This window comes from Akebia trifoliata, chromosome 11 (genome assembly GCF_017979445.1).
Source record: "Akebia trifoliata isolate Shusen 1 chromosome 11, ASM1797944v1, whole genome shotgun sequence".
Lineage (NCBI taxonomy): Eukaryota > Viridiplantae > Streptophyta > Magnoliopsida > Ranunculales > Lardizabalaceae > Akebia > Akebia trifoliata.
In genome coordinates, this window is record NC_141385.1 from 12,824,412 (window position 1) to 12,896,500 (window position 72,089).

The following is a 72,089-nucleotide window of genomic DNA, read 5'->3' on the forward strand; positions in this document are numbered from 1 at the left end:
CTTTGAAAATCTCGCATAAGTGGTTAAGATGACAGGATGAGTACAATACTGAAGCCTATAACTCTTTCGAATTTGGGACGATGACACCGATATGTTTGTTCATCATCAAACATGTATGGACGATGATACCTATTTTCAATTTAGGCGATGACCCCAAGTTTTGGACTAACATAGTCACTCAAATCAACACTCTTCCAAGTATGGGTAGCACACTCATAGTATAGGGTGATGGCGTCATAACTATTCCCATTTAATGTCACACCATCCTCATTTCTTATCATCTTGATGACATACATGTCTTCCACACGACACTTACATCATCTTCAAGGTCCTTATGTTGTGTTCATGACTTTAATGTCCTCATGGCTTCAACGCCCTACTCAACACATGCCTTCAAGACACTCATGTCATCTACACGTCACTTACACTATCTTCAAGGCTCTTATATTGTGTTCATAGCTTCTATGTCCTCATGGATTTCATGTTGTTCTCGCAACGCCTTTACCAACCCCCATAGATCTTACCTCGTCCTTGTGACTTTATGCCACCTCATGACTTTGATATTGCATTTGTGGCTCTCACACCATTCTCGTGACTCCAATGTTGCGCTTGTGGCTCTCACGCCATCCTCACAATTCTGACATCATGATTGTGGCTCTCACATCATCCTTATGACTTTGATGTCGTATTTGTGGCTCTTACACGATCCTTGCAATTCTAATATTGCCCTCACGACTCTCATGCCATCCTTGTGCCTCCAATGTCGTGTTTATGGCTCTCACGGAATATTTACGGTTCCAAAACTGTTTTCACAATGCTCATAACACTCATGAATCTTGTCTTCATCTCAACGTTCAAGCCATTCTTAAGGCAACAATGTCTTCGTCTCCCTAGTCTGTCATAATTTGCACCAAGGATTGCCTGTCGCATAACTCTCATAGCATTTGCGTCGTGCAGGGGGCTAAATGTAGATGATGCAAATTGAATGGGCTCACGTGGATTGATCATATATGAGGTGGAAAAATATAGTCAATGAAAGAAGAGTATTTATATCATTCTCCATATAAATAAAACATAAAGCTGACTTCTCAAGGGATTCCATTCTGTCACAAGATGACTCTTCCTCCTCCTTCTCTCTCTCTCTCTCTCTCTCTCTCTCTCTAATCTCATGTATTGTAAATCATGTAATAGTTTTAAGAATAGTAGAGTAGTTTCTCGAAGTTCGGGGACATAATCGTGTATTATCCTATTTTTCTCTTTCCCATTCTCTTTAATTATTTATGTACGGCTCATACTTGCATAATACCAACATTGAATGGCCATGAAACATGGTTTAGGCAGTGATAATACTACCATAAATGCCACTAGGCACGTGACTAATATAAAGGCCTTATCCTCGTTGTACATAATCAAAAAGTGGGCACCGACTCTTTTTATAAAAGTGATGATCTCTCAAGTTCACTATTTTTAGTGAGATTGTCACTATATAAATCAATGAGATTGTCACTTTAAATCTATGTGACCGTCATTTGAAAAACCTATGATATCTCACACATTGACATTTTGGGAATTAAAATGAACACTAAGTTAGAATAAGAATTTCGTCATATTTGGCTTATGAAATGGTAATTTACCCTAAAAAAATTATATGTTACAAGGTCTTGATACCAAACATACAAACTTGGCTTTTGTGGGATCAAACTGATCCTACATGAGGACACTTTGATCCTTAAATTAGTAAATAATTAAGTCATGTAGATAGTTGATTCCACCTATTCTGGTGAATGAAAGATGAAACCAAAATATGCAAAGAGGACACCTAAATCTATCATTCATACTAACTTTAAGGCCTACTTGCACGGTAAAAGATTCCTTTGAATTATTTCAAAATTGGAAAAATTCATGGAGTGGGGACCAACCGCCATTAAATTGATGAATCGACAAATTAGTTGATGTGAATTTTGTGCCCTTCAACCTCATCATTAATTTACTTCAACCATCAAATGTCAATAACTAAAAAACTGCCCATCGACCTCTTGAATTATCAAGTAAAGTTGATCAAAAGATCTCATAAACTTTACGATAGGGGTGTCAATGGGTCGTCGGTTCCTAAACTAGTTATAACCATAATCGTTATATTTTTTTAGTTTCGAAATAATCAATTGGGAAAATAATATTTCAAATTATTATAAGAAAACAAGTTTTCTTTTAAAAAATTAAGATATTGTTTACAAAATATCAACTTAATTATAATTTATTTTACCATAAATGTGAGTTGATAATTTTTTTTTAATAAAATTTAAAAATCTAAAATCCATCCTTTATAAATAATAAACTTTTAGAAGAAATGGCACATTTTAAACTCCAATACATAATTTATATGAAAAATTGAAGATCTTTATATAATTAGATTAATTTTAAAATACAGAAAAAACTTAAATAATGTATAGTACGGGTGCCAATGGGTCAATTCCAGTTTCCCGCCAAATAACACAGGTACCCATTGATTCTGGTTCTAGAATCAAATGAGAAAATAAAGTATTTCAAATCATTATTAAAAAAAAAAAATCCTTTAAAATATTAACATATTATTTACTAAATTATCAACTTAGTTAATATAACTTAATGATTTTTTTTTCAAAAATTAAAATTTATCTTTTTTTTAAAGTAATAATTTTTTAGTAGAGATAGCTAAATTTAAGCTCTAATCTTTAGTTTATATTAAAATTGAAGAAGTTTATATAACATGCATTAATTTGAAAAATTGAAGAACTTTGTATAATTAGTTTAATTTTAAAATACAGAAAAATCTTAAATAATGTATGGTACAAGTGCCAATGGGTCAGTTCTAGTTTCCCGCCAAATAACATAGATACCCATTGATGTTGATTCTAGACTCAAATGAGAAAATAAAGTATTTCAAATCATTATAAAAAAAAATTCCTTTCAGAATATTAGCATATTATTTACTAAATTATCAATTTAGTTATAATTTGTTATCCAAAAAATATAACTTAATGATTTTTTTTTCAAAAATTAAAATTTATCTTTTTTTAGAAGTAATATTTTTTTTAAGAGATAGCTAAATTTAACTCCAATCCTTAATATATAAAATTGAAGAACTTTATATAGCATGCATTAATTTTGAAATAAAAGAATATTTTAAATCATTTGTCTATACTAGAAAAAGTGCCAATGGGTCAGTTCTAGTTTCCCGCCAAATAACATAGATACCCATTGATGTTGATTCTAGACTCAAATGAAAATAAAGTATTCAAATCATTATAAAAAAAAATTCCTTTCAGAATATTAGCATATTATTTACTAAATTATCAATTTAGTTATAATTTGTTATCCAAAAAATATAACTTAATGATTTTTTTTTCAAAAATTAAAATTTATCTTTTTTTAGAAGTAATATTTTTTTTTTAAGAGATAGCTAAATTTAAGCTCCAATCCTTAATTTATATTAAAATTGAAGAACTTTATATAGCATGCATTAATTTTGAAATAAAAGAATATTTTAAATCATTTGTCTATACTAGAAAAAGAAATGACTTAGTTCTATGTACCCGCGGGTACCCATTGGATAGAATCTATAAATACGATTTCATTTTAGACCCTGCTCTAATTTGGTTCCAATAAAAAGAATTAGAATTGAAATTTTTGATTCCAATTTGAGTTTGATTTCAGTTAAATGGGTACCCATTAACACCGCAAAGGTATGGTGTAAAACTAAAAATAAAATAAATCGATTTCCAGCACTTGTACTCCCATCAGGCAGAACTTAACGGTTCGGGTCCTTATTGGTTTGGTTTCATATTATATCCTAATCTAATTAGTTCCAATAAAAGGGGATCGAGAAGTGTGATTTTCAGTTTCGAAATCATTTCGGTTAAATGGGTATCCATTGATACCGTACAAGGATATTTGTGTCATTTTCCCTAGGGGTGCAATTTAATTCGGTTCAAACTGAGAACCAAACCAAATCGTACAATTTGGATTGGTTTGGTTCGGTTTAAACTGTTATTGGTTTGATTTCAGATTTAAAAAATGAAGAATCGATGAATTCAGTTCGGTTCTCGATTTAGATATGATTTTTTTTTTCAAAAATTAAAATTTATCTTAGAAGTAATAATTTAATTTCTATTAAAATTGAAGAACTTTATATAGCATGCATTAATTTGGAAATAAAAGAATATTTTAATCATTTGTCCTATACTAGAAAAGAAATGACTTAGTTCTATGTACCCCGCGGGTACCCATTGGATAGAATCTATAAGTACGATTTCATTTTAGACCCTGCTCTAATTTGGTTCCAATAAAAAGAATTAGAATTGAAATTTTTGATTCCAATTTGAGTTTGATTTCAATTAAATGGGTACCCATAACCCATTAACACCGCAAAGGTATGGTGTAAAACTAAAAATAAATAAATCGATTTCCAGCACTTGTACTCCCATCAGGCAGAACTTAACGGTTCGGGTCCTTATTGGTTTGGTTTCATATTATATCCTAATCTAATTAGTTCCCATAAAAGGGATCGAGAAGTGTGATTTTTAGTTTCGAAATCATTTCGGTTAAATGGGTATCCATTGATACCGTACAAGGATATTTGTGTCATTTTCCCTAGGGGTGCAATTTAATTCGGTTCAAATTGATAACCAAACCAAATCGTACAATTTGGATTGGTTTGGTTCGGTTTAAACTGTTATTGGTTTGATTTCAGATTTAAAAAATGAAGAATCGATGAATTCGGTTTGGTTCTCGATTTAGATAATATAAAAAATCAAATCAAACCGAAAATCGAACCACCGTTAATATAAAATAAAATATTAAATTTATAAATGATTTTTAGTTTTTAATAAAACCTAAACCCTTAACATATTTCGATTCCCACTTTCTCTACTCTCTCACTCTTGTTACTTACAGTGATCGTGTGACTGCGGGCTCAACTCCGGCTACCAGTGGTCACCCCTCCGTCTCTCTCTCTCTCTCGTCTCTTGTCATTTATGTGACAGTGCGGCTGTGTTTGCATCTCAACTCTGGTGACCGACTGTAGCTCGCTCTTTCTCTCTCGTCCTGAGGTAAGACTGCATCTCTCTCTCTCTCTCTCAGTGCGGTTGGGGGCGTGCGTGTGGCTGGCTAGTTGGCTGTAGGTGGTTGACTGGCCCTCTCTCTCTCTCTCTTTCAACGTGCGGTTGGGGCATGCAACCATATGCATGTGGCTGGCTAGCTGCAGGTGGTCGACGGGTCCTCTCTCTCTCTCTTTCTCTCTCTCTCGGTGTGTGGTTGCAGGTACCTCTCGGCTCTCATGGAAACCCATTTTGTTTGTGATGGGTTTGGATTTTGGAAAAAAATTAATTTTTTCGATAATTTTTAGAAAGTCAATTTTTTTTTTTTAAATTAATCTAATTTTTTATGTGATCTTATAATCTTATTTTTGGATATTTAATTTTTCAATTTTCATAATTCATGTGTTTACATAATTTTTGATAAATTTGTATAAAATTTTTTTTTTTTTACAACCCATGGAATCGAACCAAACCATATCGAAGTAAGGTCGGTTTGGATTGATTCGGTTCTAGGTCAAATCGGTTCGGTTCTGATTCCTATATTATGGAACCGACCTTGGTCGATTGGATTCTGATTTTGCTCCAATCCGAACCAAGTTGCACCCCTAATTTTTCCCTTCGAAGAACACCGCGCTCTCATTCGAGAGGGAGAGACTTGAAGCTGGAGAATCTCTCCCTCTGTAGGAAAGAAGAAGAATCGAGAGGTAATCTCCATTCAGAAAATCTCATTTATTTACCTAAATTATGTACTTTTAATTGGAATTTGGAGTCTTTACTTTCGATCAGTTCCTTACGAAGAACAAACAACGGAATTAGGGTTTTGGTTAATCTCTGTGTTCTCTGTAGATAGTCTCCCTTTGTATCACTGTTAATAGAATCAATTTAGCATTTTTAGGGTTTATGATTTCTCTTTTGATTCGAAACCGTTTGTTTTAACTTTTTTTTTTTTCCGATTATAAAGTTACATACTAACCAATGGAAAAGAATGCAACTTTTTCTTTGATAGGTGGAAAAGGATGGATTTTTATTGAAATAACAGTAATTGAAACACACCAATGGACGTCATAGTTTCAAAAATCTTTGGAGCCCAAGCGAGTAATCTCGGTCTCATTCACAAATGAGCGAAATGTACAATGTGATTTGTCATTCACATTTTGATTGTCGGAGATGCTATATGACTCAGTGGGCGTGATTTTGAAAATATCAGATGACCTAACCAAGATCACCCATTATCAACATAAAACAGTGCATGTAGAAGTAGAACACTATATAATAAAACTTATTTTGTTTACAATTTTTTCCTCAAAAAATGAATTAAGCATCTCTTAATGGCAATATGAAGGATGTTGTAAACCACCATAATATCTAAATCATCAACCTTAACGGTAATAAAATGGAGCATCAGCAGAATTTCTAGCTGAAAAACTCTATACTCTGATTCCTCTACCAGGAGCCTATGAATCAATTCAAGAAGACCAAGACTAGAGTTACTTTCACTTTGTCCGTAAACCTTACTCTCGCCCCTCTTTTAACTCTGTCCATGTGTATATATTAGAGGGTTTCAAATTAGGATTTGTGAATGTTGTTTCAAGGGTTGTGTGTTTATCAATGAATTTAGTTTCTCTGGCCAGAAGGGTTCAAATTTCAGAGAGAAGGAGCTTCTTGTGTTTTATGCAGGGGAAGGGTATTGAAGGATTCTTTGAGTCATCTCGTCCATTACGAGCTGACTTATTTGAGACAACTCAATCTTGTCTAGGACCTAGACAGGTCCAAATATCGAGATTTGAAACCATAATGGACTTTAATGGATTTGAAATGGTGCGTCTCTTCTTTTGATATGTGCCTGTGTATGGGAATGGATGTAGTTTAGGTAAGATGCATTGGGCATATGAGAACATTGCTTGTGAAGCATGGAATCATAACTTATTTAGAGGAGGTTGTCTTAATGTGCAAAGAGGATCAGTAAATCGATGGATAGTTAAGTTCCTTAAGTGGTAGGTTTAGTGGGAGGGAATTATTCAGAATGAGAGTTCACTGTTTTCTCTTTCATAGGAAGTGGGAAGGACTCTAACGGGTAGTTTTCCAGTTGTTTTAGTAGAAGTTAACGGGTAGGGTAAGGCTCCATGTATTTAATTTTCCAGAATTGTATAAGGAATTAATCATAGACATATAATTTGAGTCCTTTGTAGGATTTTGGAGATTGATCTTCTTTAATTGGTCTAGGAGGTCAGATCTTCCTTGAATTTGAGCATTCTCTATCTTCTTCTTCATTTTTATTATTTATGGTGATTAGACCATCAAGCTATAAATTAGGTAGCAATAACTTCGCAAAGGAATTTCTGATTTTTCATTGAAATTATTTCTAATCATCCACAACGGTTACCCATAACTTCTTCAAATTATTTAGGATAGGTTCCCTTTTGCTATTTAGGAGATAAGAGTATTACTCTGTGAGAAATATCAACCTCATCAGATCAGTGTTGCAATACATACTTGTGTATTGCGACAATGGAGGACGAGGGTAGTTGGATCTGGTGGTCTACTCCTTATTCACCTCTAAATGATTATCCTCGTACCCTTGAATTTTTGGCCCATCCCTTGGTGAACCTACAAACCAAAGATCTACCAGGTGGGGATTTCGATCTGCTTGGGTGTTTGTAGATCATATTCTTATCCACTATATGGTTGCTAGTGAGTATGGGCCTATTTTTGGGTGATGTTTGCATTGTTGGATGCTTTCCTTGCTCCATGCATTCTTTATATGAATCTTGGTAGTTGTTTCGTTATTCCTTCTTGACTTCAAGGAGGATCCAGTGGTGCTTAGTTCATGGTGTGCTAGGGGATTTGGTAGGGGAGGAATTTCTAGGCTTTAAGGCCAAATAGCAGTCTATTCTAGACATTAAATTTTCTATTTGTTGGTATAAAATATTTAAGGAATTCAGTGGTGTATTCTTTGAGGATTTCTTAAGCTGATGGGATTGGGCTTGTAGTATTTCTTTTGAGTGGCCCCAGTCTTTGTGGATGTTTTTTGTTTTGGTTGGTCATCTCAACTGGTCTTTTCTTTGAAATCTTAACGAAATTTTATTTATCAAAAAAAAAAAAAAATCAAATATTATTCTATGAGTCTTGGAATTTTCATCCTGCTTAAATGCAATGACTAGAAATCTATATGGATGATCCTTGACATATTTCATCACAAGTGGGCGTCACATTTATGATTTAGTAGGCCTGAGAGTGCCGGGTGGCACCTTAAAAAAAGAAAAGAAAAGAAAATGACTGCATTACACACAACCAGACAGCTAAGGTGATCTTTAAGAGGTCCGAAGATCTTTTAGAGATCCGATTTACGAAAATAGAGACAACTAAGGTGGTCGTCCAAAGATCTTTAAGAGATCCGAACTAAATTTTATTGTGTTCAGATTATACCAAAAAACCTTTTTTTTCCCTTATTATTATTTTTTTAGAAAGGATGAGATGTAATTTTATTAAGAAAAACAAAAAGGGATGACGATGAACGAGGGGAAAAGCACAATGCATGGTAGGTTATAGGTATAAGCATGACATGGAGTCATGGACTACAAAATTGTAGTGCATGTGGACAGTCAAGCAAATGGTGGGAATTGGCTATGCCAGCCTACTTGTGTCAAGACGTACTTCACCATTCCAGTGAATAGATTTAGAGTATCAATAGTCTTGTTCCTTTTGAATTGATCTGTCTGCTATTAAATTTGAACTTGATTGAGTTTGAATAGGCAATCTTAGGGTTAAGATGTTTCAATGCTGCTGTTATCCTCACTTTATTTTAATTTTTCTCTCATTAGTTCTATGAGCAGAAATACTCTTTTATATAGATGGCATACAGGCGGAGCATCTCCACTAGAGTCAGCCTTCTCACACAACGGTTCCACCCATCGTTTAGCTACATTTTTCATAATGATGATAGTCAATGCCAGCCTCCTTCAGATCCATCTCGACCCATTGCTAATAATTTCCTGCAACAAGGGTACCACAATAGCAATATGCACACAACAACTACTGGGTTTAGTTATTTGTTTCGAAGGAGCGGGTGTTCTTCCTTTTCTTCCCCCCTGGGGCTTGGATCCTCATTATATAGTTACTCATCAAGTGCAATCGGAGAAGGGTCAGATAAGATAGAGTACATGGGTGATATTGCTGAAATTCTCACAGATAAGAGTGTAGAAGCAGCAGCCTCACATGCCCCCATCATAAGTGAAGTGGCTATTGCAGCGGCAGACTCTTTCGTCCCTATTGCATTCTTGCAATATATAATTGATGGTGTTCATTCTTTGACTGGCTTGAACTGGTAAGGCTTGCCTTTATTTGATTATTCGACCTATGTTCTTGTTATGCTTATTACATTCTTGTGAACTAGTCAAAAAGAAGAAGTTAGGGTTTTTTGAGTAGTGTCTAGGTTGTTGCTTTACTCCATGGATGTTGCCATATTTATGTGGTTTTTTTATATTCTGTTTTTTCACAGTATACTTTGAGCATTTCCCCCTTTTTTATCAATTGGTTTTGTTCAACACGGTGTTAGAGTCTATATTGTTACCTCTTCATATTTCATCAAGGATAGTTCTTTCGGTGTGACTCTTTGGATTAATTGTATTTCAAATTTATGCTTGGGGTATTGAAACTGATATTATGACCAAGGTTTAAAATCTCGCTTTGAGGCAATGTTACGGTTTGAAGAAAAACTGAAATTGCCTCCATCAAAACATTCAAAACATTCAATATTTCAGGCTCTATGTTTTGCTCTTGTTTCAGCTGAAACATTCCAAAACGTCTTGGAATTTTGAATCATGGTTCTGACATGCGCATTTTGATGTAGGACATCTACAAGCCTAGTTAGAGTTTTAGTAGGATTTCTATTTCTATTTCTAGTAGGATTTTTATTTCATAGTTATGTTAGGAGTACATTTCCTTGTTAGTTTTTAATTTGTTTTAAATTCGTTTTTATTGCTTAGGCTATAATTAGAAATGCTTAAAAGTGTCCAATTTGAGTTCTAATAGGATTAGAAAGTTAGTATTATTTTATAAATAGGTTAGGAATATTAATTTTTGGTATTTTAGTAGGATTCTAAGTTGTTATGATGAAGTTATCTCTATATAAGGAGCTCAAAATCCGAAAATTAACAAAAATAATCAATCAATTCAATTATTTTTTTCTCTCTTAGTTACTTTTTAGCTTTATAATTTATTTTCTTTTAAGCTATTGCTTGTTTATCAATTGAATCTATTGATTCAAATTGATTTTGAGTGTTCCATTGAATACAATCTATCGAATCTATTGATTCACACGCTTCCGCTATGTCACATTGTAATATTTGAATGGTATTTTTTTATTATTTAGAATTTGGGTTCTTACGCTCCAAATGGGTTTACAATCCTCTTAAGCACATTCACTAAAAGTATTTATGTGCCACATTGGATTATGGATAGATATCTGAGGTATATTGATGAGAAATGAGAAAGCAAAGTTGGCAGTAGAGAGTAACAACCAATAAAAATACATTTGAAGACAGCATGATGAGGAATAAGGAATCCATAATTGTAGAGGTTTGCTTCTGAAACAACTGATTTCTGGTTTGAGATATGGGGTTTAGATGTTCGTTATCTAGGTTGAAGCCATAATGAATGTCATCATCATCAAGTTTAGATCCATTCTATAATAAATTGCTAGGAGTATAATACATTTTAAATTACAGGATGATGCAGTTGCTTTAGTATCAATATACCATCAAATACATCTAACATCTACCATTTGTGATTTAGCGAATGTTCAATTTTTATTACCATCAAATCCTTAGGGGTTTTGACTTACAGCAGCTTGTCTCATGCATAGAAGTGTAATGATTCTTATTTTTTTCCATATCTTCTAAATCATTTTTTTTTTCCAGGTGGTCCTCCATTGTTTTAACGACTCTAATGATTCGAGTGTGTACAGTTCCACTTCTAATAAATCAACTCAAAGCTTCTTCAAAACTTGCTGTAAGTTGCAAAGGTTTTCTCTTCCATTTCTTCTAATTAGTTATTGATGTAATACAGGCATTGAGAACTTCGTGCCTGTATCCATTACTCATGAGCTATGAAACTGATCATTAATTGAGAGTGAATATATTCAAATTGGGTATAATTTGACTTCTTAGCATCTAGTGTAAAATTAGAGCTTTTGGGTGTTTTAGGGTCATCCAATTATATAGGGAGACACCAGCATGCAGAGATCAGAGATAGAATTCACTAAAGCATGATTTTTTTTTTTAAAGTTGTGGTGACTAGCTAATTCAAGAAAGGTCCAAGATGGCGATTCACAAGGTTCTAGGCCTAAGGTACAATCCTACAACACCAGACTATTTAAAATGGAAACGGTAGAGCGAACGATATTTCTTACTTCACATAAGCTTAAGGCTTTGCTCGATGTCCAATGGAATTCCTCGACTCCAATCCAACGATTTGAAAGATGTGATGACTCAATGATGGAATTTGGGAAAGCTCTCGTGTGGATCCATAATCGTGTCTTGATAGAGTTAAATACTCAAGAAAATCCAGCAACTATGCAAACTGAGATGGTAATACGAAGGGGTTTGTTTGTTGGGGCCAAAAGGATTATGGGGAAAGTTTGGATTATGGGGCAATTAGTGATGGAGAGGTGGCTTTATGTTTCTGCTATAATGTGGGCAGCTGTGGCAAAAAGGGCTTAAGGATGATAGGGTTTGATTAGAGTTATTTCTAGTCATGGAAGTGAAGGTACAGATGGAATATATGTTGGATCTAGGTTTTGGGGCTGATTTGTGGGTGGAATATGGAGGTGGAAATGCTACTAAGGGTTGGGTAAGATTTGGCTAAGATATGGAGGTGTAGATTTAGGTCGAGCGTTGGACTTCTAAATTATCATAGCTCCCCCCCCCCCCCCCCCTCCCCCCCTGCCCCCGAATTCCTTTTGTCAAATGAATTTTATGGATTCCATCATTTCACTGATTCGGACTCAGGAGTTAAAGAGAAGGTTCAGATGGGTTATTGGAGCTGGTAGTGCAATGGATCAATGAAGATTTGGGTGTGGGACTGTTTTAGGTTAGATATATACGGTGAAGAAGGGTTCAGCCAGGGGTATGGTTCCTCCAAAACAGTCCAAAATATCAAAAACAAAAAATAAGAATAGAGGAGAAGAAGATCTTTGGCATAATTTCAACAACTTTATTTTGGGCTTCTAACCATAGAAATTAAAACAGCCTACAAATTAATTTCAAAAAAATAGGCCCTGTGTTACCTCTCCGCGCAAGAGCAAAAGTTCAATCTCTCCCCGAAAGAGCAAAAAACCTCTCCACGGAAGATCAGGTTTTTTGAACTTCTCAACAAAAAGAAAAAACCTCTCCCCGCAAGAGCAAAAACCTCTCCGCACAAGAGCAAAAACCTATCCAAACATTTGCTAGCTCCCCGCAGGAGCAGAAGTCATCAAGAAGCTCTATCCAAACGCATAGTAAGTTTTTAGGAGTTCTTACCTATCCATTCTTTGAAGCAGCAACAAGCTGTCTTTTATTTATCAAAAACTAATAATAAAATTGAGTCTTTTACAGATATAAAGCAATAAGCAAAACCCTAGAGCCAACATTGGAGAAAGGATGGAAATGTCTTCCATGAGTAGTGGACCACTTACTTATATAATAATTAAAATATAACATAAAGTAAAATAGACTTAAGTACCCCTAATTATAAAACTTCTAACTACTAACACTTAAACAAAAATTTAAGAAGACCAAATGCTAAAACTAAGTGACAAAATACTAAAGTTAGGTGATCCTCGTCAATAAACTAATTACTTAAGTTAGTGAAAGGTGGTTCTGAACTTTTTTATACAACATTATCAATTAGGATGTTATGTTAGGAAGTTTACTAAATTTACAGTATTTAATAGTTAGCGGATAGTAAGCAAATTGAGTCCTAGTTGTTGGGCCATGTTTTGATTGTAAAGACCAAGGATATATACAAGAGTTGTAAAAGTGGGATTTTCTTGAAAGTTGTTTTGTTTTTTTTGTTTTTTTGCTTTTTTGTTTTTTGGGATAGATAATCATCTATTGAAAAAGATGAAAAGACAAGGAAGTTGAGAAAACCTATCATAGTGTAGGCTTATAAAGCAACCTACAAAGATAGATGACAAAAACAACCTACAAATTAAGAACCACTAACAATTACTAGGATTGTCACTTGTCAATGGGCAGGTTCGGCAAAGAAAATGATGGGGACAACAAATCTTGAAAAGTAGATTTTAGTTTTTATTTAGATTTCTATTTTAGGACTTTAATTTTATGTTTTAGGGGCTTATTTTGATATTTTATTGGCCCACAGTCTAAGTACAATATTTAGGGGGGGGGGGGTATTTTAGTAAATTTAATTTATCTTATATTTAAGTTTATTAGAATTTGATAATTAGGTGAGAGAAAATTACCAAAATAAGGTTATTTATGTGGTATTTTAGTTTGATTAGGATTCTTGATTTAGTTTCTTTATATAGATTGTATTAGGATTTTTTTTTTATAAATGAAGAATGATGAATAAAATGAAAGCTTGAGCTTGCTCTTCCCAACAATGGGTGTGGTGTGCGGTCATTTTGGAGTGAGTCCAAGGTAACATCCATTCTATAAATCAAATTCCTTAATACCCCCATATTTTCTTGTCTCCCCTCATCGTCCTGCATCAGATTTGGTATCAGAGCCTAGATTTCGACGATACAAATTAGCAGATCGCATTAAAGGGAGATGGACTCAATAAAAATGTTCTGAGAGGAGTTGAAAAATATGTTGTTAGAATTATATTGAACGCGCCACTCTCAAGCATATTTTCGTATTGTTCATGACCATATTATAAAGGAAAGCGAAGAGCACAAACAATTTAGTGATCCATGGCATGAGTTCAAACAACAAAACTTGTGCTCTAAGTGCAATCATTTTGGACACTTTAAATCAGGGTGCTCGAATAGGGATAATGAAACAAATGTGATGAAAGTCCATGGACTTAAACTCAAGGCGAGTAATGAAGAAATTGAGGAAGAAATCTATGAGCCTGATTTAAGAGAGAGTGAGATAGATAAGTGTGAGCATCATTATTGGTTCTTGAAGAAAAATCCAAGTTTGAAGAATCAGAACAATTGACATAGGAAATTGTGGAGCCACTTCGTCCTTTGATATTAACACCGATTTTATCCCATGAAAAAGAAAAGGTAGATGATGTTTTGGATAAATCAGTGAGTTGTACCAACTTTGGTTCTTGTCAAAAAATGAGAGTCCAACTTTGGTTCGATGATTTCAACATATAGGAAAGATCGAATTGAAGACTCAACATTGTGATGAATTAAAGTGGAAGACCCCACCTTGGGATGCATGCATTTATTGATAAGCAAGCCCTTGGATTACAAAGACTTCATTTGCTAGGGAATTACCACAATTTTATTTCGTTAGTGGCGAAATCTTCCCAGCCAAGGAGAATTGATGGGGACATCAAATCTTGAAGAGTAGATTTTAGGTTTTATTTATATTTTTTGTTTTAGGGCTTTAATTTTATGTTTTGAGTATTTATTTTGATATTTTATTGGCCCATGGTCTTATTATAATATTTGGGGGCAGTTTATTAACTTTAATTTGTTTTATATTTAAGTTTATTAGGGTTTAAAAATTATGAGAGTTACGAAAATAAAGTTATTTATTTGGTATTTTAGTTTGTCTAGGATTCTTGATTTATTTTCTTTATGTAGATTGTATTAGGACTTTTTTTTTTATGAATGAAGAATGATGAATAAAAAGTAAGTTTGAGCTTGATCTTCTCAACAATGGGTGTGGTGTGAGGCCATTTAGGATTGAATCTAAGGTAACATTCATTTTCTCTATCGAGGTAGGTATTTATTGTTTTCTTAATATCCTCTTTCTCACTATTTCTATTAAATTTTTGTTTTGAATCTTGAAAACATCTATAAACCCTAGCCAAACCATTTTATAAACCAAATTCCCTAATACTCCCATATTTTCTTATCTCCCCTCATCGTCCTGCATCAGAAAAGTTAAAGAAAAATCCTCATTGTGATAAGTTCTATTCTTCATGGATTTCCATTTGGTTTCATGCTGCTCTTGTATTTACTTTACATGTCATTTTTTTTTCTTTCTTTCTATCATTTTGTTAAAGTTTGACATTACATTGCGGCATCTCATTTAGCGCAATTCATTTTTATATTTTGTAGTTGATGAGGCCACAGTTGGAGGAGATTAAACTACAGATGCAAGATATGGTATGTACATCTGATCCTTGTGCATATTATAGGATAATAAACCTAGCTTACCTTTAACTAGTAAGTTAATTGATGGAAGCTTATAATCTTCGAGTGGGGTATTCTTCTAGAATAGGAGACTGGTCTTGTGGTCGATACCATGGTCAACCATGTAAATGTCATGGAATATTGAATGATTTGAGGCTATTTTTTCAATGACATTAATAAATTTACTTTTCAGGCTATGGATCCTAAGGCTTTCGCTGAGGGTCAGAAAAGAATGAAGGCACTATTCAAGGAGTAAGCTACTTCATTTGCCTGATGGAGAGGGTCTGGCATTTTTATTTGGCAGTGTTTCATATTTACTGTTCCTACAAAGAAAATTATTTTCTCTAATTTCTTTTTATTTTCTAATCATCATCAACACCTTATCCCAAAATTTGGGGTTTTTTCCTTTTTTAGTAACTTTCTTTTGTTACCAATAATAATCTAGTGATAATATTTTTCACTTTGGAAATCTAAATATGACTCATTGTTACCATTTATATGTTCTTTAAATCGCAAATGTATATTTGGAAAGCATGCATTGGGCCGAGCTCTATCATTGGATAGGTTCTACTTGAGAGAGTTTCTGTTGCCCCCAAAAAGGAGTTTCATTAGTGATTTTAATCAATCAATCTATGTTCTTTTGGTCTGTCAAAAAATTCTTTGAATGGTTGAGAAAAACCTCTTATCATCCATGGTTCTGCATGATTAATTTTAACTTGCAATCTGATTTTGGAATTTGTGAATTACCCTAGAGTGTAGCAGAAGTCCTTTGTTTTGTTCAATTTAGAGGTTATATCTGTATTCACTTCTTCTTTGTGGCCTTCAGTTTTTGTACCCATCTTCATTTTTTTGCTTCGATTTTTTTCTGAAGGCATGGAGTCACTCCATTTTCTCCGATGAAGGGTCTTCTTATCCAAGGTCCAGTTTTCATCAGCTTTTTCTTGGCTGTAAGTTCTTTTTAAGTCTTACTTAATCTGACATCATGTATTTAATTCTTAATTTATATTGCATTACTGTTGCATTTTCTTTTTAAATATACATTTGAAATCTAAACAATTAGTTATTTTTCTTGTATTTTTACATCTTGCAGATTACAAATATGGTAGAGAAAGTTCCATCTTTTAAAGAGGGTGGAGCATTTTGGTTCACCGATCTCACAACTCCAGATAGTTTATACATCTTTCCTGTTTTGACGTCAATGGCTTTCTTGATATCTGTCGAGGTAGGCATACTTCTCTGATAGAGAAGTAATTATTTACTTGGATACTACATTCTACTGCATTCTTCAAAGACTTGACTCTAATTGATCTGTGCGATTTTAATCGACCCAGAAATCAAGATTTTTGGTGTGCCTCCATAGATCTGATTTGTTAGGGCTGTATGGCTTAGTCTGACTATCCATTTCCTTCCAAATTTATCAAACACATAGTTTTTTGTGTTGTTTCTACCTCAAATTCAAAAGATCTGATTTTAGCTCTTTCTAATACCTCCCAGCCCTGATTTCTTATCGTTTTGAAGATTTTTTAGTTCAATTTAAATGGATAATTCAGTTTTCCTAGTCCTATAAACAAAGTATAAAATCTGGACCAATTCCAGATTTCAGTCTGTAAAATCCTTAAATGTCTGGCAACCTGAATACTTAAATCGATTCCTTTAACCCTAAATCCCTGTTGAACTCTATATTGTTTGAACCCTAGCTGTCCTACTCCTACGTCAATTTGGTATCCGAGCTAGTTTTCAGAACTTGGGAAAACTTGTGGAAACATGTCTACCTACTACCTGAGTGGTTGATCTTTGGTATCAAACTAAATCTCAAAAAGATGAGTGGCTAATTAGCATTATCCAATATCTTCAAGTAAGATCTCAAGGCATTGGAATTTTATGGAGTGAAAGCTCGGGAAACCTACCTAAAGAGGATCATGATATTGAAGAGATTTGTCTCTTGAGTAACTTTACCTAAAGAGGATCATGATATTGAAGAGACTTGTCTCTGAGTAACTTTTCTTTGGCTAGGTAACATGTTTATTGATGGGTACACAGAGAAGTTCCAATTACAACAATAACTTGAGTTGACTTTATCTCGGAGTCACTTATTTATTTATTTATATATATATATATATATATATATATGTAAGTATAGAGTCAGTTATTTTTCTTTTGATTTTGGAATGCATTTCACGTCTTGGATGCACGCATATATTTTGTGCAGTTAGTTTAGTAATGCTCTATTGTGATTCTGAATTAGTATACACCTTGCAGTTTACTTATCTCCATCTTTTTCTTAGTTCAATATGCAAGAGGGTATGGAAGGAAATCCTGTTGCTGGCCACATGAAAACCTTTTCCAGGGTCATTGGTGTTCTTACAATTCCATTGACAATGAATTTCGCCAAGGTATCCATTCTTACCTGTGCTGATGCTAACAAAGGGCGTAATATTTTGTATGACTCCTTAGAATTCACATCTTTGGCAAGTAATAAACAATAGGCCAATCCCTAATTATTTTAATTGGGGAGCAATGATGGCTTTTCAATCATTTGTGATTTTACATCTTCCGTCTTTATTACTAGTAGGTTTATTATTAGAAGGAAACAACGATTTTTTTTTCCGTGGGGGGCTGGGGGGGATGAAAGAAAATGGCACCCTTTTCATCTTTTTTGTGTGTGTGTGTGTGTGTGTGTGTGTTACGATTTCTAGGTTCTCTAAGAAAGTCCAAAATCTACTTCAAACAAAGTGACTATTTATTCAGAGGATCAAAAATGGATTTGAAATCATAACTTGTTTGGTTTCTTATCTTTGCAGGGAATATTTTGCTACTGGTTAACCTCCAGCGTCTTTTCTTTGGCGTATGGGCTAGGTGAGGGTTTTTTTTCTCTCTCTGTGCTTCTTCTGGACTAAGTTTTTCATACATGAACTCTATCAATGAGTTTGACTAGATGCATACCAAGCTATTTTTGTAGCGAATAATAAGACTTTAAAAGCTTCTGCAGAGTGTTAAATCTATTCAAACCTAAAACTTTTCAAGTAAAAAGGCTATCCTTTCTCAACTAATGAAATTTCATCCCTATGTCCTCTCTCAGGGGATGGCTATACTCTAAATTCTAGTTATGCTGTAATCCTTACCCTTGATCTCACATTGTTTCTTTTCTCTCTTTTTGGCTACCCTTCAGTGTAAAAATATATCCAAACCCGATATTAAACTTCTACTGCAGCAGCCCCTTAAACTGAACATAAGTCCCAATTATCGAGAAAACCAGATTCAATACCCCCATCAAAGCTGTCACCACATCGAGCCCCATTTTGAACTAAAACTACTGGTCAACAATAAATTCACAACTTCTACATTCAAACACTACCTAGTGGGCTCATTAAACAGAACATACTTGACAAATTAACATCAAGGAATCAATTTACAATTCATTCTCACCACCAAAATTGCCATCAGCCTTCAAGATAAAATTCAGAGCCCTTCAAATCATAATCAGGTTGGTCTACACCTTATCCCAATTATTGGGTCGACTACGTTTAACCTATTTCTCTATTTAACTCGTCATGAACCATATCCTCAATCAAGGAATGTGTATTATCGCTTCTTAATACCTTCATACATGTCATTTCTTGCCCCCCTTTTGTCCTTATAGAGCCCTTGACACCCAAGTGCTCTTCGTTGTTGCTAGTATTAATCTTATTTAAATTGGAAATAATATAGTTATTTTAGATTTAATTGTTTAGTTATAGAATTTATTTTCATATTTCTTATTGTAAGGGCTTTTTAGTCTTTTTGACTGTTTGATTAATATGAATTCCTGCCAAGATCTCTAATTGAGACTTGACGATTTCTATTCCACTATTCTTCTTGCTATCAAAGTCATAGAGATCCATCGACAGCTCTCCTTGGGCGGATTTCCCTCCACAGTTTTGACTCCTTGAAGCATCCTCACCTTACTCTTCTCCAACTTTTTGATTGTTTTTGAAACTCTACAAACCTAGCAGCAGGATCATGTGAGGACTTCCCCTTCTGGGGTTTCTTCTTTTGTTATTATTTTTTACCTGAAAGTGTCCCAATCGCATGCTGTGATAAGGCTGGTCTGTGAAAAGCCTGCACTGTAGGCTGTAATACATACTGTCAATTGGTTTTGCTGCTAGATTGCGATGAGTTTTTTCTGACTCCATGTTTAGGGCTGGTTCCTGGTGCCTTTTTTTTGGGACTTTTTTGTACTGGTTTGTGCTGGTTTGTGCTACTGTTCTGCTAGTACTTTTTTTTGTGAATAGGGCTTAGGGCTGGTGTGGCTGCACCATTTTTTCTTCTTCTTCATCTAGGCTGAGGTTTGGACTGGCAACGCTGCTGTAAGTAGAGTTTGGCTGGGTTGTATGATAGAGTGTCACCCCCCTCCCTTTATTTTTTGTTATTGTTTGAGGTAGTCCTTCGCTATTTGATGATTACGGGACCTCCTTTTAAACCAAAGCAATGACTTCGGAACAATCCATTACTACTTCCGCCACAATTCTTGGGTCTAATTCTTCAGCCCAACGTATTACCACTGCTCTTTTCGATGGTTGGAACTTTCAATCATGGTTCTGATTTGTGCGACTTTATCTTGGTAGTAGTAGAAAATTTGGATGCCTTTCTGGCACAATTACTAAGTCACCCCTTACTGATCCCAAATTTAAATCATGGGAGATCGACAACTACACCATCCTCGGGTGGCTATTCAACTCAATGGAGCAGCGTATCTATACCATGTTCATGTACCATGAGACTGTCTCCTTTTTGTGTTCAGCACTTACTCAAACATATACACATGCCAGGAATGACTCGAGGATTTATGAGCTCTAGTGAGACATTGTCCATGTTACACAAGGGATTCTAAGTGTAGTTTATTACTTTGGATTTCTTCAGTTACGTTGGGAGGAACTTTCTCATTATGAGTCTATGGTTGAATTGTTTTCAAAAGCAGCTAGTTATGTGGTTTAGAGAATTGCCCGACATTTGACCTATCAATTTCTTTTGGGTCTACGTCTTGAGTTTGAAGCTCTTCGGATGCAGATTCTCAACACTATTCCTTTACCTTCTCTCTATTTGAGATATTTGCGACCATTGATAGTGATGAGTGTCGTTATCGTATTGTTCCTTTTTAGACTTCGGTCCCTGGGATTCTTTCTACTCCAGCTACAGATTGGATGGCCTTATTTGCCAACTTGAGTTTTTTTTACTCTCATACCCTGGGATCTAAGAGTCGTGGTCATGGTCGTGATAAAGGGAGTGGCCTTACTTGCAATCATTGTAGGAAGATTGGCCATGAGAAGGCCCGTTGCTTTCAGCTCTATCCTCATTTGATACCACACTCCATCTTTGGGTTAGTCTGCTCCTCGTTCCGCTACAGTAGAGTCGCCATCCATTCCTCCCACTGGTCATCCTTCTTCACTTGGCACTATTGATCTGCAACAGCTACAAACTCAAATTGCAATTATCGTGTGGGATCAGATTTATGCTTATACTCACCCATCGTTGACTGTGACCTCAATTACTACGTCTTCAGGTACATCCTCTGTTTTCCATGTCACTCAATTTGGTTCTACTCTTTGACATGGGTTATTGATTCTAGTGTCTTTGATCACATAATCGGCGAATCTAGCAATTTTACTTCTTCTATTTTTCCCACCACCTATAGGGAGGTTCGCCTTGATGATGAATCTCTTACACCTATCCACGGAAAGGGTACCCTCTCCTTGTCTTCCGGGATTTCACTCGATTCTGTACTTCATGTCTCTCACCTATCTTTTAGTCTTTTGTCTATGAGTAGTATTACTAAATCTCTCAATTGCTTAGTTACCTTTTTTCCGACTCACCATACTTTTCAGGACCTGACTTCGAGGAGGATTTTTGACAAGGGATATGAGAATGATGGGCTAAACTTGTTTGGATCTCAGCCTATTGTTGTTCTGGCTTCTGTGCTTTCCTCTTTTGGAAGTCATACTTTTTCCTCTTAGAATCTAGATTTATGACATGCTCGTTTAGGACATGCCAATTTGCAGCACTTATGATCTTTATTTCCTATATTAAAAATTACTTGTAGTGGACATAAATTTCAATGCTCTGTGTGTGAACTTTCTAAACACACTCGTACTTCTTGTATTCTTCGTATGCATCGATTTAATACAATATTTGATTTAATTCATTTTGATGTATGAGGACTCCCCTATTACTGCTTTTAATGGTCGTAAATAATATGTTATATTTATTGATGACTATTCTCGCTACACTTGGATTTATCTGATGCATTCTTGTTCCGAGGTGCTTTCTATTTTTGTCAATTTTCTTAATATGATTCAAACTCAGTATAATATCATTGTAAAGTCTTTTCGATATGATAATGGGGGGGAATGTATATTTGATGGGGTTCGTTTCCATCTTCATGAGAATGGTATGCTTCACCAGTTGACTTGTCTTTATATTCCTGAGTAGAACGGGGTGGCGGAACGTAAGAATCGCCACCTCATGAATATTGTTTGGTATCTTCTTCGAGGAATACATGTTCCTAAGAAATTTTGGAATATGGCAGTTTTCACTTCGACTTTTCTTTTTAACCGCGTCTCGAGTGCACCTCAGAGGGACAAGTGCTTATTCATGTCCTTCAACCTGATAGCGTACTTTTCCCCATTACACCTCGAGTCTTTGGGTGCACGTTCTTTGTTCAGGACTTGTTCAAGACAGAACTCCTAATCGCACAAAATTGGATGATAAAGTTATTATATGCGTTTTCTTAAGTTACTTCTTTATGTCAAAAGGGTATTAATATTATGATCCAATTTCTCACCGTGTCATACATTCTCTTGATGTTAATTTCTTTGAAAATGTCTCATACTTTAGTGCCACATATACTTTGCAGGACTCTTTTACTTTGTAGGATCTGTCTCCTATAGTATTGTCTTCTTCAGTTTTTTCTCCATTTTCATCAACACTTAAGGTCTATACTCGTCGACCCCACCCTCTTCCACCTTTGCCAATCTTATTGGATTCAAGTATATCTTCTCCTACCTCTACACATACCAGTCCTTATCCCTTCTATTTCTGACTCCCACTTGCCTATTGCCATTCTTGCTAAGATAAGCGGGGGTGTATGACTAATTATCCTATCGTCCAATTTGTTTCTAATCAGGATCTTTTTTCCTCTTATCAGGCCTACCTTGCAACTACTGATTCTATTAGCGCTCTTCGGCTATATCAAAGGTTTTGCGAGACCCTCAATGGACTAGAGCTATGACTATTGAGATGGATGCCTTGCAGAAAAATAATACTTGGGAGCTTGTTACCCTTCCATCTGAGGAGAGGACCATTGGTTGCAAATGGGTCTTCATTATCGAATATCTTGCTGATGGGATTGTTAATCGGTATAAGGCACACCTCATTGCTGAGGGGCTTACACAGACTCCTGGAAAAGATTTTAGTGCCACATTTGCTCTAGTTGCCAAATTTTCCATAGTTCGATTTCTTATCTCTTTAACTATATGTCACTCCTAGCCACTTCACCAACTTGATGCGAAGAACACCTTTCTGAATGATGATTTAATTGAGGTTATTTATCTGGACCCCCCTTGTGGGTTTCGTCTTCAGGAGGAGAATTCTGGGAAGGTATGCCGTCTTTTTAAATCTCTGTATGGTTAAAAACAATCCTCGCGAGCCTGGTTTCAACGTTTTTCTAAGATTATTTTATATATGAAATTTTCTAGATGCCACTTAGATCATACTTGCTTTATTCGTCAAAGAGTAGATGGTATTTGTACTATTATCTTGGTTTATGTGGATGATATTATTGTGACTGGTGATGATGCACAGTAACTTGATAGGGTTAAATGTTATTGGGTCGGGTTTTTTATGTTAAAAACTTAGATCCACTTAAGTACTTCTTGGGAATAGAAGTGGCCCATTCTCGTCGTGGTATTTCGCTATCTTAGCGTAAATACACATTGGATCTTCTTCAGGACATTGGGATGCTTGGTTGTCATCCTGCTTCATCTCCTATGGATTAGAATCATCATTTTCAAGCTGACTTTGGTGATCTTTTATCGGATCCTTCTTCTTATCAGAGACTTGTAAGTCATTTGATTTATTTGACTAACATTAGACCGGACTTGTTCTTTGCGGTTAGTGTGGTCAATCCGTTCATGCATATTCCGCGTACTTCTCATCTTGATGTTGTTTATCAGATTATTTGCTACTTGAAGTCACATCCTGGTCTTGGACTTTTCTACTCTTCTACTGCTCAGTCGCACTTGTCTTGTTTTATAGATGCTAGTTATGTTGATTGTTTTATAGATAAGAAATCTACCTTTCGTTTCTGTACTTTTTATGGTAATAATTTTATCTTGTAGAAAAATAAGAAATAGAATGAGGTTTCTCGTTCTTCTACTGAAGCTAAATATGGTGCTATGGCCATTGGCACATGTGAGGTAATACGGCTTCAATCTTTGCTAACGGAGTTGGGATTTCCAATTTCTAGTTCTTCTACTTTGTTTTGTGACTACAAGTCTGTTATCATGCTTGTTTTTTGTTCAATCCTTCACGAAAGTGCTAAGCATATTGAGGTTGATGTTCACTTTCTTAGGGAGAAAGTTCGATCTGGTGATCTTCAGACAGTCTTCGTCTTTTCTTCATATCAACTTGCTGATATGCTTACGAAGTCTATTGGTCCTTCTATTACGAATTCTCACCTTGTCAAGTTGGGTTTAGTTAATATATTTGCCCCAGTTTGAGGGGAGTATTGGAAATAATATAGTTATTTTATATTTAATTGTTTAGTTATAGACTTTATTTTCATATTTTTTATAGTAAGGGCGTTTTTAGTCTTTTTGACTGTTTGATTAATATAAATTCCTAGTAAGATCTCTTATTGAGACTTGACAATTTCTATTCCACTATTCTTCTATTTACACATGCCCAAACCATCTCAAGTGAGCTTCCCTTGTTTGTTCTTGTTCGAAGTATTCCTAAATTCCTTTAATATATATATATATATATATATATATTTTATTGTCTTTCCTAGTGTTACTTCTAATTCATCTCAGCATCCTCATCTTTACTATGCTCATTTTATGAACTTATAGTTTCATGACAACCCAAGGTTCAGTTCCATAAAGCATAATGGCTTTATTGTTGCTTGTAAAATATTTCTTTAGGTCACTCAATACACGTCAATAACATAACACTGCAGACTGTTATTCCACTTTATCCATCCAACAATAATTGTATGACTAAGTTATCCATTTTTAATATAAATTATGGAAGTGGTCTCTTTGGGGTATTACTCATCCTTCATTCTTCGCTAGTATTTGACATCAAAAATTATCCTGGCTAAAGTTGTATTGCATATAATCTGTTTTGGCCCTATGTACCTTAGGAGCCTTAGGGTCTGTTCTTTACAAAAGCCAGCTTCAGCTTCAGAAGCTGGCTTATAGAAGAAGCAGAAGCCCGGAGCCTGAAAAGCCATATCCAGCAGAAGCTTGTTCGTTACATAAGCACAGAAGCCAAAAAAGCATGTTCGTTTGATAGCTTTTTATTACTGGATTCTGATAAAATGACCAAAATACCCTTAATGTTGATAATGCACCCAGAATGCATAAAAAATTATCAGAACACCTTAATAAATATATAATTACACTAAATACATATATAAATATAATAAATTTATATTAAAAAATTATAAAAATAATTATTTTTAATTTAAATAAATTTATAAAGTTTTTAATTCTATCGAAATTTCGGCAGCATCTTCTCTTAAAAATGGACATATGAAATTTTCCTGATAAAAATAAATGGCCTTTCATCCAGTGGGCTTATTTCTTTTGCAAATGTATGAATATACATTATAGTTGAAACTAATGGTGACAATATACATTTTTTTGACTGATTATTTCCATTTGCTTAATGTAATATTATCACACTTTTACTATAAATACTGAAAACTCAAATTATTGTAAATATTACATATCCTTAAGCCACTATAACTATGCATATGGTATGCTTATCCTTAGAAGCATAGCACCACTATATGGTTCTCTGCTGTCTGTTCACTGCTACATTAATGTCCAAGATTATTAGGGAGAGCTGCAACGGTTTGGTTGAAAAAATTCTCAAGCGAATGGAAGGTTGGAAATCTGCTATTAGCGGATGGAGGAAGGCTAACCTTATTAAAGCACGTTTTTGCTTCCATGCCAATTTACCTTCTTTCGATCCTTCCAATTCCTAAATCAATAATTCATACAATTGAACAAGATTGTGACTCGAAAAAAATTCACCTTATGCGATGGGATAAGTTGGCAACTCCAAAGAAGGAAGGAGGTCTAGGACTTTGTCGTTTAGAAGACATACACAAAATTGGGTAGCGTTCAATGGCTAACTTTTGGCAAAACATTTTTCAAAACATGAGTTAGAAGTTTTGGAATGGGCTGATTTTTGGTGAGGATGATCTCTACGGTGAGGAGATCATCATCACCAAAAATCAGCCCATTCCAAAACTTCTAACCCCATCAAAACAGTTTACAAAAAATGGACAGTCCACGATTTTTCAACTTGTAAACATGGGTTAGAAGTTTTGGAATGGGCTGATTTTTGGTGAGGATGATCTCCTCACAGTAGAGATCATCCTCACCAAAAATCAGCCCATTCCAAAACTTCTAACTCATGTTTTAAAAAATGTTTTGCCAAAAAGTTAGCCATTGAACGTGACCCCACAAAATTAAGATGATGAAACTATGTTGGAAATTTCACACTATTCAGTCCTTATGGACATAATTCCTAAAAGGTAAATACCTTAAGGATCAATGCATGTATACAGCTAAAGATTTTCAAAATTCTTCTCTTATTTGGAAAGCTATGGTCAAATTAATGCCATTGATGCTTCAAAATGTCAGATTTATTGTGGGCAATGGTAAAAATATCTCTTTAATGTTTCATAATTGGAGAGGCAATGACGCACTAGTTGAATTATTTCCTTTCGCCAGCGGTTCTCTTCAGTTGGGACAAGCGTGGACAAATAGAAGGTGGAATCTAGAGAGGGTTGAAGTTCTTTATGGTGAAGATGTTGCAAACTTGCATGGCTTTATTCAGGTGCAACAGGGTATTAATCTGATGGGCTGTTCACTTCAAAATCTGCTTTGGAGGTTGTTTGGGCTCATCACTAAAATAAATCAGAAATGGACAATAATCTGAAAATTGGAATGTCCTCATAAAATTCAGATTTTCAGGTGGAAAATTATTCATCATATTTGCCTCTTAGACGAAGTCAGGAAGAGAAGAAAAAGGAATATATCCCAAAAAAGGAATCCAACAAAATTGTTCAATCGACTCCATTCCAAGAGATAACATTGTAATTGATTCCTATAAAAAGGAATCCAAAACCAAGGTGGATACCCATTCACATAACACATATATCCCAAAAAAATCAGAAAAAAACCCCTAAAAATATAATCAATGAAAAACATCCAAAAATCAACATCAAAATTCTTTAAAAAAATCACTAAGAACAGAACTTAAATCAGAAAATATATATATATATATATATATATATATATATATATATATATATATATAACTTGAAAGTGATGTAAAAGAAGCCTTACCTTTGTTCGATTTGAGAAACCCTAACGGAGTTGGCGGAGTTGAAAGAAGCTTGAAGAAGAAGAGATTACAAAGAGGAGTTGGCGGAGTTGGCGGAGTTGGCGGAGTTGATGAGAAATTTTGGGGAAGAAGATGAGATTATAGAGAGGTATTGAGAGATTCAACAAGAACGACGATGTTTGTGCTGTCGTCTGTGTTGGAAATCAACAAAACGAAGGGTTTTAGGTTTGTAATGTTGTTGGAAATTCAGAAAAAGATGAAGGGTATTTTAGTCTTTATACCTGAACCGTTTTCGGTGATTTGCTTTGCGCAGAAGCAGAATGAAGAAGCCCTCTTTAGAGGACTCTTGATAAGAGCCATTTTCAGGCTTTTTTTGATATTGATAAGAGCTGAAGAAGCCCAAACGAACAGTGTTTATTGGGCTTTTTAGGCTTAAAAGTTAAAAGAGCATAAGGAGCGGGCTTTCGAAGCCCAAACGAACAGCCCCTTAGTTTCTAATCTCTCCACAGTTTTAGTTTTGAATTTTCTCTTCTTAGTCTCATATACCAAAACTACGTACAAATAGCACACACCTAGGTACTTTTCTTTGTATATGAGTAGTTAATCCATCCATACCTAATGCAAAAAAATAAAAATAAAAACATAAAAGAAGAAGACACGGGATTGGTGGAGATTCTCGGTGCAAACCCATTATTATTGGAAATTCTCAGGTCTCACCACCTTCCTGTTGCAATACTAGTTTAAATGTGGCATACTTATGTTTAATAATGTCAATATATTATCTAGAATTGTAAAATTCGGAATTTCTTTTTTCCAAAAATGTGGTATAGCCCGATTAACTTGCCTGGTCAATTGGCGGTTTACCAATTAATCAACAAAATGCCAATTTTTTTGGCAACTCCCTTTCCTCGTCGTTCAACTATGGGTGTTTTCTTTGAGTTGACATCTCTCCCAAGTTCAAACTCCACCTCTCTTCTTCCAACCCTATCCAACTACTACAGATGAATCTTCAGTAAAGTGGTGACCTTCCAATGAGCTGAAAAAATTGAGGTACATGGGGTTTTGTCAGTCATTTTTTTTTTGTCCTGATTTTTTCCTAAATCCCTATTGTCTTCAACCTTGATTATCCTTCAAATTCTTATTACATTTTGTATATCTAAAATAAGAACATTGATTTTTCCCTAAAAATACACGTCTTCAACCTCTGGAATGAAATGTTATAAACTCTGAGTTGACCTCCCTCCGAATCCAAACTTGGTTACTCTTCTAAGAACATCTTTCCTAACACAAACAAAATTCACTCTGTGGAACCATCACATGCTTTTTACAAGCTGATAAAAATCATATATAAATTATTCCTCCAAAAGATATTTTAAAGTAGTTATTTTAATCCCCCTTCAAGACACCTTTCCAATGACCCAAATTTAATTCAAGATAATAGGTATATGAGTTCAGAAGTTCCGCCTCTCAAAATCTGTTGAATTTAAATTCATGTTGATAGGAAGTATCAAAGGAAAAATGCACTTTTGATGCTTTTTCTAAGTGCACATTATCATTGTTGACTAACATTTGATTTGTATTTCATTCTACAGTTTTGAAGCGCCCTCAGGTGAAGAAACTCTTGAATCTTCCTGAAATTCCTGCTCCACCACCTACTACTACTAAACCGGCATCAGTCTTCTCTCTATTTCCAAATTCCAAAGAGTCTCCCTCACCTAACGAGCCTTCAAAAATTGCTGAGCGAATGTCTTCTTCTTCTGTCATTAGTCAACGACTGAGAAGTCTAGAAAAACAAGTGAAGGGTAAAAAGAAAAACAAGAAGAGGTAAGTAAATTTGATGAACCGCCTTTATATCTGAAATCAATTGGTTTTGCCAGCATAATAAATCTAATATTATTAAAGCCAAGATGGCTGTCCACTGTTGTATGTGGATCACAGAGTAGGATTCAATTATTGAGGATAAAAAAAACTGATGGAGCGTTGAGATGTTAGCTTGAATTAGAGGAATTGTATATGAGGTTTGTAATTTTGACCTGAATTGAGAATTAGAACAGTTAAGAGCACTACTTCCCTCTCAGATTTTGCATTATAAAGAGTACAATTTTAGGGTTGAAGACCTACTTGACTGCTGCATTCTTTTTTATGTTTAGTGTAATATAATCTTCTAATTATATTAAAGAAAAAGGTTTGAATCTTGTGTTGGTTAGGAGAAGAACTGAAATAGTAGGGGAGACATTACTAGATAATCAGAAATATTTTCAACTCATTCAATATTTCGGAATCAGTGTTTCTCTTTATTCTAGTCTTGACCAAAATCGAAATGGTCTGCCAAAACATTCTGAAACAGCATTAAACTTTGTGAACTACGGGGATGTTTAAGGATGAACGTTTAAAAAGATATTTTATTTATTTATTTATCTTCTTCTAAAGGAAGAAGGGAATCTGGTACGTTCAAGTTGGGATGGATGCCAATATCTAGATTAGGTTTAACCTAGCTGAGTCATAATAGGATCACTAGGGTCTCAGTTTCTTCCCATAATAAAATTGGGGTTACACAACTTGCTGGATTCATGATCCAATCAAGTATTTTATGTTTATTTGAATATTGTTTAAGAATTTAAAGTAATGCTATTTGATATAAAACAGAGTGATTGTAGCATTTTTATTTTACGTAGTTTTAAATTGAAAAACTAATTACTTTGTAAATCTAAATCAGTTTGGTTCAATCATTTTGAACCAATTTGGTAGGATTTTATTTTGCCTGGTTCAATGAAATAGAATCGACTGGGTCAAAATAGGATTGGAATCTGCGGAGTTTATCAGAGAAAAACAGCTTTGTAAAACACCAGAACAATTGGGCATCTGGTTTGGATTGTTAATCATGATTCTGGGTGTTATTAAAATCAGTTCATGGGAACTGGTTTGAACTCTTAACTGAAATCGTTATGAGGTCCAGACCAAAAATGGTTTCAACAATTACAGATAAAACAAGAATTTCTTTACGAAGGGATTTGATGTGTTCATGCTTATGGAATTTGACCTTCGCTTCTTTGAGGCAATCAATATACATATTGAGAGAGAGAGATCAAATACAGTAGACATTTGTTAAATGATGGATAGCATTTTAGAGAGAGAGAGAGAGAGAGAGAGAGAAGATGCTTGTCGACATGGAATTTACACTTCATGTTTGTAATGAAAAGGCAGCGAGGTAGAAAAGTATAGAAGTTGAGTGTCCTTTGGTGAGAGTAGTATTAGAATGCGTGTTACAACCTAAAAAAAGAAAAAAAATGGAGAATACGTTGGTAACTTCTAAAGGAAAAAAAAAATGCAATGCTTGCCTTCACCAAGAAAAGTGAAATCAATACACAACCTTTTCCGATTTTAGATGATTAGGGTTTATGATTGTTAAACAATCAGTTACACAATCTGAACCAAACATGTCGTCGGATTCTGAGCAAGAATCAGATTCTAGAATATGAATGAAATGCTCCCAATTTTTATTTTATTTTTAAGGTAATGGGGGTTTTAAGCAGATCCCCATCGACTAATAAATTAAAGGGAAGACCATTACAGTCTTACATATGCTCAGTCATTGACATCCTCCCTAACAATACAAGCTAGTTCCCTAGGGAATTCATTAGGCAGGAGATAGATTAAGACTTTTAATGGGCATTGGGAGTCCAACATAGAAATACAGGTTTCCTAGGGTGGGAATCCATGGAAATATCTTCCTGGATGCATTGTACACCAAGAAAGTACTTTATACTTATACCCAATTCATGGGGTTCTACAAGATAAAGAAATCCAAAAAGATAAATTAAGGTCTAAATAAGATTAAGGGGAAAATCTCAGATTGTAACTACTTGCTTTCTCAGACCATGGGATAAATGAGGTACGGGGAAAAATCCCTCATTTCTACTTTGTCTAAAGTCAAGTTTTCAGTTATTAAGTTCATACATGTTTTCTTTGTATGCATCAAAGTTCGTTTGTCTTCCTCTTACTCTTTTGAAACCTTCAACTTATATTTCTTTTGATTGGGATTATAATCGACCTTTGTTGAGCTTCAACTTATATTTCTTTTGATTGGAATTATAATCGACCTTTGTTGAGCGCGTCTGAACCATCTCTATTCACTTGCATTTAGTTTATCTACTCTTAGAATTATTTTATTTTCTCAAATGTCTTCAATTCTAATTTCATTTTTTCAAGTCTTTCCACTCATGTTTCAATATCTTTATCTTTGCAACACTCAATTTATTAACACAATTCTTAATTGCTCAACATTAATCAGTTCCATTTATTAACACGATTCTTAATTGCTCAACATTAATCAGTTCCATAAAGCATAGTTGACCTTACTATTGTCCTACAAAAGTAGATATGAATAAATTTTCACTATATAAGACATGGCTTTGGACAATTAAATAGAGAAACAAGATACATTTTAGCTAACCCTAAAATTTTGGGATAATGCTTAAGTGCATTGCAATATAACAATAACAATGGCTTACATCGAAAAGATGGATTAATGTTGAAGCACCTAGCTCTAAGCAAAATTAAAATCCTCAATATGAGGAAATTGGAGTGCACATCAAAGAAGAAATGGAATGTAAAAGAAACCACAGTGAATCCCATTGATTTCAGCTTAAAACATATTGGAAACAAAGAAGAAATACACTTCCATTGCAGAAACAGGAAACAAGAAGGTTGTCAAGATTACAACCTCATATCACAAAAAACCTTGAAAGCTGTTTTAAATACAAAGACACCTTCACTACTTGAAATCAGTTGAGATATCTCCTCTTAATCTCCCATTACTTTCCCTGTCTCTTCTCACTCTTTCAATCTCTCTCTCTCTCTCTCTATATATATATATAACCAAATGAAGTGAAGGAGAAAGAGGATGAGCACCCTTTCTTTGTCTCTTCACACCTTTCTCCTCCTAACCTTCATTCTTATTGAATTTAAACCTAGAACTTCATCTAAAAACTCTAATGAAACCCCCCACACTAACCCAAAAAAAAAACATTTCTGGACTGCACTCTCTATATCTGCACAACTCTTACACATTAAAACCCCAGAAAACGAAGCAAACCTTTCTTTTTGAACTCTCTTTTGAGTTCACTCTTCAAGAGAAGATATAACTTGAGAGAGTAACATCAGCCGGAGAGGCTGAATGAATGTAAACGAACTCGAGGCTTTTCCCAGCCGGTAAAGAATTAGCCCAAGCAGGAAATCCATAGGAACCTTCAGAACTTGTGAGGCCCCATAGAGGACCATAAAGCTTTGATATTGAAAGCTTGATGTTCTTCACTGTTTTAGTAGACTTGTTGGTCACCACTGTAGAATATCTGTAGTAAGTTCTCCCCTTAGCTTTCCATGATGCGGTCACCTTTTGCTCAATTGTAATCGGAGCAGAAGATTTAGCTGTGGAACATGAGGTTCACTTATAAGCTTATAAAATATAATTTCTCACTTAAACCCAAAAGAATCACAGCAAATGACAATCACATCGAACTTTGGATGGAATATGACCTATGTAGTTCATGTAAACAAATGAGAAAATACTAGCCTCGAATGATGTTTTAAGGAGTCGTTTCAGGCTAGAAAAAGAGAGATTCTATTGTCAAACCAACTTTTACTAACGCCACCCCAATTCATATGTAAATCAACATAGAATTGGCACACATCTTGGGTGGTGTTAGCAAAAGTTGGTGTGGCAATAGAAGATGAAAATCGAGTAATATATCCTATTTATAATGACGTCATGTTCTACTAAACAATGAAAAATCCATACCAGGACTAGGCATCGTTTTGGATTGTAGTGGAAGGGGTTTTGGTTTGCTGATGATCGGTTGAGGAGTCGGGATTACAACTGCACAACAGAATCAAAATTAATATTTAAGTGTTTAAACAAAAGCTTACTAGTAATGTATAAAAGCAAAGAAAAAAAAATTATACCTGGAAGGAGTTGGTTATACCCACTATGTCCACCATGAAGTCGAGCCAAAAGGCCAAGAAGGGGAGCATTGTTGTAAGTTGCAGGCTCAGTCTGCTCATAGTTGTCTCTCTCATCGGCAAAGTTGTCATAGGCATCAGGCCCACCAACAATGGCACCAGTTAGGAGATTTGGATCACTTGATTTACGACTAAACCAAGTGGCATAACCTCCTCGGCAACTAACAAATGAAGGGTTGACCTTGATAGAGACAATTGACGAAGCTCGGTGGTGAACTTGCCGTGGGAAGTTGCTTCCGTACCCAACCATATAGCTCGTAGCCCTCGGATTGTCTCCAAGAATGTAGTCCACCTAAAAGATTAATCAATTCCAACCGTCTTAATTAGGATCAAATCTTAATGAATTATAAATTTTTTAGAGACATTAGGTTTTAGGGAAATTATAAAGAAAAAAAAACTTATTTAAAAATTTATTTTTAAAAACAATAACAATTTTTTATAATTTGTCAAAAGGAGGGCTGAAATTTTTTATTTTGTTATAAAATTCAAATTTTCAATTCTTTAAGAATCGAAATTCTTTTATTTATTTAATTTTTTTTAATTCATAATTACAACCAAAATTATGAATTAAATAAAAAAAATGTAGACCTTAAAAGGCCAAAATATTCAATTTTATAATTTAAAAAAAAATTCAACCCTTTAAGGGCCGAAATTTTCAATTTTTTAATTTAAAAAAATCGACCCTTAAAAGGGCTGATTTTGAATCCTTTTGACAAATTCTAAAAAATTATTACTTTTTTAAAAATAATTTTTTAAATAAATTTTTTTTTTATAATTTCCCCTAAGATTTTCTAGGAAGATTAGTATGATCCACAACTTTGGTTTTCTTTAAATACCCTTGAAATGTATTTATTATTTTGTTTTTTGTGTCAAAAAAGAAGTTTGTTATGATCATTAGACAATAGTATTTTTTTTAAAACATAAAAAATATAACATTTATATACCAAAATTTGAAATTTACACAAATGCTCCTATTTTGTATTTAAACTTAATATCATCAGGGTTATTTCCATCAGAAAGCAATAAATTTACACCCCACAACCTTATAAACACATTAGTTAATTTCTCACAAATATCCTTTAACTACCTTCATCATCTTTCAATTAATAATTAAATTACAAAAGTGCCTTACACTACGGCATGTGCAAACACATGTATCAAAAGCACTTATTTATAATTTAAAATATTAATTAAATGGTTTTGAGGATTACGTAGTAAAAAGGATATTTTGTGACTTTGAAAACTAACAATGTGATTTTAGGGTCATGAGATTGCAATTTTCTTGACTTTTGACTAAAATAAACCTGATTATATAAAGTTTACTTGTAAAGATGAAGGTATTTGTGAGATCCAAATTGTGAGGTCCAACCACTTCTACTCGACTTTCTCTAATTATAGTAGTAAAGATGATCAAAACACTTATACTTTTTGCACTAAAAGAAAAATAAAATAAAATAAAAAATGCAATTCAAGAGTGTTTTCAGAAAACCAAAGTTGAGGAGGATGCTAACATCCTCATGAAGCATTAGACGTTTGCATTCCCCATAATTATTACCTGAGATTTGGCAAACATGAGAAGCTCGGATGGTGAAACAGTGCCTGCAGCACACTTTAGGCTTTTCCCTGCGGAAGTGAGATAGTCGGAGTAGACAGATAGTAGGAAAGAAGCACTCGTAACAAACTGCAAGTTGTTCCATCGTTGTCGGAAAAGAAGACCTCCTGGGGTTCTTCGAACATTCCTACTTCCCTTTCCAAGGCAAGAACACATGAAATACTCTGCCTTTTGCTGGTACTTTTGAAAGACCGGTGAGTGATGGCCTGCTTTCCCTTGCATAAGTACCTGCAAGAAAAGAAATGGGTAAAGTGTGTTACAAACAAAGTTGGTGTGGCAATAAAAACTCTCAAATTTTTAGCCCTCATGGTTTATATATCAATCAAACACCACACCATGTACTAAATTGTCAATTGGGCTGTCAACGGATCGGATCAGACCCAATATCCGATAAATTAGGATCTAGATAGAGAATCTAGTTTCCAATAAAGAACCAATTTGATAACTGATCTGATTGGTTCTGGATCAATCATGGCCAGATCCAATTAAATTGAGACTAACTTATACCTTGGCTGCAAGAACTTGGACCCCAGCATACTTTGCATCCCAACCAAACTCGGTCATGGCCCAACCAGTCCCACCTAATGAATCACCATTGTTTCCGAGATAGTTAGAGTAATATTGATCATTGGTGGCTTGATACATCCATGCCGCAGCCCACAGCAATTCATCCTATAAAAGAAAATGTAGATGTACATATTAGCAAAACTTCTCCCAAAGTGGATGGTGCACGGTTAACACGCCTTAGGCCCTCATGCTTCCCTGCCCGACCCATTGTGGATCAGGTTTGGATGGTGTCAATAACCCATTTAGTTATCAGGTCAAGATGTGATAGGCCCAATACCAAACTTGGGCTTTTGAGAGCTTAGACCTATCAGCAACCCAGTATGACAACATATATAGGCCCAAGTACTTTTGGGTCAGGCTGGGCTTAGACAAGCTTATTTTAATCGGACCAGCCCCGTCCAGCCCAAGAAGTTAATAATAGATGAAAAAATAAGAGAGATAATTACGTACGGCGTAACCACTATAAGATTGGTAGTACTTCCGCGCCACAGTAATGCTGCTGTCGTATTTGCCCCTGTATTTGTCCGCAAATTCGAAAAGCTGAAAATAAATAACAAAAAAAAACATGTGTTAGATAATTTAAAAAAAAAAAAATAATAAATAATGTTAAAAATTACAAATAAATTACTCTTTTAAAAACTGTAGGCTGTAGCTACTACTTTAGAGCGCATTTTAAAGGGTATTTTTTCACTGTAAAATCGTTCCTAAAGGGCTTCAAGGGCATTTGCGTCATTTTACATAATTGAAAGGGGGTGTTGTTGGATTTTTTAAAGACTTCGATGGGTAGTTTTTGATATTTAAAATTTTTATTTATAAAAGGCAAGAGACGCGTGTGGATGATGAAGGTACGGTACCACTACCACCGACAACACAGTGCTGATAAAACAAAGTACGAAGCGCTTTTGACGGATCGTTAAATGTACGATTCAGATTCATAGTACAGATCTAACGGTCAGAATTAAGGATCAAATATTAAGTAATTAGGGAACCAACGACCCAAGAGACGCGCCGGGAAAACCTACCAATATTAATGGCACACCATAACTGAAAAATTAAAAAGACTACACACTAAAATGCGCCAGGATGAGCGTAGGATCAGATAGGATAGGCTAGGGTTTATTTTTGCAGATATAACATAACATTAGTTAAAGTGGAATCTTTTATGAGCAAAGTTAAGACTGCTAAAATACGCTCCCAAAAGAAACTGAGGTATATAGTATAAGAATGGTTTTCTGCGGTCTACTTCAGTGTAGTTCCTATCCTACAAATAGGTGCGTCTTATACTGTGCTAACATGCGCCAGAGACAATTATTGACTGCTAAAATACGCTAAAGATGGTAACGAAGAGACTCTCAACAGTTGACCAATCAAATCTCGTTCTTCAAAATGCGTATTTTAGACTATGCTAAAATGCGCAGTACCAAAAAAAAAATGGTCATCTTAAATAATACATTAATAATTTTGACTAAGATGATGAACCCTTGAGGGGGGCAGTAACGGCCAAGGTGGTCCACATGCGCACGTTAGACTCTCCTAAAATGAGCCAATTTAAATACAATACATGGTTAACATTAGTAAGGAACTGAACCTGCTTAGCATGGGTAAGTAGTTGGTTAGCATAACCAGAATCATAGCGGCGAAAGACAATTGAAGCCGCTGCCATTGCAGCCGCAGTCTCTCCAGCAAGATCGGATCCGGGGTTGCTTGGATCGATCCTATAAGCTCGACGATCCGTAGTCATGTCCTCAGGTCTTTGCCAACAGTAATGGTCTGTATTTCCATCACCCACCTAATCCAAAATTAATATTAATATCAAAAATTACTTTAGATTCGAGAAAATAATAATAAAATTAACCAAATAAAAAAAACAAGGCAATAAATTATTTTTTCACACTAACAAAATACTACTCATTTTGATTCACCCAATTTAAGTGAGAATTCATTTGTCCTCAAAGTGCATAAAAATGTTCTTTGCTATTAGCAAGAGACTTATGTTTCCACACACAAAATAATCAATTTTTTCTCTTAATTATCCAATCCTCTTCAAGGTTCAGGGAGTGGTACTTTATTTGGTGTGTCTATGTCCTTATTAGTTTGATATATTATTCAGCAAAAGATGTGTTATAGAAAAGTTGGTGTGGCAATATAAACCATTAATTGTGTCATTAATTGGTGCCTTGAAAAAGTCTGCTAATATAAAACCTCACAACTACTAATAACACGATCTAAGGCCTCTAAATTTCAGTTATGAAAGAGGTTTAAAAGAAAAACAAATGAAAATGACAGAATAAAATTAAAAAAAACAAATTTTATTTTATTTCTTTTTTAACTATTTAAAAATCACAAATGATGGAAAAGTTAAAATAGTCAACAAACAAGAAATACAGAAAGATATAAAAAACAAACAGATCAAACCAAAATGAAAAAAGAAAGAAAGAAAATGAAAGGTAATTTACCTCTCCATATAAAACATTGGGTTGTGGGTGGGCCTTGATGAGATAATCAGTGCCCCACTTAATAGCCTCCATAGCATGCCCAAGCTCTCCACTTGTAGCCATTTGCTTCCCATATTCAATAACACTCCATGACATCATGGTTATAGTGAAGGCCATGGGGAGTCCAAACTTCACATTGTCCCCTGCATCATAGTACCCTCCCACTAGATCAACCTGATACATACATACATACATACATACAAAGAAGAAATTAAGTGGAGGAGAAACTTAAATTTAGAGCAACTTTTGGTAGAATAAATTCTCAAAAATATTTAATTAGACAAAATTTAAATATGGAAATGTCCCAAAACAAAAAATTAAAAATTGGGTCTAGAAAAAAAAAATGCATGATGTTCTTCAAAAGTTTCCCCTGATTCATTAATTAACAAAATATGAATTTTTTTCTTTTGTAAACATTGAGATCTACATAAAAGAAACAACCTATAAATGGGCAACTTCTCCTTGTTTACTAGCTAAAATTAAGCATAAATAAATAAATAAATAATGGCTACAAATTTGAAACACAAATATTTTTGCAAGGGTATGGTAAAAAAAAATTCAAAAACCAATTTGGATTAATTACTAGAAAGAATGAAAAAAAAAATTGAGAATAATAAATATTAAAGGATTAAATCAACCCAAATTATGTAAGAGAGAAAGAAGAGAGAAGAGCTTCTTACCCCGCTAGACTTCCCATCATTAAGACCAGAATTAGCTCTCCAATTAACTCTCTGGTTATGAGGAAGATAACCAGACCTTTGAGCTTCAAAGAAGAGGATGCTCTTAGTCAGAGCTTGACCATAATCATGTCCAGCAAAAACCAAAGGAATCCAAAGAAGCAGAATCAAAGCAATGGAAATGGGTTTCTCAAATTTCTCCATAACAAAACTCAACACAATGGAACAAAATACAAAGAAAAATAAAATAAAACCCAAATGCAGATCTGACAGAAATAACAACAAATTAGGAAGGGAAAAAAAATTAAAACCCAGAAAACAAACCCCTGAATTCTCTCCAAAGACCCACAAAAAAGAGGAGATATAATTGGGGAAAAATGGCAATGTGGCTTGGTTTATCAGTTAAAACTTCTGATAAACCCACCAAAGAACAGAGAGAAACAGAGGAGAGACTCTTATAAGACTTAAAATGGAGGAAAATGGAAGAAGAAAGAGAGAATGGGGAAATGGGTGAAGCTCAAGTCTCTCTATATATTGAGGTCCCAAGAGCTCTGAAACATGGCAGAGATTATTAAATTTTTTTTATTTTTTATTATTTCACCTCATAAATTGCTTAATAAATGTTTATTATTTTTACTGTTTTTTTTTTTTTTTCTTTTATCCTTTTGAGGGGGCCAAAAATGGCTGAACGAAAAGGGTCGGTGGGGGTATTAATTAATTTCAGTCCCACAGTAATTTTTCATTTTATTTTAGAAAGAGATTTACAAGGCAGACCTATCTGTTGTAATTTTATTACAAAAACTCCCTCCTTTTATAAGTTCGTTACTTGAACAAACCTTACTTTATAAATCACACTACCATGACTAACTTAGTAAAATTTGAAATCTTACGTAGGGCTGTTAAGCCCACATAGATTATGAAATTAGCTATTCAACAAGAAAGACTTATAGATTTCATGAAAAATTCAAAAAAATAAAATCTTTTAAAACTTAATTGTAAGTGTTGAAAAATTCTTATAATTTTATAACATCAAATCATATTTTTGGATACAACAAATTGATGCAATTAGAATCCACTCCAAGGTATGTTGAGTAACAAATTAACCCCCTAAATTTAAATTTTATAATGTGATCTGGAATCTATGTAATAAAAATACAACAGTTGGGTGTGTCTGTTAATTTTTTTTATCTTTTATCATTAGTCTTTTCTTATATTATTTAATAATTCTACGATTTTTTTTTTTTTTTAAACCCATCTCAAGCTATTTCAAATTGAAAACGACCAAAACAGGAAATAGAAAGGTGCAGCAAAAGAGTCAAAAAAGCTCGGAAAATTGTCTCTTGGTCTCTCCACTTGAATTCTCTTAAATAACCCTCTCGACTAATTGTCAAATAATAATAATAATAATAATAATAACAAAATTTAATGGCTTTGCTCAGCAAAAAAATTAAAATTAAAATTAAAAAAATGGCCTTTGTAAGAGCAGTCAACTGGCGTGGTCTGCGTTTGGGCCAATATATGCAGGTCAAGTTGATACTAGAATTTTGGGCCTATTTATGGCCCATACTGAACCCAGCCCAACCTCTAGTTGAAATACAGGCATCTATGGAATCGAATCTAGATCAACCATGTCCAAATCTAATAGGCCCTCGATCTCATTATATATATATATATATATGGGAAATGTTCAGCACAAACATTTTGGCAAAACATTTTTCAAAACATGGGTTAGAGGTTTTAGAATGGGTTGATTTTTGGTGAGGATGATCTCTACGGTGAGGAGATCATCATCACCAAAAATCAGCTCATTCCAAAACTTCTAACCCCATCAAAAATGGTTTACAAAAAATGGACGGTCCACGATTTTTCAACTTGTAAACTGCGGTTAGAAGTTTTGGAATGGGCTGATTTTTGGTGAGGATGATCTCCTCACCGTAGAGACCATCCTCACCAAAAATCAGCCCATTCCAAAACCTCTAACCCATGTTTTGAAAAATGTTTTGCCAAAATGTTTGTCAAAATATTTGTTGCTGAACGGGACCCCATATATATATATATATAGGGTCCCGTTCGCCACCCTTAGTTTTACCACACACTTTAACAAACGCGTTTTGTCTTACATGGGTTAGAAGTTTCGGAATGAGCTGATTTTTGGTGAGGATGATCTCTATGGTGAGGAGATCATCCTCACCAAAAATCAGCTCATTCCAAAACTTTTAACCCCATCAAAATTGATTTACAAACAATGGACGGTCCACGATTTTTCAACGTGTAAACATGAGGCTAAACATTTCGGAATGGGCTGATTTTTGGGGAGGATGATCTTCTAATCATAGAGATCATTCTCACCAAAAATCAGCTCATTCCAAAACTTCTAACCCATGTAGGACAAAAAACGTTTGTTAAAGTGTGTGGTAAAACTTAGGGTGCTGAACATTTCCCATATATATATGGGTCCCATTCAGCACCAAACATTTTGGCCAACATTTTAGCCAATCATTTTTGTCCTACGTGGGTTAGCAGTTTTGGAATGGGCTGATTTTTGGTGAGGATGATCTCTACGGTGAGGAGATCATTCTCACAAAAAATCAGCCCATTCCAAAACTTCTAGTCCCATGTTTACAAATTGAAAAATCGTGGACCGTCCATTTTTTATAAATCATTTTTGATGGGGTTAGAAGTTTTGGAATGAGCTGATTTTTGATGATGATGATCTCTACCGTAGAGATGATCATCACCAAAAATCAGCCCATTCCAAAACGTCTAACCCATGTTTTGAAAAATGTTTTGCCAAAATGTTTGGTGCTGAACATTTCCCATATATATATATATATATATATATATGGGAAATGTTCAGCAACAAACATTTTGACAAACATTTTGGCAAAACATTTTTCAAAATATGGGTTAGAGGTTTTGGAATAGGCTGATTTTTGGTGAGGATGATCTCTACGGTGAGGAGATCATCATTACTAAAAATCAGCCCATTCCAAAACCTCTTACCCATCAAAAATGGCTTACAAAAAATGGACGGTCCACGATTTCCCAACTTGTAAACATGGGGCTAGAAGTTTTGGAATGGGCTGATTTTTGATGAGGATGATCTCCTCACCATAGAGATCATCCTCACCAAAAATCAGCCCATTCCAAAACCTCTAACCTATGTTTTGAAAAATGTTTTGCCAAAATGTTTGTTGCTGAAAGGGACCCTATATATATATATATATATATATATATATGGGTCCCGTTCGCCACCCTTAGTTTTACCACACACTTTAACAAACGCGTTTTGTCTTACATGGGTTAGAAGTTTCGGAATGAGCTGATTTTTGGTGAGGATGATCTCTATGGTGAGGAGATCATCCTCACCAAAAATCAGCTCATTCCAAAACTTCTAATCCCATCAAAATTGATTTACAAAAAATGGACGGTCCACGATTTTTCAACGTGTAAACATGGGGCTAAACATTTTGGAATGGGCTGATTTTTGGGGAGGATGATCTTCTAATCATAGAGATCATCCTCACCAAAAATCAACTCATTCCAAAACTTCTAACCCATGTAGGACAAAAAACGTTTGTTAAAGTGTGTGGTAAAACTTAGGGTGCTAAACATTTCCCTATATATATATATATATATATATGATGTTTCATCTTTTAACTCTTTTCTAATTATATAGAAGGAGAAGTATTTTCCATTTTTTATTTTAGTCACAATAAACAAATGTCCTTGGGATAATGATTGTAGTGAAACATTTTCCTTACTAACGTAGTAAGATTTTGAGTCTTACTAAGGTTTGTTTTATTCAAATGGATTACCAAATCAGAAATCTAACACCTAAGTCCTCTAAGTTTCATTGAAAAACTCAAGTCCCAAAAAAAAAAAAAAAATTTAAAAACACAATATCTTTTGACTTAGACCCGAGGTTTTGAAAATGGATGGTTACTGAACTTCCACATAACTCCCAAACTTAAAAATGAAATTCAATGGTGAAAAATAATTTTATTGAGATTTTTATTTTTATTTTTTTAAATTCATAGAATTACATTTGGATGTCAAGAGGTGAACCGAAGGACCCTTAGTAAGGGTGAAATCCTTACTAACATAGTAATACTAGGGGACTCATGATTATATTGGGATCCTATGCGTTTGCTCTTCTCTCACATTATTAGTCCTTCACATATTTTTGTTTGGTATAGTAACAAACAATAGTTTAATAATGCACGATAAAAGTAATATAAAGTGTATGAAAGGATGTATAAGGTGGGACTTAGGTGCATTGGCACTTTAGGTGTGATCCGATTTGGATTGACTGTTGAGAAGGATTGGCCAATCATAGAAAATTACATGAAATAGTATCCATCCATTTAGTCGATTGATCCAACAATCACTGATCATTGAGAACCCAAATTATATGATAGGAGGGAGGGTGCATTATCCTCCATAAACCTAAAGTATATTACATCATTCAAAGAATCTTAAATCTCTCATTATCATGTGCCATTTATCACTTGCTTCATAGATTGGCATTGTAATTATGGAACCTAAAATAAAATATCAAATCCTAAATCTTGCTTTCCATGCATGATCATCAATCTTACTAGATTTTCAAAAATCAATTAAATCAGTAAGGCAAAAAATATCCCAACATAGACGTGTCGTCTTAAGAGTCCTCAATCCAGAGTTTGAACTCTTAAGGTTTCTAAGATGAGTCTCATATTGAAAGGTGATTATTACAACAATGACATCATAAGTTTATTCCAAAGATTTGGGGTCGGCTAAACAAATCATGTTCTACTATAACATTTCGTCCAAAATCAAATCTTCTATTATTGAAAATGAATTCATATTTTCTTTCTTTATCATTATTCAAGTTTGTCTAAATTTTTTAAGACCTTCAACTTGAATGTATGTAAAGGTGGGGCCCTTTATAACCTCAACTTACTGATAATAATAAGAAAAAACTTGAATGTATATTTTAACATATACTATAATCGGCTTTTATTGAACATGGCCGAACTTGTCTAAATCGACTTTCTTTCATACCAACTTTAATGTAAATTAACCACGATAAGTATCATGTCAACAAGGAAATCAAAGCAAAAGAGTGGAAGATAAATAGATTTCACTATCTCTTCATATTATAAATCTCATAGATGAATGAGTTAAATTTGACATAAAAATTGTCATTTAAATTGAATCATTTGAATTTATCACGTCAAATCAAATTTTAGTGTTGTTAGAAATATTTACATGGATTGATTTTAAATTTTTAAAAAAAAAAAAAAAAAAAACTTACACATAATCATCTAAGTTTATAATGCTGAATCTAAGGTGGGCTTAACCCTATACATTTAAAAGTAATGTAAGATCATAAAAAAGTGGATATTCTAGGAAATAAGGTTAGGCTCATATTGGGCATGTGACGTACAGGTGGCACAAGTATTTAATAATCTTAGCCCCTTCAAAATCTAATATTAGGTGTCTTACTAGATTGAGAATAACCCAAAAATTGTCATCGTGGACGGCTGTGATAATAACAAGAATCTAAATTAATATTATTATTATTATTAGTATATATTATAAAAGCTCATGAACACGTTCCGGGGGCTCTTGGAAAGAAAGGACACTAAAGAAGACCGGCATTATCTCCGCTGTTGATGCCCATGAAACCTTAATGACAGAAAAATATAAATGAAATCATTATTTTTGTTGAAATTACTTAATTAACCTCCAATTTTTATTTTTGTTTTTATTTTTATGGGTAAGGTGGACTTGAACCCACGACCTGAAAGTTGTGGGTCTAAGATCCATTAACCTCCAGTTTTATTTCTTTGTTTTATGTTTTAAATTCTTTAGACGAGATGATCCCTCCAAATTTTAGTGAATATTTGGGATATCATGCTTTTTCAAACTTTGAGACACGGCTAAGTAGGGGTGGTAATGGGTTTAGTCGTGTCGTGTTTAGACAAGGCTATTATGAAAATTTATCAAACCCAAACCCAATACATTTATAAATAGGTAATCTGATCTAACCCATGTAATTTGTTAATAAATTTTAAATCTTAATTGACCTAGGCTTTTATTTAAATTTTTATTTTAAAATTTCCAACAAAATGTGTTTTAAAATTCTTCTTGTTCGAGACACTCTTTGCTAATTTTCTATAGTCATCCATATTATTGTCTATTTTGAATCAGTGCAATAGAGAGTCACAGACAAAGGCTATGGACTAAATCATCTGTTTAGTCGATTTTAAACACTCAACTCTCATTTTAAATTCTCTATTTAATCACTATTACATTATAATATTACTGTTACTGTTGTTTCTGAATACTGATTTCTTATGTCAAAGAGAGAAGAAGTTTTAAACAAATCTTAATTTCGAAATAGAATGTAAAGAAAAATATTACCTAAAAAGAAAATGGTTGAGGCGTGCACAAAGCACTGTCCTAAAACGAAATTCGCCCCTGCTACAGTACCACAGTCTGTAGGCGTTCGTTCTGCAGGATTCAACAACCCACGTATCCAAAAGGGTACTCTAAATTGGAACGTAACTTCGAACTCGACGATGTTGTGTGCTCTCACAACAAATAATAAATTACTGATAATTCGAGAATATGAAAAATAGCAGAGAAAATTAAGTGGTTAAAATCGATTAAACAATTGATATAAATAAAAGAGAAAGTGACTGTTTAGAACAGTTACAAACTGGTTCCGAACAGACACACTGGTTCAATTTAAATTTAAAAAACGTCTAGAATTTTTAATAAAAAACGGACCTATATGCACGCACCCACGTGAGGTGTAAATCCGAGAATTTGCACCCCCCCTGCGTACGTGCGCACACGCATTAAGGTTTTCGGACCGGTGGATCCAAATTCCAGTTAGAACCATGGGTTTTCCTCTTAGACCCCGTGTGCGCGCGTGAGCCCGCCCACTACTTCTATCCACTTTAAAGCTATTAGAAGCACAACTACTTAAGAATTGCAAATCAATTCTTCTCCTAGTCGATGTGGGACTAAAATTTCTCAAGGCAAAATCAAAACATTCAACTAAACATAAAGCAATAAAGTAAAAAGCATAAAGCATAAAGTAAAAAGCATAAAGCAAACATGGGATTTAAATACCCTATGGTTAATAGATTGATTTACCATATGGTTGCAATTAAATGAATATTAAAGGGTTTTCTAATTCAACCCTCTAAATTCCAACAGTTACTACATTGAGAGAGCACTCAATTAATCAAGTTCGTTGTGATGTTTCAATTAGAGTACCCCCTTGAATTGTGAGTTGTTCGTAGTAGGGGCAAAATTCACTTTAGGACAATGCATTCGTGCATGTCTCAACCTCTAAATTTAAGTTAAGTATTTTTCTGTTACATTCAATTTTAAAATCTGATTTTTTTTTCTCAAACTCATTCTCTCGTTTTTTCTTATAAACTAATACCTAGTCTCTAATAAGATGAGGGCATTGTGATATAAAATTTGTGGATTTGAATTTGTTTTTGGACAAGGATCCAAATTGGATCAGTTCTAAATCAACTATGTCCTTGTTTGATAGGTCCCCATCTGATGACGTGTCAGACATTATACAAATTATTTTATGTCTTTATTCAAATACAAGAAGTTTATATTTATTTAATATATGAAGGTTTGGAACCTACCATTGAGATTCAATTGAAAAAAATAAAGAAAAGGAAAAAACATGATCTAGCAAGGGTTTAATCGTATGCTTATAATATATCGGTACAAGTTGATCCTTATTGCATTAGCCCTTCATTGATCCTGATTCATTCAAAACCGATCCATCTACAAACCTTGATTGATCATATACTTTTGTGAGAAGGATAAAAATGAATAAACTACCCTCATCTTCAACTTCTATGGGAGAAAAAAGAGTGATTTTTCATAAAAAAAATTCTTCTTAGTTAATCTTGGGTTCTACTAAGAAGATCATCACTTATCCTTTGCAAGATTCTATTGATTGCTTGATTTCTCTTTTATATCAACTCTTAACTTGACAGAAAAGAAAATAAATAAATTTTTTTAACAAGACCAGGACTTTACTAGGGAAAATAAAAGGTTCTTTTTTTTTTTTTGCCGCGGGAGGGGGAGGGATATAATAATACCCTCCAGGTCTTTCTTTTTTTTTTTTTTTTTTTAAATATATATATTAGAAAAGAGTTCTATTTAACAGGGCTTTCTCCTATAGATTATAAAGAGATATATATTTTTTAATTTTTAGTGTCTAGAGACATAAGCCCAACTAGCAGGGTGATGCAACTGGTCTCTAAGAGCACCATGGCTTTGCCCAAATCCCCTCGATACATGCAATACCCCACAAATACACATATCAAGTAAGCGCTAATAAATTCTTGTGGGTTGCCAACAAAGGGGCACGATAAAATATATAATCTATATTTGTATTATAACCGTATCGAGTTACTAGGGATCAATGATTAGGAGTTTATAGATGTAACCATCATATTTGATAACAAATCCCATACACAAACATCTTGTGTTCTTGTCTTTCTTCACTTATTTTCTTATCCAATTTTTATATGATCACGATTATAGATTTTGAAAATAGTCATTTGTAAGAGAATTACAACGAATCAGCAACATCCTAGATTTACCTTTGAGAAATGCCTAATATAAAATCCACAAGGTCACACTATCCATCATCCATATGGCATCTTTTGCGTATCATCCTCACACGCTACTATTTGTTCAACATTGAAGAAGCTTTCCAAAAGATATTCTTTAGAGAATTATTACACACTTTAGAGAATTTAAGAGATTGTTATTACAAATTTAAGAGGTTGTTATTAATACCAAAAGGCTTTAGAAGATATTAAGAGGCAATGTTGTTAATTTACAAATAAACCTTTTCCACCAAGAGAAAAAATGAGGAAGAGTTATGATCAATGGTAGAGGGGCAAAAAATAGTGGAGGAGATCAATTGTATTGTCTTCATAGATTTTTCATAGTGAAATGACTTCATGAGCCTGAGGATATACCTAACAATTTGTGAGGGAACCTCGTCAACAAATCACTGTTCGTATTATTTTTCTTTCTTGATCATTCTTGTGTACAATTTTTTTGTTTTTTTATTTTTTGGTAATGCACTTTACAAGGTATTGAAGACAACCTGAAAAATGCACTCACACTCGTTACAATACATTACTTCGGGTTTTTATTATTATTATTATTTATTTATTTAAAGAGGCCATTTAACCACTATATTTTGTTGAAATAATTGAACCATTCATATCATTATATATTTATACAATATATCTTTATTATTACAATGAGAGAAGGCTGAGTAGAAATGGTTGGACACCAAAATTTGAGTGGTCATAAATGCTCCCAGTTTTATATTGAAATTAAATATAACCAAGGTCATTCTAGTAAAAAATCAAGAAAATTGTAACCCATGATTATACTTACTATAATGTTGCTTACTTTTCAAAATTACAAAAGTTATCTTTTTTTATTATGTAATTTTCAAAAACCTTTTAATTAATATTTTACATTACAAAAAAGTCATTGTCATACATGCGCGTTTGCATGTGTCATCTTCTAGTTTCTATAAATAATATTTTTTTAAAATTTTATTTAATATCTGATATCCATAATTTGATGAATTTACCCTTAAGCCTTTGAGTTGAACATTGGTTCACAAGCAAATAGCAAATCAAACATAAAATGAGTTGGATTTTATCCGAATTTCGAGTAAAAGCAGAATGGTTCGGATATTGTTTCAGATAATACCATATCGGATTTGGATCTAAATTCAAATAAAAGATTCGGATATAGATATAGATATACTCAAACCTGACCCACTACAATAGTTTAATAAAAGTAAATATTTGTAAAAAAGTTTGGTTTCCCATTATTATAGCAACACACGATGTCTACATGGGACATTTTGGTTTGAGATAAAATATATCAGACTGCATGCCATTAAAAAATGGGATACCTTACTTGATCTTAATTCTAGTAAAATTGAATATATGACTGTTTTGGTAAGTAAAGAAAATGATTGATTCAGTATTATTATTATTTTTTTTTTGAAATTGGTAGGCATTTTTTTAAATACGCTCATCTGATTTGGAGTAAACTTGTATATGTGACCGTTTTGGTGATAAGCCAAGAGGATCGCAATGAGTTATTAAGAAGAATCCAAAGTTCCTAACATGAGAAACATGCAGAATACGTGGGATGATCGTGCAAGGAGCTATTGGGGATTATTTGCTGGCATAGTTCCATTAGAAGACTTGGTCTGAAGTCTGTTAGCTATTTTTTTGTTATTTGAATAAGTATTAGCTATTTATTTACTTATAGTTGTTAGGAGAAGGTTGTTTTTTTTTCCCTATGTATTTAAATTATTCTGGTATGCGGTAATAAAGGGGAGTTCATTCAAAAATTCAAATGCTGTGGCTCATCCTCGCCCTAAGAAGAATTCTATCTACTTATTTATAATAGCTTTGACTGGGACCTATCATTGGTATCAGAGTTATAGCTATAATACGATGGCAACTAAGAAGGAAAGAATCGAATAATTGGAGGCTAGGCTAGGAGGACTTCAAGACGATATGAGTCGAATGCAATTTGGTCTTACTGACAAGTTGCGTCAAATGAAGGAAGCCATCAACAGGTTATCAAAAGCTTTGCTTTTCAACAAAGAAGGATCCAATAACAACGTCAATGACTGTAATGGTCATTTCTACAACAATAGAGACGACTCTAAGGAACATACGGAAGGGGGGACGACAAATGTTCTTTTCCAAGTTGGCAAAACTTGGATTTCTAAGGTACTCAAGTGATGATCTAACCGAATGGTTCAATAGAGTAAACCAATTCTTTGAATACCAAAGCACCACGATAGCACAAAAGGTGTCATTCCATCTTGAGGGTGAAGCTAATCAAGGTGGTAGTGGTTACGTCGATCCTACAAAGAAGAAGTGACGTGGGTAGATTTTGAAAAAGAACTATGGGCTCATTTAGGACTTACTGAGTGTTACAATTTTGACGAGGCTTTATCAAGGATGAAATAGGTGGGCTTACTATCATAGAGAGTTTGAAAAGCTAGGAATTTGGGTGCAAGGATGGACACAAAAGGCTCTGGTTGGAACGTTTATGGGGGTCTTAAAGTAGAAATTGCAATGGCATTTGGATATTCAAACCCAAATCATTGAAGGAAGCAATCATCCTAATATGAATGAGAGATGACCAGATAAATCGCTAGCGAAAATTCACACGGCCTCCACAACCCAACCGCTCGCAGCTTGACTTTTCTACCCAAACGAAAGCTAATCCAACACCATCCATGAAACATCTCACTTGGGAGGAAATGCAAAAAATTCGAGCACAAGGCCTGTGTTTCAATTGTGATGACAAATTCACCTTAGGTCATAAGTGTCGAGGACCTCAACTTTTGTTGCTAGAGGGGAGCTCTAGTACAAACAAAGAAGATGACACGGATGACAAGGAAGAATAGCCCGTTGCCAACAAACAAACTGAACCCGAAATCTCCTTCCATGCTCTAACTGGATGGTCAACTTCCAAAACATGCAAATTACAACTAAGATCTGGCATCATGAAGTAGTTGTCCTCATTGACAATGATTCCACATACAACTTTATTAGTGAGAACGTAACTGATATGTTGCACTTACCTGTGGTTTCAACCAAGCCATTCAATGTCAAGGCCGCCAAAGGAAAACCATTGAAGTGCCAAGGGAGGTTTGAGCACATGCATGTGTTACTTCAAGGTATCCCCTTTTCCCTTACTCTATCTTTGTCACTAATCTGGTTGGACTTGGTACTAAGCGTACAATGGTTAGAACAATTGGGACCAATTGTATGTACTTGGAAAAAAATAACAATGGAGTTCCAATGGGAAAATAATACTCACAAGACACAAGAGACAGATACACAACCCATTCAAGCTGCATCCTTGAAAGCTATTTCAAAGGAATTACTGCAAGAAAGTTCTATGTTTGCAATCTACCTGCAATCCGTAACAAATGAAGTACAACAAGATATCCATCCCGACATGCAACAATTGATTAAAGCATTTGAGAAAAAATTTCAAGAGCCAAATCAACTACCTCCGGCAAGAGAGATTGACCATCGAATCACTCTGAAAGAAGGAACCGAGCACATCAACGTGAGACCCTACAAGTATGCCTATTTTCAAAAAGTTGAAATTGAAAAATAAGTTCATGACATGTTAAAATTGGGGCTTATAAGGTCAAGTACTAGTCCTTTTTCATCTCCAATTTTATTGGTTAAAAAGAAAGATGGGACCTGGTGATTTTGTACTGACTATAAGGCACTTAATGCCGTAACTATCAAAGATCGATTTTCCATTCCTACAGTTGATGACATGTTAGATGAGTTCCATGGGGCAACTTACTTTACTAAGCACAATCTAAGAGCTGGCTACCATCTGGTACATGTACACCCTCTAGACATTCTTAAAATTGCTTTTCGTACTCACAATGATCATTACGAATATTTAGTCATACCTTTCGATCTTTGTAATGCACGACTACTTTTCAAGCAAATATTAATTCTATATGCCTACCTTATCTCTGCAAATTTGTGTTAGTCTTTTTTTATGACATTTTGATTTATAATCCTAATTGGAACATGCATCTTGAACATGTTATACAAGTTTTTGAAATATTACGGCAACACCAATTTTTCTTTAAAATTAACAAGTGTGCATTCGACTAGCAGGAATTGGAGTATTTGGGTCATATTGTTACTCCTCAAGGTGTCAAAGTAGATCAAGGCAAAATTAAAGCAATGCTAAACTAGCCAAGGCCTACTAATATTTATGCATTGCGTGGATTCTTAGGCCTTACAAGTTATTACAAGAAGTTTGTTCGTAACTACGGCATCATTGCTTGGCCCCTTACCAATTTGTTGAAAAAAGGATATTTCGCGTGGAAAGAGAATGCCGAAACAACCTTCCAAGCACTCAAATAGGTTATGACTTCAACTCCTACACTTGTTATGCCTAATTTTAATGAACCTTTAGTCATTGAATTTGATGTTTTAGGATATGGGATTGGTGTCGTTCTAACTCAGCAAGGAAAACCAATAGCCTTCATAAGACTAGCCTTGGGAATGTCCAAATGATTATGGTCCATCTATGCCCGAGAAATGTTGGCCATTGTTCACGCCATCCAAACTTGGCGACCATATTTGTTAGGTCGAAAGTTATATATCCAAATAGATCAACAAAGCCTCAAATACTTGCTAGAGCAACGAATAACAACATCGAAGCAGTAAAAATGGGTGGCAAAATTTCTTGGATATGATTATGAAACAACTTACAAACCAGGATGGGAGAACTCAACAGCGGATGCACTATCAAGAGTGGTCGGTAGCCCTAGTCTTAATGCTTTATTTGTTTCACGAGCTCCACTATGGGATGAAATCAAAGTCGAGGCTGTTGAACATCCATACATGGAAAAAATTGGCAAATTAGCAACTGAAAGACCAGGTGTTCCTTATACATGGAGAAATGGGTTTGTGTGCTATAAAAATCTAGTAGTGGTACCTCCAAATTCTTAGGTAATCAAGCAACTCTTGTGAGAATTCCATGATTCTCAAATTGTTGGCCATTCAGGGGTGTAATGGACATACAAAAGGCTTGCACAACAATTCTATTAGCCGTCAATGTTTTGGGTAGCATAGGACTATGTCTCTTCTTGTGATGTATGTTAACGATTTAAATTTGAAATTCTTGCGCCAATAGGACTCTTACAACCATTGTGTATTCTAGGTCAAGTATGGGACAACATTACAATGAACTTCACAAAGGGGCTGCCAACTTCCAACGACAAGAATACAATCCTTATGGTGGTAGATCGTTTGAGTAAATCAACACTTTTTTTTTTGCCTTAGCCCATCCCTTCACTACAAAATTGGTAGCTAAAAAATTTGTTGATGGAGTAGTAAAATTTCACGGCATGGGTCCATCATTAGTTATCAGGATTCATTGTTTATTAGTCATTTTTTATGAGAGTTTTTCAAGTTATCAGGTACACAATTGAAAATGAGTTCATCATACTAGCTGCAAACGGATGGGTAGTGTAGACACCCCATTTTCGCACTAGCCTGATTAATCAACTCGTCAACCCGATTGCGACAGTTCCCAATGATGGATGAATATTCCAATGTTTTTTGTTTGTTACTATATATGTTTCAGAAATTCAGATGAGGTATATCAAGCAAACAAAACTTTAGAAACCACGTTATGCTAAGAAAATATGACCTCAATACGTAGAAATCATCATTCTTCAAATAAATAAAAAAATTCGAAAAAAATCACTAAAAATAACTAAATTACTAAAATTCCCCTAACATCAAAACATCCTTAAAGCCTACATCACGATTAAAAAAATATTTTCGAACACATAAAATAGCAAATTAAAATCAAGTAAACCGTTTCGCCAATTTTCACCAAATTTGATAAAATTACAAAAATGCCCCTCATAGAGTTCGCAATCATTTCATACCAAAAAATTCGTAAATGATACAAATCAATAATCCCATCAAATTCCTTGCAAAAAATCGATTTCAAAACATCGAAAAATGACTTTTCAACACAAAAGTCCCCTTCGGGGATAAAATGATAATTTTTTAATTTTAAAAATTTAAAATTTTAAAATTAATAAATAAAATATTAATTAATGTAAAGTGAAATCTTAATAAAATAAAATTAAAAATTTGAACAAAGAAAATCAATCAATCAAACCCTCAAGCAAAATTATTGATGATTGCCTACTTATTTAAGTGGAACCCCCTAATATTTATTAAAAGATCATTCCATCTAGGAGCTTAAAGAATTAAAATATAATTAAGGGGGGTTATCCAAAAATTAAAAATATATTATTTCATTGTACATAAGAATTAAAATCTTAATCTAAAGAAACATAATCAATCAAATATGACTTAAATCAAACCCTAATATAAAAAACTTAGTTAATCAAATAAAACTTAAGTCAAAACCCTAATTCAACTTATCTAAAAGAAACTTAATTAAACACCAACTCTTTCAAAAAATCTATAAATAGGAGCCTCCACAACCCAATCTCGCAGGTCAAAATAAATCCTAGAAAAAGTAGGTGAAAAAGTCTCCCTAGTTTTCTCCCAACCCTAATTTTGAAGTTCTAACTCCCTACCTATCATATAAACCTCAATTTTTATTAAAACAATATCTAGAAATCTTTCAAAAATATCCAGAAATCCTTCAAAAAATACATAAAATACTAAGATCTAGATACTTCAACTTGGAGATCAGAAACAAATCTAATGACAGAAACAAAGCAAAAAATCTCATACGATGAGTCTCTCCCTCAGCTTTAAGGGAATAAATCGTTGCGATCATCTAGGTATACTTCTTATTTTTTTTAAATTTATTTTAGGTCTTTTAGCAATGTAATTCTTTTTTAAGAAATAGTAGAGACCGGCGTTTGTCGGGCGAGGTTGGTGCTTAACACCTTCCAACCCCGTAACGTGATCCCCGGACTCTTAGTTTTTTTTTTGTAGATTAGTACTATTTGTTTGTTTAGAGTCATGATTAGGATCCCAGACCTAAAAATTATGTGGTGACTCCCAATACCCAAAAAAGTAGATCTGTAACCCGCAGATCGAGGATGCTTTCAGTGACGACTCTGTTAGGGACATTTTGAGGATCAGACCTGAAAAAAATCCCAAAATTTGGTGCATTGCCTAATTGACCTAGTTTTTATTTTATTTTATTTTGGTTTATTTTTATTTATTTATTTAGTTTGGGTTGATTATAGATCATTTGTTTGATTTTTGAGTATTCTAGTTTATTTATTTTTTTTGCTCTATGATCCAATTAAGGGTTACTTTTGATGATCCCAAATAATTCAAGATTTCAAAGTTCAATGAAATAATGATGGAATGAAGGTGGCTGGGATGAGGAGCCATGAATGTTCTTTTTTATATAATAATTTTTTTAATCGGTGTTGTTGTGCAAAGTGCATAGTTAGTTTTTTGCCCTTTCCTTTCTTAATTTGGGTATGATGAATGGTATTAAAGAAAAAGAGAAAAAAATGATTTTTTTTTGCTACTATCAGTAACAATAAAAAATTATGTTGTGCGTAATGAGAAGGGATTTTAAAAAAAATCTAAAATAAAATAAAATAAAATAAAATAAAACAACACTTACGAACATCCTAACGAATTGCTAAATCAACCTGCAAAATGAATTGTCACTAGCTTTTGCATTTGGCTATTGTACTATCTACCAAAATAGATTTGCTATCTAGTTTGCTTCAACAATCTGCCAAAGTTGAGCATCTGTAGACACCCCATTTTCGCACTAGCCTGATTAATCAACTTGTCAACCCGATTACGACAGTTCCTAATAATGGATTAATATTTTAATATTTTTTGTTTGTTACTAGATATGTTTCAAAAATTCAGATGAGGTATCTTAAGTAAATAAAACTTTAAAAATCACGCTACGTTAGGAAAATATAACCTCAATACGTAGAAATCATATTTCTTCACACAAAAAGAAGTTTTACTGAAAAAATCACTAAAAAATGATCAAATTATCAAAATACCCCTAACATCAAAACATCCTTAGAGCCTACATTACAATTAGAAAAATCCTTTCGAACACATAAAACAGCAAATTAAAATCAAATAAATCGTTTCGCCAATTTTCACCAAATTCGAAAAAATTACGAAAATGCCCCTCATAGGGTTCGCAATCATCTAATACGAAAAAAAAATTCATAAATGACACAAACCGATAGTCTCATCAAATTTCTTACGAAAAATCAATTTTAAAACATCGAAAAACGACTCCTCAACACAAAAGTCCCCTTCGAGGGCAAAATGATAATTTTTTAATTTTAAAATTTTAAAATTCTAAAATTAATAAATAAAATATTAATTAATGTAAAGTGAAACCTTAATAAAATTAAATTAAAATTTTGAACAAAGAAAATCAATCAATCAAACCCTTAGGCAAAATTGTTGATGGTTGCCCACTTATTTAAGTGGAGTCCCCTGATATTTATAAAAAGTTCCCTCCATTTAGGGGCCTAAAGAATTAAAATATAATTAAGAATATATTCTTTCATTGTACGTAAGAATTAAAATCCTAATCTAAAGAAATCTAGTCAATAAAATAAGACTTAAGTTAAAACCCTAATTAAAACCTTAATATAAAGAAACCTAGTAAATCAAATAAGACTTAAGTTAAAACCCTAATTCACCTTATCTAAAAAAAACCTAATTAAACACCAACTCTTCTAAAAAATCTATAAATAGGAGCCTCTACAACTCAATTTCGCATGTCAAAATAAATCCTACAAAAATTAGGTAAAAAAGTCTCATAAGCCTTCTCCAAACCTTAATTTTGAAGACCTAACTCCCTATCTATCATCCAAATCGTAGTTTTTACTCAAAATATATCCAGAAATCTTTCAAAAATATCTAGAAATCCTTCAAAAAATACAGAAAATACTCAGATCTAGATACCTCAACTTGAAAATCAAAAGCAGATCTAGTGACGGAAATAAACCAATGAATCTCATAGAGGAGTCTCTCCGCCAACTCTGAGGGAACAAATCGTTACAATCATCTAGGTATACTTCTTATTATTTATTTATTTATTATTCATTTGTTTTAGGTCTTTTAGCAATGTAATCCTTTTTTGAGAAATAGTAGAGACCAGTGTTTGCCTAGCGGGTTTGGTGCCTAACACCTTCCAACCCAGTAACATGATCCCCGGACCTGTAGTTTCTTTTTCATAGGTTAGTGCTATTTATTTGTTTAGAGTCATGATTAGGTTCCTAGACCTAAAAACTAGGTGGTGACTCCCAATACCCGAAAAAATGAATCTGCAACTTACGCATCGAGGGCGCTTTCAAGTAGTCTGAAGTAGTCAATAAATGTGTTGAACAATATTGTAGACACCCTAATATGCACGAACCCGTTAGGAAGATCCAAATTTCCTCGAATTGATTTTGATTTAGACCTCAAGATTTTCGACGGACCCGCATTACTATTTGGCATCATCTTCATGCATACATTCATACATGCATCATGTCATATAATTTCGTATGCTCAACCTTGTCCCTAATCCACTCTAATTTCCTATCCCCTATCATGAACCAACCCAGATCCATATCTCTTCCTCATTAACCGATCCATTACCTATAATACCCATAGTCCATAGCCTAAGTCCATAGCCATAATACCCATAGTCTATATCCAAACCCATAGCCATAATGCCCATAGTCCATAGCCCAAGTCCATATCCTAAACCCAACACCAAATCCATTCTAAGGCCATTCTCTCACACCCCCTCAAAAGATGACACATGTTGATCTATCATAATCCCCCAATACCCAATGCATCACCTAATTGGAGAGTCACCTCTCTATTTGTGAAAATTCAAGAATGTCCTTCCCAAAAAGGTTAGTCAAACCAAAAAGATACTTTGGTCTTTAGTAATAATCCATAAAGGTGAGAGAACTTCTCATTATACCTTCAAAAGGTGGGAATCTTCAAGTACATACATGGAGTTCTCCCATTGGTCCATTTAAAAAATATACTTCCACCATTGCTTTATGAGTTATTTACAAATGAACCAAGGTCTACTTTTCACCTACCACTTCACCTTTACACATGTCATTCTCATATTCACCCTCTCAAAAGTACTTTTGTTCTCCCATTGGTCTATTTCAAAAATACACTTCCACCCTTCCTTTATGAGTTATTTACAAATGAGCCAAGGTCTACTTTCTACCTACCACTCCACCTTTACACATGTCACTCCCTTATTCACCCTCCCAAAAGTATTTTTGTCCTCTCATCTCTATTTATAAAAAAACCAAAGATCAAATAATGCTTTTAGGGTTTCTTCACAAATGTCATCTTTGCCTTCATACAAATGAAAATTTCAAAAAGAAATAACCTAAATCTCATGGTATACAAAATGGAAGCGGTCTTACAGCTTGAGGTCAAGATTCCCTCCCTCCGGATCTTAAAAGAAGTTGAATTGGATGAGGCAGAATGGGTCCAAGCCCGATTCGATCAGTTGAATTTAATAGAGGAGAAACGACTTTCAACAATCTGTCATGGGCAAACTTATCAACGGAGAATAGCACGTGCTTATAACAAGAAGGTTCGACTTAAAGAGTTCTCGCCAGGAAATCTTGTCTTGAAGAAGATTTTGCCAATACAAGAAGATGCGAGAAGGAAGTTTCGCCCAAATTATGAGGGGCCATTCGTCGTCCAAAAAGTACTGTCTGGAAGAGCGCTGATTCTCACGAAGATGGACGGGGAAGTCTTTCCGCAATCGATCAATGCTGACATCATTAAAAAATATTACGCCTGAAGTCATACTTTGAAATGAAGAGAGACTATCTTTCCACTACCTGAACAACTATCTATCCTTAGTTAATCCTTTTTGAACCATCACATTCATTTCTTAACCTAGGACCGAGGCAAGTCACCGCTATCAAGAGAATAAAAAAAAAAGAAAGGCAATCAAAAGTCAAAAAAAAAATACCAAAAATAATGTGGATAAACTGTGAACGGCTAAAAATACAAAAAAAATCAAAAAGTCAAAAATCTCGAATACTTGATCTCAAGCTCGACCCAAATCTCCTACCTAAACAAGTTTGTGTGACGATGGGAGGAGACGTAGATCATATTTTTGAAACAAAAACAAACAAACCCCATGTCCAATCTACCCCTCAATAAATCCAGACTCAGCCTTCCTTACATCCTTTCACAACCCTAGCCTAAGCCTATGTTTCGTCGTATTTAAAAGTCCTCTCAGATCAAGGAATGGCTTAAGGTAACTCGATCACGGTGGAAGCATATCATGGAAAACATCGTCAGTGCAATCTATCTTGCCACTCAAATTGGATTTCAAGCCGCCAAAGTCGTTGGAAGATCCGAGAGGGGAAACTAGGTCGAATATTTGAAAAAAAACAAGCAACTTGAAGTATAGAGTCATTGATCTTAAAGCTCAACTTGAGTCACCGCACCATGAAAATCGTCAGAGGAACTACAGAGGGGAGTCCAGATCTGCAACTCAAGAAAAAGTGCCACTAGAAGAGTAGAGTGTTCGATCTCGCAGCTCAACTTGAGTCACCAAGCTGCAAGGGGCATAAAAAAATCGAAAAGGTATTCAAAGCAAAAAATCTATAAAGTAAGCATAGACTGAAAGGGCATAGTGAAAACCTGCAAGGGCACTATGAGTAAAAAAATCAGTCTATGACAAGATCAAAACCACCGGCATGATGAAACCCAAAAAGGGCGTTGATGCGTAAAAATGTGGAAATCAGGTCTGGTGAAAATCGTAACTGGGGCTAGGGACAAAAATGAAAAAAAATAAAAATAAAAATAAAAATAAAAATAAAAAATAAAATAAAAAACAAAAAAACTCCTGGCTCGCATGAGGATAAACTGTGAATGGCTAAAAGTACAAAAAAAATCAAAAAGTCAAAAATCTCGAATACTTGGTCTCAAGCTCAACCCAAATCTCCTACTTAAACAAGTTCGTGTGATGATGGGAGAAGACGTAGATTATATTTTCGAAACAAAAACAGACAAACCCCGTGTCCAATCTACCCCTCAATAAATCCAGACTCAGCCTTCCTTACATCCTTTCACAACCCTAGTCTAAGCCTACGTTTCGTCCTATTTAAAAGTCCTCTCAGATCAAGGAATAGCTCAAGGTAACTCGATCACGGTGGAAGCATATCATGGAAAACATTGTCAGTACAGTCTATCTTGCTACTCAAATTGGATTTCAAGCCGCCAAAGTCGTTGGAAGATCCGAGAGCGGAGACTAGGTAGAATATTTAAAAAAAAAAGTGACTTGAAGTATAGAGTCATTGATCTTGAAGCTCAACTTGAGTCACCGCACCATGAAAATCGTCGAAGGAACTCGAGAGGGGAGTCCAGATCTGTAACTTAAGAAAAAGCGCCACTAGAATAGTAGAGTGTTCAATCTCGCAGCTCAACTTGAGTCACCAAGCCACAAGGGGCATAGAGAAACCGAGAAGATATTCAAAGCAATATAAAGTAAGCATAGACTGAAAGGGCATAGTGCAAACCTGCAAGGGCACTATGAGTAAAAAAATCAATCTATGGCAAGATCAAAACCACCAGCATGATGAAAACCCAAAAAGGGCGTTGATGCGCAAAAATGTGGAAATCAGGTCTGGTGAAAATCATAACTGGCACCAGGGGCAAAAATGTAAAAAAATAAAAAAATTCTTGGCCCGCAAGAGTATAAACTATGAACAACAAAAATCTTGAAACTCTCAATGTTCCAACGGATACAGCGAAGATAACTCAGTCAAAATTCTCAGTCTCGGGGATGACTCTAAAGAGACAAAGGATTAGCTGACACTTGTATTCTCTACATTTGGCAAAAGCACCATGATCGTTAACTTTTAAAGTTTTCAAACACAGTCTGTCACAGATTATTCGACAAAGGTAATCTTTTAAAACCTAAAAATAAAAATAAATAATAAAAAATAAAAATAAAAAAACAAAACAAAAAAAATAAAAAATAAAAAAATGAAAAAAAATATACATTATCAAATTACTATTTTTGGCCTATGACAAAGAATCTAGGACTTTTCTTTAAACCCAGAGTTTTCAAAAGTAATAGATATATCTGAGGCCATTATATAAAAAAAACCTAATTCGTTCATTTCAAATAGTGTTACATCATTATTCTAAAAAACAGGGTACAAAAAGGTACAACGGATAATGAACCACTCATATATTCTCTTGAGGAGTATTGTAGGCATCAAGTCTATCCTCTAAGGCTTTGATTTGAGAAGTCCAATCAATGATGATTCTCTTCACATTTGAAACAGAACCATTTACCAAGTACTCAACTATAATGCCGCCATGCATCCTCAAAGCAAGCGTCTCTTAAGAACGGCAACGTCACACCAAGCCTTTCTAGACGATCTTGTAATTGCCATGAAAGAGAAGAAGGAAGTTTGAAGTTCGGAATCAAAAAAGAAAAAATATATTTCAAAATTGCATTGCATGGTTTAAAACGTCAATCATTTTCAAAAATCATAAAAAAATGGTATCTAAGATTTCAAACGAGCTCTGTGCCACGAAATCAAGGGTTTCAAAAAGGTTAATCCCGTCAGACCCTGTGCTTGGGTAGCCACATTTTACAAAAAATTTCTCAATCTATCCGACGTTTTTAATCATCATGCAATAAATTATATCGGATTCGTGCAAATAAATGGTCTAATTTATTCTTTGTAGTTCTTTGCAAGCAACTCCTGCAAAGAGGGGCAGCTGTAGACACCCCAATTTGCACGAATCCGTTAGGAAGATCCAAATTTTCTCGAATTGATTTTGATTTAGAACTCAAGATTTTTGACGGACCCGCATTGTTATTTGGCATCATTTTCATGCATACATTCATACATGCATCATGTCATATAATTTTGTATGCTCAACCTTGTCCCTAATCCACTTTAATTTCTTATCCCCTATCATGAACTAACCCGGATCCATATCCCTTCCTCATTAACCGATCCATCACCCATAATACCCATAGTCCATAGCCATAATACCCATAGTCCATCTCCAAACCCATAGCCATAATGCCCATAGTCCATAGCCCAAGTCCATATCCTAAACCCAACACCAAGCCCATTCTAAGGCCATTATTTCACACCCCCTCAAAAGATGACACATGTTGATCTCTCATAAGCCCCCAATACTCAATGCATCACCTAATTAGAGAGTCAATTCTCCATTTGTGAAAATTCAAGAATGTCCTTCCCAAAAAGGTTAGTCAAACCAAAAAGATATTTTGGTCTTTGGTAATAATCCATAAAGGTGAGAGAACTTCCCATTATGCCCTCAAAAGGTGGGAATCTTCAAGTACATACATGGAGTTCTCCTATTGGTTCATTTCAAAAATATACTTCTACTCTTGCTTTATGAGTTATTTACAAATGAACCAAGGTCTACTTTTTACCTACCACTTCACCTTTACACATGTCATTCTCCTATTCACCATCCCAAAAGTACTTTTGTTCTCCCATTGGTCTATTTCAAAAATACGCTTCCACTCTTACTTTATGAGTTATTTACAAATGAACCAAGGTATACTTTCTACCTACTACTCCACCTTTACACATGTCACTCCCTTATTCACCCTCCCAAAAGTATTTTTGTCCTCTCATCTCTATTTATCAAAAAATCAAAAATCAAAGAATGTTTTTAGGGTTTCTTCACAAATGTCATCTTTGCCCTCATACAAATGAAAAATCCAAAAAAAAAAACATAAATCTTATGTCCATTTTATTCATTTTTAGGGTTGGACCACTTTATCCCCAAAAGTTCTCTAAAAACTCTATAAATACCCTCATTTTCTAAGAACAATTCATGCTCTCAAGCCTCCATCTCTCAACCTAAAACTCTACAAAAATTCCTACTCATTCTCCCATCTTCTAAACTTCAACTCAACCCTCAACCATCTCACTCAACTCTCAAGTTTACTTTTCAAGGTTCAAGTTTATCAAGGGACAAGGTGGGGTTTAACATGTAGTCTATTTATTTCAAAGTTTGCATTCTCTTCTTCTAACCCTCTCCTTTTATTTTATTATTTTAGAAATCTCTAAGATGTAATGTATACCCTCTTCCATCCCCAGTAGATTGGACTAAGGTTCGATCGAAACGATGGGGGTTGAAGCACTTTTCACCCCAATCTCATGCATCATCTTGTACACAATGCACACACTCACCTATGCATGACAATTATGAAGAAATGTGTCACTCTCTTGATGGGGTGAAACACTAAGTTTCTAACCATGCATACATGCATCAAGGTTGTGGCTTCAAGGGACCTCCATCATGGAATCTCTCTAAAAGTTCAAACCTATATTCATATTCATAAATTTAATGTGACTACATGGGTCATTCTCTTCCATAGAATGCCCTTAATGTCATGTTGAAAATCAAAACCCTTTGTTAATGGAGCATTTCACTCCAATGCACACACCATTCTTATCATGCATTCTCATGCATTTTAATATTTATTTTCTTAAGTTTTTTACAAAATAAAATGGCCAAGCAAGGTAACCACCTTTGGTGGAGAGGATGAGGTGCCTAATACCTTCCTCATCATTTAACCGGACCTCCTTACCTAGATCTTAGGTAGACCTTGCCCTTTCCAACACATTGAGGTTCTTGACCAAAATCTTGTCTCAAGTGATGCATTATTGCGCTAGCTCAATGCCAATTTACATGATGTTACCAATCATATGAAACAAGTGGCTGACTCCAAATTACGAAACATTGAGTATCAAGTAGGCGACATGGTCTTTCTTAAACTACACAGTTATTGGCAACAAACGATATTTTGCAGAGCTTCTCAAAAATTAGCACGTCGATTTTATGGTCATTATCAGATTGAGTAACGTATTATCACGGTAGCGTATAAATTAAAACTCCCAGAAGGATCCCAAATTCATCCCATTTTCCATGTTTCACTACTTAACAAGACATTGGGTGAGTCCAGCGATACTATGGTTGAATTACCCTTTAATGATGATGAAGGAGAAATTATCATGGAACTTGAAATCATCTTAGATACACGTTGGGTTAAGAGAAGATCATGTTCTATTGAAGAAAGCTTTGTTAAATGGAAACACCTACCTCTAGACGATGCTACGTCGGAAGATACTAAAGAGTTGTGGGATCGATTCATAAATGTGAACCTTGAGGATAAGGTTCCAGTGAAAGACGGGGGGTATTGATAAGCCAAGAAGATCACAACGTCTTCCTAAGAAGAATCCAAGGTTCCTAACATGAGAAACATGCAGAGTATGTGGGACGATCGTGCAAAGAGATGTTGGGGATTATTTGCTGGCATAGTTTCGTTAGAAGACTAGGTATGGAGTGTGCTAATTATTATTTTACTATTTGAATAAGTATTAACTATTTATTTGTTAATAATTGTTGGAATCCTTATTTTTAGTAGTTAAGGTCGTGAGTTTAGGAGAAGGTTGTTTTTTTTTTCTTTATATATTTAAACTATTCTGGTATGCGACAATAAAGTTAAGTTCATTCAAAAATTCAAATACTATGATTTATTCTCGCCCTAAGAAGAATTCTATATACTTATTTATAATAACTTTGATGGGGACATATCATTTTGTAAGTAAAGAAAATGATTAATTCAATAAAAAATTTTAAACCGATGGCCATTTTTGTAAAATACGCTCATCTGATTTGGTGAACATGTGGAAATCCTAGAACCAGACAAACATGACCAATCCTTATTATTTAAAAAAATAACGACGCACCGACATATACCAACATCCTATTGTAATGGCATTTCCGTTATTTTATTCAAAATCAGGGTTTCTAGAATACTACTACATCCAAAGAAAATCTATAATAATCAAATTAAAAAAAAGAGAGAGGGAAATGTAATTAAAAAGTGGGTCCCACTCGAACGCTTTATTACCTTTAACCGCAATCAACGGATTCCACCGAAAAAGAGCTAATTTTACTTTAAAAAAATTAAATAAGTCAAACCGGCAAAGCTCCGTAATGACCGGTTAGCGCCGGTTCCATTACGGTCCCACTCCCGAACTTGAGGAGTCCGTTTTTTCGTACGGTTGTTAGAAACCCTAATTTAAAGCACATTGCTTTCACGAACAGGGTCTATTAAATGCTCAACCGTAATATGATGCCAAGTGGCACTATTTTTGGGCCCACTGACTAAAAGATATTATTCCACCGTCGACTTACTTTTTTTTTTTTTTTTTAAATGATGATTTCGATCAGTTATATTTCAGCATTATTGGTTTGGATAATAACGGATTGTTTAACCCATGTCCCAGATCCTTAATGAAAAAACCCAAATCCATCAACTAAAATCAGCAATCAAGTTGATTTTTGGTGTGTGGGTCCAGAAGAGGAGTTTAGTGGGCCCAAAGTATGATAGCATGTGGCATTATTAGATGTGGGTTATTGGTTATTCTTAGGTTGACGATCAATTAAGGTCGATCTAGGACCAATATTATGGGGTTCAGATTAGACCCAAAATTGATTCAATAAGAATGGATCAGACCATTTTCGATTTAGATCAAATTATATTCATTATATAATTGTAAATGAACTATGATAGAAGTGGATTAGGGCCATATCTATCGTATAGTGCCATGGTTGATCCAGAACCGAATCGATAGGATGTATATAACAAAAAACTATTTGATTGGTGATTTAGAGATGTTTAATTTGAGTACTCAAAAAATGATCAAACTAATAGTCATAAATCAATTATGAAAAATGCTCAAATCTAATTACTAGAAACAATAGACTAGACCAATCATTGAAAAATTGACCATTCAGACTAGGGGGCCCAAAATTAAAAACACCGGTTTGTAGAGAGGGTGACATCAATCTTTTCTATAATATGAAATCCACAAATTTGTGCTTCTCTAGATCAAACCATCAAATGGCTATTGAGAATAATGTAGTGTGAATCTCGAGGATCATTTTTAGTTCAAATATTTTGAATTGCTACATTATCCTCTTTGGGGGGATGGCAAGCACTCACAAAAAGTGGGTTTGCCCTGCTTGAATTTTTTTTCTGAAAAACAAACAAAAAATAGTTAGAAACCATTCAATGAGACACAAAAGGCACAATATCCTTTCTTTATCAAAGTGGATGCCTTGTTAGCAATGAGTTGAGATCCAAACACTCACACACACACCCCCTACCTAGGATTTTGCCCTTTTTCACTTTGCACTTTTTCTTTTTCCTTTTTCTTTTTTTTGGAGTTGTTGGACTTGTTTTTGACTTGTTTGGCATTCGCATTGAGATACAGAGGTGACCCAAATAAAGCTGTTTTACACATTGGTTGGAATCACATTATGGACGTGTTCTTATGGAATGGTGGAATGAGCACAATAGGGTTTGTGGGGATGGTCTCAATACTAATTAATTTACAATGGGGCATTTAATCTCATTCGTCTCCCTAGCTTTGGTCTTTCAATGCCGGTATTCGGCCAAGCAAAATACTTTAGCTGTAATTCTTTTCAATCTCTATGCATTTCATCACTCCATCCATCCATCACCTATCCAGGGTATATTGTTGATAATTAAGGATGGACTTGAGAAGCTACCCCTATAGTTTTCTTTTGCATCACCTATCCCGTATTTTAAATAATGCAGTCGACACCATGAACCATGCTTTGCTTTAAACAAGTATTTTGACATAATTTTTACAGTAACCATGAACTTGGTACACACCTACCATTTTCTCTTAATTTTGTGGATATCATAGGTTTCAAATATCATGATCGCTAAAATTCTAAGTTACAATGCTATGCAAGGGTGGAGCCTAATTTTAATTTTTTTTCTTAAGGGTGGGGGGCACTATAGTTCACTACTAATGTTGAAGAGCTTGAAGATGACTAATTTTGGGGAGAAAATTTAAGTATTTTTGGTTAGAGATCGAAGAAAGGGTATCATGACATCTCATTAGTCTGTGAGAGAAAACCTAAGTCAAGAGTAAACGTCATTAGTTTAAAAATATAGGATATTTCTAAGAGTCGCGATAAACTAACACTCTTTGTACGTTGTCTGACATGGCTGTGCATAGTACCATAAATGTTTTTTCTTCAGAAGCCACAAGGAAAAAGATATATGATTCTATTCACATGCCACGTTAAGAGTATCCATAAGAGCATTAAATTTAGAGTGTAGGTTTATCATTAGTCCATCTATAACATTCACCAAAAGGCTTACCTATTACGTCTACTCTAACAAATCAATGCAAAATGACCTTAATAGCCTTATTTTTAACCTAAAAACCAACCATACATTTTTATTCCCCAAACCAGTCATCTTTAAACTCTTGAGTAAAAATTTGCATCGTAATCTTAAAATCTTAAAATTAACCTAATTTAACCTTCTAACTAAAGAATAAGATAGGACTAAGGCAATGTTCTAAAAGGTGGATTGAAGATGAATTTTAAAGAAATTAAAATTGATTTGCTAATGAGCGTGAAGAAATTGAAGATAAGACCCATAGTTTAGTTGGTTTAACACATTGCAAAGCAGCTTTGAGATGAGGTTGTGGGTTTGAGTAGATCTTACCCCTCAAAGAAAAACAAAGATTATTGATTTTAGGAAGAAAAATTAAAGATTTAATTTGAAATGAGAGTATTTAGATTTTTTTTTTTTTATAAAAAAGGAGAACAAGATCAAGGACTCGTGTCATTAGTTTGAAACACAGGAGTATCTCAAATATTTATCAAAATGTAAGGGGTATCTAAATTACTCAAAAAAATTTAAAAGAAGAAATGTCTAAATCTCCCAACACAAAAATACAGGAGTACAAACTTAATTACAATGAGTAGATATGTATTCCTACGATATAAATGAAAAAAAAAAAAAAACTCAACATGTTTAGTGGTCATATCTATACTAAAGAATTAGTAATGTAGCTAAACCCGTCCACAATGTTGCACATGACATTGATATTGATCTTACAATTGATGGGCTTTTGTATTATTGTCAATCTAAACTTATTATTTGATGTTGACATTAACGAAAATAAATTGAAATCTGGTCAATTGTAATCAATTAAGGTTTGAAATCCTTGTTCCAACATAAAACATTTGTTGTATGAATCCTACTACACAACGTAAACGAAGTGCTCAGTCTAATATATAATGATTTATGACATTTTTTTTATACCATGGCAACTTTTTTATGGCACACCAAAAAAATAAAATCAAATATTGTGCTTGTGATGTAAGTGACTTTAGGGAAATCAATCCAACTATATTATTAAGGAAATAAAACAAAGATGCAATGACAGATAAAACATAGAAACTTTCGTGTTTCCCTTAAGATTGAGGTACATCTATATATTCACACCGATTCCACTATGAAGATGGGCTAAGCCAGAGGAGCGGTATGGTTTATATTAGAGATACACTTATGTTTTAAAACTGATGACAAGGCCCATTTTTCACCTTTGACCTCCTCAGTTTTCAGGAGAATATTTGAGACACTCCTTTGATCATGTTGCCCCCTCAAACTGATGACACCCGGTTTGATCTTATTGCCCCTCTCCTCCCCTCCACGCACCAATTTGTGAATATTTGAGAAGTCCTGTGTTTTTAAACTTATAACATGTTCAATTGACTTTATTCTTCTTTTCTACACTGATCAAAAAAAGAAAAGAATCTTCAACTTCTATAGAAAATTAATTTTAATTTAACTTTATTTTCAATCCATTAAAGAAAAAAAACATGGTAGAGGAGTATAAGCTCTTTTAAAAAAAAAATATTTATTAATATATAATTTTGCAATAACACAAAGCAGGATTAAGTATATATTATAGCTCAACCAATTTGACAAATTGATTAACAAAAACTATATATGATGCAAATAGCACAAATTGAAGACACATGATCCTAAAGATCTAGGTGATATTTCCATGTTCCCTTATTGAAAATGAGAGAACATGAGGGTATGAGTGGTAGAAGGGGCCCTTGTCCTCTACCCAGCAAACAAAAGCTGGAAGATAATCTCTCTTTCTCTCTCTCTCTCTCTCTCTCTGAATGAGTGGTGCAAAGAGGCCTTATCCTCCATCCATAAGACAAAGATTAGAGTATGTTAGAAAGAAATTCTCTCCCTGGGCCATTCGAGTAACTACCACCTACAACAAGTGAATGTCTTTATTCTCATACTCTATTGCTTTTGTGGTGATAATAATTCATATTAATTAGTTAGTGTGAACTGTGACGACTTATATATATTCTACCTACGTAGTAAATCTCGATTATTTATAATGTTTGTGTGAAAATTCAGGTAGTGTTAGTATCTCTGGATTCACTCTAACAATTATGATTCAATGGCAAATAATCCATCAATATAACAATGGCGCCAAAAGAAAGTGAGATAAAGATAGAGAAAGAGAGAGATATACTTTTGACAAGGTCCATTAATGCTTAAAACATCGATTACCCGATTCACACAAAATGGCAAGCACATATTAAAATATGACTGATTATCAACGAGAGTACAAAAACAATTTTCCTTCCTTATAATTTTGCAATTATTTATAATGAAAGTGGGGCAAGTAATGTATCATGTATAAGACCAGACATTTATCTCGTGTACGTAGACCATACTTTTCCAAGATTAGATATCATCTCAATTTAAATCAATTTAGTAATCATGCTTTGATTGGTAGAGTGTCAATCCATTTGATCATGTCGTACAATAATTATCAGTATCTCGACTTTTGATTGTTGACAAGAGACTAGATTGTAGAGTTGGCTCTGATTTTTAAAAATTATCAAACCAGACCCATGAAGATTTGAATTTCAATTAGATCTGTCATTTATGTATTATTATATATATTTTAATTAAAACACATTATCGAATCAGAACACTATAGGATCAGGTCTTTATCAAAATGCTAATCCTTGATCCAAATCCAAGGTAATCGAATCAATCTATAAATTGTAGTTGGTGTATCAATCATCCATTAATTGCGGTAATGACCATTGTATTTGTATTAATTATGAACATTAATTATAATTTTCTAATGATAAATTATTTAAAAAATATACCTTTTTCAATTTACATTATTATAAAATAAAAGGCAGATTTTTATTTTTATTCAAAAAGAAGACATACTTCAATCGTGAGGATCACTTACGAGCCCATGACCTCATTTGGAACCAAATTTCACAAACACATTCATCCACGCTATCGTGGATCACATGGTTATACTTGCGAATACACTTTGAAAATCAACTTAATATTAAATTAGATCAATTATGGGGCTTATAGTCATGATTGCGTATATTTATCATTCTCTTGTTATTTATTTATAATTTTTTTAAGTCCCTAACTTTAAGTTTTATGTCCTGTCGTGTCCATTCTACATGAGGGTTACATGTTAACTTGGTTTCATAATCGATTTGACAAACTAGTTATTTCATTGTTAGGTCGCATGTGTACTTGAAAAATGTGCTCATAATTATTTTGTGCATTGGACATTAGTTGCTTGGAAGATGCATTTGTCGTCGATTGACAATCAAAATCTTGTTTGTACTTGTGATTTTTATCCAATGTCATCGATGCTCAAACCCCTACTCTACAGATCAATCGATAAATTTTTTTCATATGACCGAGAGTTGATCAGTCAATCAATACATATACTGAACATGATGCAAATTTTCCTATTCCCACAAATAGTTCAATAATGAATGATTACTAATCTCTTAAATTTAAAACACATTGATCAACAATAAAAAAAATGGACTTAGACCCATAGCTCAATTGGTTTGACACATTACAAAGCAACTTCAAGGAGGTAGGTTTGACACTTCAACTTCACCGTACCCGTCCAACGGAAAAAAAAAAAATTAAAAAAATATTTTTAAATTTTGATAATTTTTAGCTTTACATCCTCATGGAATTTCCGATGCGACATTGAAGTGCATGTGGTCATTGGATCCATTATTGAATTTGTGTTTACATGATTGGGATCATGTGTTTTTCATGTAAAGTCAAATTCTATAATACATTAGTCTCTTGTATAAGACCTTAGTCAAGGGGTATGCCATCAGTTTCAAAACATATGAGGTTATCTCAAATATTCCCCGAAACCCAAATGGGTGAAGTCTGAATTAGCCTCTTTTTCTTTCTTTTTAGTCTTTTATAAAATAAATAATCCAACAGTTGACTGTGTTTCAATATTTGGACTGCTTTTCAAAATTTCGGGAGATTAAAATAAAAGACGGAGAGATTGCTTTAATTTGAACACCTTCCCCACCTAGAGCCCCGCCAGAATCCGTCCTTCTCTACTCCTTTAACAGTCTTCGATGCTGATTTAAGGGCGGTCGTTTAGATTTGAGATCTCGAGAAAATAATATTTAAAAATATCTATATATATATTACTATATTTTATATTCTTTATGTCAAAAAAGGGTTTCTAGAAAAGTTAAAAGCCGACATCAAAATCCTGAGTATTCTAATAACTACAGTAACTGTATCTGATCTTTGGGTCCCATCTTTTTTATGGTGCTTCCAAAACACTAGTAATCCTCGAGATTCTCAACATATTTCTATAAGAGGAGTATAAATGGTATGGATCTTTGATTGACGCGTCATCAAATCCACGGATACAATTATTTTCAGCCACATACGTGGAATAATTATAAACGTTTCAATAAACAGATGTAGGAATAAATAGTCTATGAACGTTATGAGCATATGAAAGAGGTGATTTTTATATCTTTCTCAATAGATTTATATAATCAAAAGTGTGGAACACATGTTGAAATTATCCCGCATTCGTGCCATGTTAGGGTTCGAAGAGCAACACCCGGACTATAGAGTCCAAAAATAAGGTAGGATGAACTTCGGATCACTCGAAATGAAAGTAGCGTCAAGTTAAAATTCCCAATCGAACTATGATTGACACACAGTACAAATTGACCATGACACTATATACATGTGATTTTCACAATTTGAACACCTCCGCTCTAATCAAGAGGTCCTCAGGAACAACACGATCACATGAAACAAAAGAATAGATGTGCAAAATCCTTGAGCAAACAATATGTAAAATGATTTACATATATCATAAATTAACTGTGACATGGACTATTATGAGAGTTTCATGTGGATTGACAAACTCACATAATCCAAAAACAAGAAAGTATTCTCACATACAAGAATACTATCATAGAGATGTCACATGTTAGAATTGAGGAATTGTGTAAATAGGTAATCAATGAAGATATGTAAAATTTTGATTAAACTATCTATATATCATCCTAAATAGGATAGTGACTTGATTGTCAAAATATATTCTTAAACATAATTATATAATCTAAAATTTTAATTAAAAAAAGATCAAGGAGCATGAATCCAACAAAGATAAATAAATTGTTGGATTAAAGGTTAATGCTTATGCTATATATGATGCTAATAACGTATTTGCATTTTGTTTTCTCAACTGCATTTTTTGAGAGTATAAGCTTAACGTTCGATTCATTAGAAGTGTAGATTGTAATATTGCTTCTGCACGTGTGATTGTTGTACCTGGAAGACAATTATTTATTGATCTATAGACACTAAATTGCAGAAATAAAATTGTCTTAAAGGCATTGTATTCAACATAAATCTCGATCAAACTTTATTTTATTCGATTCTTCGATATCTACTGGATAACTTAAACATCTATGATTCCCTGCATGCTTCATCCTTAATGTGAAAATCGAGGTCAATTTTAATGTTGGTTTTGTGCGCAGCTCCACATTATTGCTTATCATGTCGTAATATGTGAAATGATATCCATTTTAACGTCGCTGTATAATTTTCCTAACCTTATCCACCAATCTGAGCCGTTGATAAATTCTATAAATCCAACGATAAAGGACCCCACCACACGTGGGCAGGTAATTCGTGATAAGCGGCAGTTTATGGCCGTGAAATCCGGAGACATTGGTACACGTGTTTGGCTGTTGCAGCATTAAAATCAGTCTTGTGATGAGGTATATAATTTTATATAGACATCTTTATCAAAAAAATTGATACAGACACTCACAGGGCTTTCTATCAAAATCTTCCCCCCTTAAGGATGACTCC

General features: G+C 34.1%; 2 protein-coding genes across 3 annotated transcripts; one reads left to right on the forward strand and one right to left on the reverse strand.

The window, feature by feature from the left end:
* The first annotated feature begins 5,639 nt into the window (after positions 1–5,639).
* Positions 5,640–29,129, forward strand: LOC147390978 (mitochondrial inner membrane protein OXA1-like). Of its 2 annotated transcripts, none has more exons than XM_086458422.1 (10): positions 5,640–5,779; positions 8,897–9,399; positions 10,994–11,084; positions 15,319–15,366; positions 15,587–15,645; positions 16,265–16,340; positions 16,484–16,615; positions 17,679–17,786; positions 18,195–18,249; positions 28,602–29,129. In XM_086458422.1, the coding sequence occupies exons 2-10, from the start codon at positions 8,927–8,929 to the stop codon at positions 28,835–28,837; spliced, it is 1,278 nt and encodes a 425-aa protein (XP_086314548.1). In that variant the 5' UTR covers positions 5,640–5,779; positions 8,897–8,926; the 3' UTR covers positions 28,838–29,129. The 2 variants fall into 2 exon arrangements, with proteins under 2 accessions (XP_086314548.1, XP_086314550.1); XM_086458424.1 differs by having other exon boundaries at positions 5,641–5,779; positions 8,927–9,399.
* A 2,490-nt stretch (positions 29,130–31,619) lies between these two features.
* On the reverse strand, positions 31,620–38,885 carry GH9C2 (glycosyl hydrolase 9C2). Its single transcript, XM_086458421.1, has 9 exons — positions 38,382–38,885; positions 37,663–37,875; positions 36,795–36,995; positions 35,657–35,746; positions 35,147–35,311; positions 34,583–34,867; positions 32,971–33,319; positions 32,807–32,884; positions 31,620–32,436 (listed from the first exon to the last, which is right to left on the reverse strand). Exons 1-9 carry the CDS (start codon positions 38,580–38,582, stop codon positions 32,138–32,140), a joined length of 1,881 nt encoding a protein of 626 aa, XP_086314547.1. The 5' UTR covers positions 38,583–38,885; the 3' UTR covers positions 31,620–32,137.
* Positions 38,886–72,089: the final 33,204 nt, after the last annotated feature.

Coding starts and splice junctions, on each gene's coding strand:
- LOC147390978 (XM_086458422.1), top strand. CDS start 8,927: ATGGCATACAGGCGGAGCATCTCCACTAGAGTCAGCCTTCTCACACAA. Junction 9,400..10,993: donor TCTTTGACTGGCTTGAACTG/GTAAGGCTTGCC, acceptor TTTTTTTTCCAG/GTGGTCCTCCATTGTTTTAA. Junction 11,085..15,318: donor AAGCTTCTTCAAAACTTGCT/GTAAGTTGCAAA, acceptor TATATTTTGTAG/TTGATGAGGCCACAGTTGGA.
- GH9C2 (XM_086458421.1), bottom strand. CDS start 38,582: ATGGAGAAATTTGAGAAACCCATTTCCATTGCTTTGATTCTGCTTCTT. Junction 37,876..38,381: donor ATGATGGGAAGTCTAGCGGG/GTAAGAAGCTCT, acceptor TGTATGTATCAG/GTTGATCTAGTGGGAGGGTA. Junction 32,437..32,806: donor CAAAACGATGCCTAGTCCTG/GTATGGATTTTT, acceptor CATGTTCCACAG/CTAAATCTTCTGCTCCGATT.